Source organism: Limanda limanda, chromosome 21 (assembly GCF_963576545.1).
Source record: "Limanda limanda chromosome 21, fLimLim1.1, whole genome shotgun sequence".
In the NCBI taxonomy this organism is placed as follows: domain Eukaryota; kingdom Metazoa; phylum Chordata; class Actinopteri; order Pleuronectiformes; family Pleuronectidae; genus Limanda; species Limanda limanda.
This window is the reverse complement of record NC_083656.1, coordinates 17,576,894-17,648,982: the sequence shown is the minus strand read 5'-3', so window position 1 is coordinate 17,648,982 and position 72,089 is coordinate 17,576,894. Positions and strand designations below refer to the sequence as shown.

The window sequence follows — 72,089 nt, the reverse complement described above, 5'->3', positions numbered from 1 at the left end:
TTATTTGAGAAAGACAACAATATTTTTGTTTTTTACATATGCACTATGAATAAAGGTTGAATGTATAATGTGAAACTCTCAGAAACTAACATATTGATTTTGTTTCTTGCTGAAATCTGGCAATATTTCTTGAAAGAATTTCCTTTGAGCTCAAAGATGAGTACTCAGCTAGTCATACAGCTACATTTTAAAGAAACCCATATCAACAATTTGATGTACTGTACTAAAAAGAAATATATATAGTATCTCATAATCAGGGTCAACCCTAGGCTTAATGATAATGTCTATACACCCATTCTGCATGTACATATGTAGAATATTTAGGTGAGGTACAACATTTGGGGGCTGGAAGTCTTCTAGTTTCTGCTTCCTCCTGACCAATCACGTTTGTGCGTGGGGAAAGAGAGTAAAAGAGGTGGAACACATTGACCAAAATGCAACGGTTGTCTGATTTTGTATTTATCTGCATTCATATGCAGCTAGGTTTTAATAAAGATAAGCCCATATAAGACATTTTTAAGATTAAGAAGAATGATCTCTTAGGTCTGGAAATATTCCCATTTGTCTTAATTCTCCCATGAAATATCTTTAAGTTATCGTGTGCACTACGTTTTTGTCACCTACTACAAGCAGATCATGTCAGGGATGGAGCAGGATGTGGGTTCCTCTCCCTGGAGGATCCAGATAATCAGGCTAAGAGCCCCACTGCTCTCCAGATAAGTTTGGAGGACGGACGTCCCTGCGGAATGACAATGAGGCAGCAACAGAGAGCCACAGCTGGACGTGACAGAGTGAGATGAATGAGGCCAGAGAAGGGGAGATCAAACTCATTCAGCACACCTGCTCACACCTGTTCACCGTTTCACTGATCCTCCTCCAGGAGCGGAGCGCACAAAGAGAGAGAGAGTCAGGACAAGCAGCGCACGTGATGGTGCGGAGGTAACATGCGGAGGTGTAGTAAGACATGTAGTCAGAGTGCATCCATATCAGGGATATTTATGATTAAAGCAACTGACATAAAGGTCTTTGCGCTTAATCTTGCTAATGATCCAAAGCAATATTTTATAAAACTGGTCTAAAATAAAAAAAAACTGTGTCAATCCTGCCTGATTTATCTGCAATGAAGATTTTACAGTTAGTGGTTTTTTCATTAAATTGCATGTCACCTATTTCAGAGGACTGAGAAGTAAGTCATCAACCATCAACAATCTGCAGACCCATGTTCACAAGTTCTCAAAATAAAAGCTCTGCAACTCAGCTCCACAGAAAGCTTTAAAATTACAGAGCCAATTTTGTGCTTTTACTTTGAAGACTAGTTTAGGATTACTTTTATAGTTTTATTCAGGACATACAGTAGAAGAAGACTGTTGAACCTGTCTTGTGTCCGTATCGCACCAAACCTGGCACTGCAGTTCCCTTGGTCATAACCAATAATCATGTGAAGTTGATAAGAAGCTTCAACATACAGACGGACAGAAGGACAGACAGACGTTTGTCGAATTAGAAGGTATATATTCCTTCAACAAAGGATTCTCTTGCTTATTAATTTTTAATCATGTTTATCATTAGCTTGGTAGGTGGCGCGATTTTAGGGGTGACCCCCCTAAAATCAAATCATGTTTAATTCAATCAGCCAACTTATGTTTGAACAGCATTGACAGGCTTCTTAAACCTGACCTCATCATCCCTGCAAGGAAACGCTTACCTCAGCACAGTGGGGAGCATGAGTGACGACTATAGACTTCCTACTGAGGGAACCCCAGGGCCGACAGGTGGATTCAGAGGTGGAGGTGGGATTTTTCAAATGCTGTTTAAACAAGTGACAACATAGCTTTTGCAATTGTCATGCAGCATAATGTTGGTCGGGGCAGACAGGAGTGTAGGAGTCTCACTTGGAACTAGCTTGACACCTCCCCCTTAATTTATGATGTCCCTTGCATGCCCAGTTTTCACAAGATAACTAATAAAAATCAATATCATCTTTCATAGCATATATAGGAGAGGCGGTGGACTAGTGGCAGAAAACTTGGACTACTGGCAGAGAAGGGGTCGCTGGTTCGACTCCACGGTTCGTCTCCTCGGAGTTTCGGCGGAAACTTGCCTGGATGGTGTAACGAACCTGGACCTGTCCAAAGTTCAAAAAGACTCTTCTCCCTACCCTGTCTAGTGCCCCTGAGCAAGGCACCTTACTCCCCCATCATCTGCTCCCCGGGCGCCGTACCTGGCAGCCCACTGCTCTGCTCTGCAGTGTGTCCTGCACCAGATGGGTGAAATGCAGAGGACTAATTTCCCCAATGCATCAGTGTGTCTTTGCATGTTTGTGCATGTGTGTGGGATTAATAAAAGTGTATCTTCTTCTTCTATAATTTGTTTCTTTCCTACCCCTTCAATCATCTTCGGTCCCCTCTGTTCAGACTTGAAAATGACTTTGTGGACTTTTTGGAACTTTGTTTAGATCTGTTTTTGGATTTACATTTCAGTTGTTAGGCCTTTTGAACTACTCATATTGTGTGTGTGTCTTTGCTTGCTGTATTGCTTGTTTTCAGTCTCTGTGCTCCCCAGTCGTCTTTGACAGTTCTTCAGTTTGGTCCCTGTTGTTTCCTCTTGCTTGTTCCTGACTTTTGGAGTCTGACAGGGAAGTTTGGATTCTTGTGTTCTCTTCTTACCTACCTGCCAAACAGGTCCTAGGTCCAAATGTTGAAGAGAGAGATGGATGACATAACAACTCCCCAAAAGTGAAGCCAAATCCTCTTGATTGCTCCCTGGAGGCTGATTGCAGATCTCTCACAAGCGGATCTTCTAGGTTTTTAACAGGTTGAATTTTATTTTGATTATGTGCATTAAATAACAGCAAAATACATTGAAATGTACTTTCCTTTAAAACCAACATGCCCATGGTTGCTCAGGCGCACATGAGTTTGTCCTTTAAACAACATGACAGTAGGATGTAAAAATGATCTAAAACTTTGCACCAGTTGTAACTCTTACTTGTTTGAATAAATGCTGCTGTTTTTCTGGTGAGGACACTGTGGCCATCTTGTTTGTCTGCCCCCGTCTCCTCCTTTCCCCAAAAGCCGTTTTCTTTATTGTTCTCTGTCTGGCATTGGGTGGGATTGATTGAATTGACTGTGGCTGGAACGTAACAGCCTATGTGAAGGGAACTAATACAAAGAGGCGAGTGGCTCTAGACGATCTGGGAACTTGACCTACTTCCAGCTCACATAAATAATTGTTCCCTGTTTTTCAGCTTGTGCGGTTGATCAAAAATAAAACAGCAGTAATGAAAGGATGTGCGCATCAGTAATACATCTACACCCAAGAGAAAAAAAGGATATTGACACCAATGCTGAAAAACAGCACGTGTAACAAATGTGCATGTACAATATAAAGGGGAATCAATTCTTCTGTTTGACAGGGCAAGCGGGAAATGTAGAGAGAGATTTTCCCATGACAACTTTGCCTCCCGTCTCATAGCTTTTAATCTTTGAACTTTCCCTCACTCCTTTGCTGCTTCTCTCCATCCAGAAGCCCATTCTCTATTCTGATTAATTTCACCAGTATCAGCCAGCAGTTAAAACCGCATGTCTAATTAAGGCATTGTGGCCGTGGAATCTTCTTTTCAGTAATTGCCCCACTGCTCCGGAGCTTTAAGTAGTGTATCTAGGTCAGAGCAGCGGTTAACCCTGGGGTACAGTGCGTTGTATGGTTACAGGGCGTATGCGCGCCTTTCTGATCATGCTGTGATTCCCGAGATCTATACGCCTCTCTATCTCCGCTTCTCCACACCACGGTCGATCGGAGCGTGCTCTAATCTGCCCTGGTGTTATTAAATAGCATACATAGCAATCTGCGCTGTGCGACTGTGTAAAATAAAACGTGTGGATCCTTTCACTCCTGGGACGTGCTACAGGTTCCTATTAATATGTTCTTAGTATCAATTTAAGAGCTGTAATGAGTTGTATGATATGTACAGTATCTAAGCCATAAAAAATGTATTCATCCAGGATTACACTATTTCATACAGGTCTTTTCCAGCGCCCACATGGGAAGAGGAGCCTGACTCAGCTCAGTCAGATGGGGGTAATTCAGCGTAGCCTCGAATGAAGGACCAGCCAGGATAACTAATACAGCCTACCAAGCCTTTTCTGTGGCCATAATACCCCCTGCTGCTTGCCATACATAGCAAAATGTGATTGAGTGCCATCGCCACAGCACCAGACGAGCTGCTGCCCGCCTCGTGCTGTACGTGTCCGTCACGACCAGTTTTGGGTGATCGTGTTTGAGAGCAGAGCGGCGGAGGCTGATTCTGTGTGAAATGGGATTCTGGTGAATCATCCCTGTTTGCCTCTGCTTAGCTTTTCACATCCACCATGGGAGACATTTCAATGAAAATGTGTTGCACTCACAATGCAGCAATAAGTCAGTTGTGAAAATATTTCTAGAAACATCGATTAATCCCCCCTGTCATGGCTGATGTGCAAATCCTATCCGATGCTGAGCTTTTTATTTTTCATACGTAATAATTAGGAGACAACAAGTACTTCATCGGATTTAAGTATTAATGTTGCTGCTTCCACCTTTTAGTTGTTTAATTTACATAAACTACATACAGTAGTTTGAAGTTTTGTAGTTTTTTGCAGCGACCCGGTTCAGACCTGGTATTGACATCCGCCCAGAGTGATCTGATCACAAGTGGTCAGCTCTACATAAAGGTCTGAACGCATTCAAATCCCTCCTGAATGTGTCTTGACATCCAATCACTCAAACCACATTCTGGGATGGTATGAGATGAACATTTGTTGTAGTTTAAATAAATGTGTATGCTTCTCAGTGTCCACACATTGATTTGTGTGTAGCCACTGCCACAATATCAACACTGACCACATGATCCATCCTAGCATTATTTGCACAGTTTTTCCTTTGAGGGTCAATTTAGAGTCTCCAATCAACCTATCCCCAATCTCCATGTGTTTGCACAATGGAAGTAAGCTGGAAAAAACCCATGAAACTTCCACACAGAAATATCCTTATATTGGAAAATTCACTCACTCCCTCCTGAATCTGCTCGCTCTCTTTATCTCTCGCTATCTCTCTCTCCCTCATCCAGACACACAAACATTGTCATCTCACATGTTGGTAAACTCAACCTAGGTAAAACACATTTTTATAGAGAGAGAAGTGAGACCCTATGAGGAGACGCATTTTGGACACATATTCAGGCGTGAACACACAAACTTATCTCTGTCCACTTGTGATCAGATGTCTCAGGATGGTTGTTTGGTCTGAACAGGGCCACTCAGAGCATCCTGGAGCAGCCTCCACACACTGGATGTGGTATTTATTAGCCATTAGTTTTTCCATAAACGAAATCCATCCATTATCTAGATTAAGATACATTTATTTGTCCCAAACACATGCACAGACATGCACAAGCACACTCATGCAAGGAGGGAAATTTAACCTCTGCTTTTAACCCATCTGGTGCAGGACACACAGAGCAGTGAGCAGCCATGTACGGCGCCCGGGGAGCAGATGTTGGGGGAGTAAGGTGCCTTGCTCAGGGGCACTAGACAGGGTAGGGAGAATCCTCTTGGATTTTTGGACAGGTCAATCCAGGTTCGTCTTTTTGTTGTTTCTCCGTGGAGTCGAACCAGAGATGAACCAGAGACCTTTTCTGCCCATAGTCCAAGTTTCTGCCACTAGTCCACCGCCTCCTGGTCATCCTTTTGAGGGTCGCTGGGAAGCTGGAGCAAATGAACTGAAATCGATTCCTTTTTCTTTTTCTCTTTGCCACTTGGGCCCGCTGTGTTGACGTAGTCCAAGACTCTACATGTATAGAAATCCAAAGCTTAACAGGTCTGTGTTCCTGGTTTCCAGTGGTAGGCTACAATTGGACAATGGCTGTCTGGGTGAAGGCTTTAGGGAAAGGTCAGTTCCCATTTTAATACATCACAAAGCTGCGGTCTCGGTTTGCGGAAGTAAACGACTCAGGGATTGACATGAGACCTTTATCCTCAGCAGGGATCAGCATGCCCACTGTGTCCGAACAACATTCTTGTCACTGCACGGTCACTGAGCTTTCACCCCGTTGTCTACACAGCCTGATTGCTTTCTTACTGTTGTCTAGACCAGATGATCTTGACTCGTTTATCCCTCGCGAGGCTGATGGAAAACCTGGTCCTGTTGGGTTCCATAAATCTTTAATTTCTCATTGAATTGATTTTTTTCTGTTCATTTTGCAAAACTGATATTTACCTTCTCAGTTGTAGTCGGGAGGATTGCAGTGTGGTTATCATTATCGTTTTATGTACCATTGTCTTTTTAATGCAAATATATATTCTGTAGTTTAGTTTTCTTACTGTACAATATGTTTAGGAAGTAAAACACTGCAGGGGAAATCATTCCTCATCGCCAGGACAGCTGTTGTTGTTAGCTGATTCCTCAAGAAGCAAAGATTGTTGATCAAGTTTAAAGCATGATTCCGATTTGGTCCTTAATGTTTCCGATTCATATTGATTCCAATTGATAATTATGACATTATACTGACAATGTTAATTACCTGAAATACAGTGATCACTAACAGTTAGTAAAACTGATCAAATTTCTCAACAAAACCAAACAAAAGTTAGATAAACTTAGCTATGCAGATCATTTGTTCTGTACTGGCATGCAGTGTTAGCTTAAAGAGCCCATTCATGCACTCACAGTTTTACAGTGCCAAGTTAGCAAGCCCAGAATGGTAAATAGTAAATGCTAGTATTAGCTATTCAGATGCAGCATAAGGTTTTTCTGAGGCCAGTTTATTAAAAACTGTATTTAAAGGACGATTTTCATGAACATATCAGTACAGAAGTCAACTCACCCACTGACCATAAAGAAAAGTCTGCAAATATCCAATTACATTTTGAATAAACATTTGATTCACTCCTTATTCATTTTCTGCATGTTATGACAAATTGTTTAAGTGGTTTAACAGATACCCACATGGGCTTTCAAATTAATCTCTAACTGTATTTCTATAGAAGTGTACATTTCATTGAGTTTATCATTATTGTTAATTTAGTTCGGGAAGTGCTGTGGCAGTGATTGGGATAGATGAGTAGCAGCAGGTTCTATTGAAATGAATAATTTGGATTAGCACATTTAACAAATAAATATAAGTGTGAGATCGACTCATGCTGCCGTTGAAACCACATATAAAAATGCTTGTTATTACTGTGAAGGAATAACATGCAGCTTGTTTAATTATTTGCCAATAAGTATGTATTTATAACGATTTATATAGAGCCAATGTTTTTTTAAAGCTTTAGCAGCCTTACACTGCTTGTACAGAATGTGAATTTGGAAAAATGAAGTACAATTCTAGCACGGCCCAGAGTCAGATCTTGAGTGGTTTAGATAATAAGAACGTTGCCTGTTTGTTTTTCATGATTTTTTAAATTTGGGACTTTTGGAGTGATTTCTTTTGTTACCTTTGTCTGTCTGTTGTATGTGGGACTTTTTATTTAATGGGCTTTGGATATTTGCATTTTAATGATATCCTTTTTACTTTGAAGCTTCTAAAAAAATCTATTAAAAAAAAACATGACAAAGCCTAACACAAAGTGAGAGATGTATCAATGTTTGACGTTTTATATGAAAGAAAAATTGTGACAGAGAAGGGAGCAGAAGTGACAATAGAGGGACTGCCAATAATAACGCCAATATGGTTTTCTGATGGAGCAAATAGTATCCTATCCTCGATTCCACCATTACAATCCACTTCACACTTGGCATTTGTATTGTAAAGGGAATTTGAATTCGGTACAATTTGGACATGCAATACTTACTATGTAAATAAAATTTGAATAAACAGGCAAACTGCGCCATGCAGTCAGTGGGGGGTGCGTCAGTGTGCATTCAGTCTGTGGACCGAGTTGAACATGTCTTCTTCTCTGTTCTCCCGCGAGCCAAAACTGAAGTCTGTGCTGACTGCTCAACAAACCTCTGGAATAGATTGTGCTGCGAGTCCAGCGCCAGGTCTTTTAGATTTAACTATACGTTTAAAGTCAAACATTGAAAACGTAGCACAATGTAATGCAATTATACTTTTCACATTATCAAACATGGTTGTTTAGAATATACATTTACTTGAATTTACTTTATTATAACTCACCACCAGTTTTGCAAACATACAAATATTTCTTATTTGTAGCCCTCTCCATCAATATTTAGTGTTAACATCTCAGCTCTGACCTGTTGAAGGGTGAGATGAGTTTGGCATCACATTCCCTTGACCTGCAGCATCAATCATCGTGTGACTGACACAGTCCACACACATGTTCAAATCCGACGGGGGAAGTTATCCATCAGTGACCTTTGACTTATCACATAACAGCTGTCAATCACAGCTGCGCGTCCCGGACTGACACACAGACCCTTAATCCCACTCACTGCTTTTCTGTTTTCACTGAAATGCTCTTTATCAGGAGCCCGTCCTGCCAGGATAGATCCCAGGCCATTTCTGCAACTGACACATTGCCTGATATGCAGCGGTTCTTCATTAACCCAGGAGATCTCAGACCTGATAGTAACTTTCAGCCTCTCTGACAGATGAGACACAAAGCCAGGGCCGGACACAGCGGCAGCCTAGTTACCGAGTGTCAGAATAAAGATCGACTGATGTGGGTTTTTGAGGTCAGATAAGACTTCTCACATTTCATCATTTTCAGGCCCTCAGCTGAGAAGTCTTCCGAGTTGCCTCTGGCATATTTTATTCTTGTTAGCACTGAAAATTGCTTCACAAACCAGATGGATCTACCTGATGATCGCATTGTGAGAAACATTTCACTCCCCATTATCAACTCCCTAAATTCATCACAACATACACCTAGTCTATTACTGCATAGTCGTGCATAGCTTAGAAGAAGAAAGAAGGTTTTGTGCAAGTGAAAAATATTTTTTTTGAGTTTTAGACGTAGGGTAAGCAATACACTGTTTGACTTATTTGGCTAATATCCCCACTCGCTAAGCTTTCTGTGTGTGAGGTCACATCCGGATCCGGACCAAGATGGACGCTTGAGACATTTCTCCGCTCCAGGCTACAAACAAATTAATAACTTTTTCCTTTTAAACTTAGCACCGTCGGTCGAATTGTACCCCAGCGATGCCCAAACCCAAACCGCAACGCCATAAAGATTTTGCTATTTTTTCACCGTCGGGCGCTGCCGCTAAGAAGAGAACCACTCGACAAACGGCCCAGTGTATCCCGAGCGAGGCCAGCCAAGGTGAGGCCAACGTTCCAGAGCTAACGCTAACGGATCAAGCTACCATGGAGCAGATCTTAGCCGAAATAAAGTCTGTGGCCTCTCGGGTGAACCACATGGATGAATCAGTCAGCGCTCGCCTGGACACCATTGACAGTGCACTGAACGAAATTAAAGTATCTGTCACTTCAGTGGAGAGCTCCTTGTCGGCTCTGTCTAACCGAGTGACGGACCTGGAGAAGCGCATGGAGGAGGTCGAGGAGAGGGTCTCTGCCACGGAGGACAGCCACAGTGTCCAGGACACCGGCACCACCGCCATAGAAAAAACAGTGAAGCAGCTGCTGCTGAAAATTGACGACCTAGAAAACCGTGGCCGTCGCAAAAATCTTAAAATGATCAACCTTCCAGAAAAGACGGAGGGCAACATCCCGCTTGCGGACTTTCTCCAGGTAACTTTACCGACCTTAATCGGCCTGCCTGCTGATTACCCCCCGCTGGAGATTGAACGCGCACATCGGGCCCCGGCTCCCGCTCCGGCCCCGGGTAAGCCCCCGAGAAGCGTCCTGGTCCGCTTTCTGCGAGACTCCCAAAGAGAGGCTGTGCTCAGAGCAGCGCTAAAGAAACGCGACATCCACCATGGCGGCTCCCTGCTGCGGTTCTACCCCGATCTGTCAGCGGAGGTCCTGCGAAGGCGGCGAGAGTTTGACACCATCGGGAAAGCGCTGGCTCTTCATAACAAATACCGTGGATTTGCCTACCCAGCCCGCCTCCGGTGTCTCCACGAAGGGCAAATTCGCCTTTTCGACACCCCTGAGTCTGCAGCTGCATTCCTGGATACCCTTAAATGAGGTAATTTCTTCTGCATCTCAGTTGTTACCAGTTACAATGGAAAAGAACAGACTTTACATGCACACGGAGCCCCCGCTGAACATTGTGTATTTTTCTGTGACCACCACATGAACTTTGTGAGAATAGTTTAATATCAACGGAGCTGATTGATCGACTCGTAGTTTTTTCCCTTGGGAATAAGGTGTTTTTATTTTACTCTCATTTTGTATTATACTTAGAGTGATTTCATACTCTACTGCAGTGCTTTTTTCCCCTTTTTTTTTCTCTTTTTGCTACAAATACAGCACTTGCACTTTTAATTTAGTTTTGTTAATTCATATATCTTTATCGTATCAGCTCTGTGTGTAGTCTGTATTCAAAGAACACTTTGCACTAATGTTGTGGTCCAGGCAAAACTTGGAAACCCATTACTCGGGGGTTCCTCATAGTGCTGTATATTATTCAGCCTGGGGTGTGGATAATGTTTTTGGTGTCCTAGTTGTTACTGTGATCTACCTGCTAAACTAGGATTTAGACTAGGCTTAGTATGCCCAGTGACTTAATTTGGGGTAGTTTATTCCTGTCGTTCGGGATAGGGATAGGGGAGGGTAAGCGCTGCTGTTTATATTTTTCTTGTTTCATTTTCCTTTTGTTGGATGATTGGAGTCTAGGTTTATTTTCTCATACAACTGCCTGCATTTTGACTCATTCCCCCGCACTCAGCACCTGCTATTTAATCACTTTCCGGCTTTGCGGCTCTCATGTCTAGTTCACTTAAACTTATAACTTGGAATGTCCAGGGACTGGGCCATGTAATTAAAAGGAAGAAGATTTTAACATATTTGAAAAAACAAAAATGTGATATAGCATCACTTCAGGAAACCAGGCTATCTGATACAGAACATTTGAAACTTAAGAGGGACTGGGTAGGCAAAGTTTACTTTTCCTCCCATTCACAGAATAAAAAAGGTACAGCCATTCTTATAAATAAGAACCTTCCCTTCATCTTGGAACATGAAGAAAAGGACTCAGAGGGGAGATTTATTTTGATTAAGGGTTCGATTCTTGGACAACATATAACTATTCTCAATATTTATGCACCAAATATTGATTCACCCCAGTTTATGTCGCAAATGATTTTGATGTTTAACCATCACTGCAAGGGCTTGGGCTTCCTAGCCGGCGATTTGAATTGTATAATGAACATCTCTCTGGATAAATCCTCTCCTGCAAACAAGTCTAACCCGAGAGCATCTGCTGTCCTTAAAAACGTATGCACAGATACCGGATTGATAGATATATGGCGACATTTAAATCCTAAAAGGAGAGACTACACGTTTTATTCAAATCCCCATAACTCGTATTCTAGACTAGACTATTTTTTTATTCCCAAAGACTTTTTACACTCTGTCCAGACTTGCTGTATAGATTCTATTGTCTTATCAGACCACGCTCCGGTACATCTATGCATTAACCCATTATTTAACATTCCTAGAACTCCCAGTTGGAGATTCAATTCGTCATTTTTAAATAGTGACTCTTTTTGCGTTTTTGTCCGGAACAACTTATCACAATTCTGGCTCGACAATAAAAGCTCTCCAGTGTCCTCTGCCACGATTTGGGATGCAGCTAAAGCCACTTTACGTGGTTACCTTATATCCTACAGCTCTCATCAGAAAAAGGTTTTAGAGGAAAACAGAAAGAATCTTGAAAAAGAATTGACTAGGCTGGAGCAGATACATAAACAGTCACCTACTCTAGCAAACTTAAAGGCGCTAGTCGCTGTTAAGACTGCACTTAACTTGGATCATACTCGCCATGTTCAGAAACTGTTACTTTACACTAAACAGAAATATTATGAATTTGGCAATAAGTCCAGTCGCCTGCTTGCCCACCAAATGAAAAATCAAAATAATGATCGCTCAATTAATATGATAAGAACACAGAATGGGGATGTCACACATGATCCAACGATTGTCAATAGTACTTTCCGGGATTTTTATAAATCCCTGTATAGTACAGATAAGGCTGACGAGGCTGACATTGCTTCATATTTGAACAATGTCCCTTTACCTACTATTGCGGAGGAGGATCGCTACAGCCTAGACGCTGCATTCACTCCAGAGGAGGTCTGGGCTGCAATTCAGTCTATGCCAAATGGGAAGTGTCCAGGCCCCGACGGGTTTCCACTGGAATTTTTTAAGAAATTCTGGCCAGAGATCCGCACAATTTTTATGCCTGCCGTTAATGGTATCTTGAGAGATGGCATGCCCCCCTCCTGGAGATACGCTTCCATTAGTTTACTTCTAAAAAAAGATAAAAACCCTTTAGATTGTTCATCATTTAGGCCTATTAGTCTCCTCAATGTGGACTACAAAATTATGGCAAAGGTACTGGCTCGGAGATTGGAAAACATCCTTCCGAAAATAATAAACCCAGATCAAGCGGGGTTTGTAAAATCAAGATATGGCACAGACAATGTACGTCGCGTTCTTAATATTGTTCAATATCTTAACGCACACAAAAATCCAGCACTTATAGTCTCCCTTGATGCCGAAAAGGCTTTCGACCGGGTTGAATGGTCTTTTCTGTTTCCGGTGTTAGCAAAATTCGGCCTGGGCTCTAATTTCATTAACATGATTAAAACCTTCTTTACAGACCCAATAACCACAGTTAATACAAATGGTTTGATGTCTGATGGCTTCCCGGTGCGCAGGGGTTGCAGACAGGGGTGCCCCCTGTCACCTTTACTGTTTATACTGTTTATTGAACCTCTGGCCGAGGCCATCAGAACTAACCCTGATATATTTGGGATTGGGGTGGGTGAGGAAAACCACATTATTTCCTTATTTGCAGATGATGTCCTTTTATATATTTATAAACCTGAGAAATCAATTCCGGCAGTTTTGAAATCTATAGCCACATTCAGTGCCCTGTCGGGTTATAAGATCAACCTGGGGAAGTCGGTTGTTACACCCTTTGATATCCCCCAGGATATGTCTATACAATCTCCTTTCCAAGTGTCCAGGAGGGGTTTTAAATATTTAGGTATCTTTGTCACCCCTGATTTAAATAATCTGTTTGAAACTAATTACTCATCTCTAATTCAAAGGGTTAAGAACGATCTGACAAAATGGGCCTCGATACCAACTTCTTTCCTCGGGAGAATCAACACTATAAAAATGAATATTCTTCCTCGATTGAACTATTTATTTCAAAATCTCCCGTGCTATCTGACCTCTGCATTTTTTAAGTCTCTGAATTCTCATGTATCTCGCTATATCTGGAACAATAAACATCCAAGAGTTAAGTTCTCTACTCTTACTAAGCCAAAGGATCTCGGAGGCTTGTCATTGCCTTCTCTACAACTATACTATTGGTCAGCACAACTTAAAATGATGTCAGAGTGGTTTTTGAATAGGAAAGATTCCTTATGGTTGGGTCTTGAATCTCAATCTTGTTATCCCAGAAAACTTACTTCCCTTCCATTCATCAATAATATAGATCATTTAAATCATCTCAAGAATAACATAATTGTTTATAACACACTACTAGTCTGGCGAGACGTGAGGAAATACCAGAATATCCCTCCTGTCCTCTCTCTCCGATCTCCCCTGGCTCTGAATCCAGATTTACCAGCACAGATTAGGAGTATTGGTCTGATGGAGTGGGCATCTAAGGGCCTATCTAACTTTATGGACCTGTTAAACCATTTGAGCAAATCAGGGCTGATTTTAATATTCCTCACAAAGACTTTTATAAGTATCTCCAAATTCGTCACTTCATAGGGTCCCTTCTGAGGACAGGCAAGATTCGCATGGGACTGTCAGAGTTGGAAAACACAATAATTCTGGCTAAGTCTCCCAAAAAACTGATATCAAAGATTTATGTTTCACTTTTTTATTTTGAATCTTCAGGTTATGACTCTTTGAAGCCGGTATGGGAGCGCGACCTGGAGGTGACGTTTAACCCTATAGACTGGGACAAGATCTGTAGTGGGGTTTTCCCCAAATGTACCTCAATCTCCATACATGAACAGAACTTTAAATTTTTTTTTAGAACCTATTACACACCTGTTCGCCTCCAGAGAATGTTCCCTGACACCTCTAACCTTTGTTATAAATGTATAGTACATAAAGGTACATTTATTCACTTGTTTTGGTCATGCGACCTTATACAGACTTTCTGGAAGGGGGTACACTCTGTAATTCAGGAGGTCACGGGTAAAATATTCTTGCTGACTTCCTCTTTCTGTCTCCTCAGTCATACCCCAGACAATCTCTTTGATGCGGACACTAATTCTTTGTTGATAATTCTTTTATTTTTGGCTAAAAAATGTATTTTGCTGAGGTGGTCAACCCCTCAGGTCCCTACAGTCGACATGTGGATATCGCAGATTTCTGCTCTTTTCCCCATTGAGAAGTTGACCCACGACCTCAATCACAAATCAGTCAGGTTTTGGAAGATCTGGGAACCGGTGCATTCATTCTTACAAAAGCCATAACTCATATTCTTTTTCTGGAAGGGGAGGACTAACTGCTCTTTTATTTTATTTGTTTCATTCTTTTTATTTTATATACGCTATTCCCTTGTCTATCTCCTGTCATCCTGCTGATTGTGTATGTATGTATGTTTGTGTATACACGGATGTATGTGTGTATGTATGTATGTATGTGTGTATATATATATATATATATATATATATATATATATATATATATATATATATATATATATATATATATATATGTATGTATGGGTATGTGTATGTGTGTATACAAATATATGTATATATGTGTGTAAGGATATATACTGCAGTGCTCATTGTTAGTTTGGGGTGAGATTTTTGTTGTTGTTCTGTTTGTTTTGTTGTCTGTTCTGTTTTTCTAATGTTTGTTCTATAAAATGGTTAAAAACCAATAAAAAGAATATTAAAAAAAAAAAAGCTTTCTGTGTGTGCACTGAAAATAAAATCGGTCTTAAATACACAGCCCTGGCTCTGTATTTCTGGGTCGAAAGAAAACACCAGAGCACTGTTCCAGCCAATCAGCAACAAGAGTATGCATGCAAAACATCAGTGAGCTGCTTAAATAAGCACTTGTAGAAAGAAGCCATCAGCTCCTATTGGATCATTTGAATTTGTCAAGTTAAATTAATAAAAAATCAGATGCACTATTAACTGATAATATGGTGTATTCTATACTAAGAGTGACGAGCTGAGTGATGTGATACCTGGAGTGAAAGAATATAGAGAGAATATATTGAGGCTATATGTTTCATGACATGGTGTCTATGAAATTTTAAGGATTAAAAATCTTGTAGCAACATCAACCCAGTCATTAATAGCCGGATAGATATAATTGGCTTAGCCTACTTGGATTAGAGCCGAATGATCACTGGCTGGAAACCAAAGCAGTAGTCAGTGGACCTCATGTCAAATGCAGCAGGCTTTTCCCTACTTGGCTCCAGAGGTTCTGGCTGCAGCCTCAGTTGTTTCAGGGTCTGAAGCCTGCCAGCATGCTCTCTCTTCAGCACTGCAGATTTCTTGTTAAATTGGTCGGTGGCAGTATACGAGGCTGACAAATCTATTATCTATTTATTACCTAACCTGGCTCAGGGTTCAGAACAATAACAAGAAGAAGTGTGGCATTGGGGATGACACAAAACCTCCAGAAACGTCTGCTTGCTTTCCAGCACTCCATATGTTTAGGTCATTACACCCGCCCGTATAAAATGCCTATCGAGGACATGAGGTCCCTTATGAAGAGTATATATAAAACTAAGTTGAGAGTTTAGCAGATGCGTTTGACCACCGTGGGTTCGACAACAAACTGGCAAATACTGGAGAGGAAGACCAGGCTTTTTTCTGGTAGAGCACTCTGAGTTTATGAGCCTGGAGATGAGTGAGTAGTTTGGTGAAAAGGTAGAAACTAGGTCAGCTGCACCCAGCCTGAGACACATTCAACCAGACATGGGAAACAAACTGGAGACAAACACTCAATAGGGAAGAGGAAAACAACAACACAGAAAAGAAAAGCGAAGTCCATAATATGCAAAACCTAATAATACTGTCTCATTCATCAGTCGGGTCCCTCCACTTAGCTCAACTACCTGCCAGCTATTATATCTTGGCTGTAGGAACATTGGGTACGTTAAAAAAGTCCATTTTGCTTAGGAACTGTTCTAACTGAGTGAAATGACCCTGAAGTATTTCTGCAGTTGCAATAATAAGAGCTGTTCCAATTCTCTAAATGAACCAGAATTCTCTAAATGATAAGGAAAGGAACATCAATGCTTAGTCTCCTGTAGCATAGGAAACATCAGACCATCCTTAATGAAATGAAAGGAGAAAATGCAGCCCCACAATTCTTTGCAGCAGCAACATTTAAAGCGACACAACCTCGTAGTTGTACCTCGGCACACCGGGTTCAAAATCTCATCATCCAAACTAAACACAAATTTAAAGTCATTTTAATCCCCCAATTGTGGAGTGCACACAAAATTGATTTTCTTTGATTTTCTCGACTTATATTCCTCACATTATCCTATTATTTCAACATTTCAGCGCTGTTTGTTTCATTTTCATATAAATCAGTTGTGTTCTTTCTTCACTCAGTGATGATTATGATTTGAAGATGTTTCCTCTTGATTCTAAATGTCAGCGCACAACCTACAGCACAGAGTACCGTACATTTTGTGCATACCTTCTTTGATAAATAAAGTTGTATGTGCAGTCGTAATACCTCTGCACCATGGTCCTACTTTCCCTTTACTAATTACAGTTTCTCCTTCACATCATTCCATGACCTTGTGACGTATTCCATCAGGGTTAGGAAATTAGGTATGAGATTATTTGACTTCCCTAATGCACCCACTGTTTTATGCCAGTCAGAAACAATCTTTCACATCATCAAAATTCACGTCACATTTCTCTTGAGCCCGAGTTAAAATTGCTCACCCTTCATGCATGCGCACATGCTTTCTCCTGATTGCACCACATTCTGTCCTCTGAGGCAAATCACTGCCATCTTTGTGACGGCTCAAGAGGAGCTCAGTTGCGCAGGAGATGCCCATCACAATTTAAAAAGGCGTCTTCTTTTGTCAAAGCCGTCTGCTGCTGTCTTCCCTCATCTTTCCCAGCATTGTCGAGATCTATCACTTCATCACTCAGGTGTCTCCCTCAGTCCTCATCACTTTCCTGATGACGTCCAGACGACCGACCAGTTCTTCTATACAACTTTATTTACACAGCCATGTCTTGTTTTCTCGGCCCAGACAAATAATTTCCTCTAACTCCAACTTACAATATCAGACATTCCAATCAGTTCACTCCTCCACTGTCCTCTGCAACACAAGGCACCATAGTAATTCAGGATGACTTACCACCCAGCGTATTATCTGTCCCCAGAGCCGCGTGCAGCCACTTCATTTATTTCCAGGTGAGACACGTTTCCTCAGTGTCCTTGTTTGACAACATGCAGACCGTCTACAGAAGTCTGGGGGTAATTAGAGAGGGAGACGGAGACACCTTCAGACACGCAAGTGAGCAGGAGAGTCATCGAGCATTAGTCTGGAGGTGGAAAGAGACATTAGACGACAAAAGCTACATTTGAAGAGAGTGTGTTAATGACTTTAGCTTCTCTTCACTGGCTTCCTTTGAATTTTAAAATAGATTTAAAGAGTTTCCTGTTAGCGAAGGCCCTGCTCACCATTCCACAGCCCCAGAGGTTGTTTCTATTAGGGCTCTGATTGTTTGGAACAATCTCCCAAAGAAGATCCGTCTGGCAGCTGCGTATGCTCTTTTAAATCTCTCTTAAAGACACATTTTCATAGCTGTGCGTTATAGCTCTAATCCTACCATCTCTTTTAAATATTTTAGAATGTTTTACATAATCTTGTTTATCTTTGCTTATCATGCTTTGTAACAGTTTCCAATTGTTTACCTCCCAATTTCCCTTTTTTAACTTGTAAAGCACCTTGTAACTGTGTTTTGAAAGGTGCAATATAAATAAATTGCATTTATATTTGCAGTATCGTTAAGTGTACGTCTGTTGGATGTAATATCATTTGAAAAACATGTGAAAGAAATCTTTGTGAAGCATCCATGTGTTTTATGCTCTGATATTCTCTCATTTAAAGGGTAACTACTCCATGAAATCCTCCCTATCTCTCAGCACATTCTAGAAATGCACCAGAGGAGCCGTCGGAGGTAACCAGGCGTGAGAAAAGGCTCCTTGCAGACTCTCAGTTTCTCTGCTGAGTCTGGTTGAGCTATGACAGTTGCTAGAAGCACATTCATGGTCCGTTGAGAGTCACTGTTGTTAGTGTTGTGGAGCTGGGCTAGCAGCTCTGCTACGAGAAGCTTACACACACCAGAGTGAATGTCTGTGCGTCAGAGCTGTAGCCCTGCTGGCTGCTTATCACAGTTACTGTTGGTAAGCCCTAAATATCTGGTTCAGTTCTGATTGTAGGTCAGTTGTGGACGGCCCATGTGTTGTGTTTACTGCCACGGCACAGAGATAAATTGTGTTTATTAACACCATGTGCCAACAAGACTCACAAAGTATAGTAAAATCCAATATTAAGGGTCCAGTGTGTAAGATTGAGACTTAATTGAAATCGAAAAATAATCTCATACCAATTAAATGCTGTGCATTTTATTAACCAGTAGATGTCACAAATAGACAGCATTTAGCTGTCATACACATATTCCTGAAATGTGCTTAAACCTTTAAATTGCCAACACAAACAAACGTATCTGGGAAGTAAAACTTTAGCCAACATAGCTGACTTGGTAACTGACACTCAGTGAGACAAAATCCCCATCTGCAAGTAAGCTTTAAAAATAAAGTTATGTTATTTAATATCTTAACATTAGGTTTCTTAAGTTTCTCTGCAGTGCACTCTATGAGTTTTCTCAGGATTGTTGTCATCAATGAAAAATAGAAAGACGTTTTGGCAGCTTTTGTTTTTCATCAATAATATCCCATGCTGATTGCATTTTGTTGCACTTAGACTTTGGCCATGTCTACACCAGAGTAGATATTTTTTGAATGGATATTTTCTACTCTGTTTTAAGACTACAAGAGCTCGAACAAGAATGCCGGGCCAGTAGATGGCGATAACTCTACATCAACAATCTGTCAAATACCAGAGAAGAACACTGTTGTCCAAGGAATATTGGGAAAGAAAGACGCCTGTTAATGTCAGTATTGTGGTGCAGTGATGCTAAATGTTAGCCTGACGTTGTCATACTCATGATTCTAGTCAGAATATGAGTCTGAGACCGCTCCATTGGGCTGTGATTATGGGGCGTGTTACAACCGCACCAGGATGCCTCTTCGCTCAATTGTATAGACCTACAATCAATCAGAGCAACATAGTATGTCCCTTATGAATCCCGTAGGAAGGACGGCAAAAACATATTTTCGATCTACAAATGCCTTGATCGCGTTTCTCTGTTCCTCTTTCAAAATTAATGCGCTGTCGATGTCTCCTAAAACAGACTCAATGGCAGCATCTACACATCTCAGCTCTCCAGCGGCAGGCATGTTTGTGGAAAACAAAGTCAACCCAAGGGCTCTTTGATGACGTAGTTGATTACGTAACTGTTGATCATCTGTCCATCATCGTATAAAGCCCGCCCTGACAATTTGATTGGTCCGAACAGCTTCTGTTCGGAGATAATTTCTCGCCAACGGAGCGACTCCAGACCGAACTTCCCGACCAAAAAATGTTGTGGGCGGGGCTAGGTTCGTCTGGCACCAAGGCTAGCTAAATGTAGCTGCTAAATTGTAACTTGACCCATAGCAGAACTAAGTTACCATAGAGAAACTGGAGTGTTTGTAGAGAATGCTCATAACACAAAGCAACAGCGGGCATGCACAAAGTTAACTGTGACACCATCGTTTGCCCAAACACTCTGTTATTTTTGAAAATCTGCACTTTGGAAGTTAATAAAGTAAAGACACAAAGGAAAAAGTTTGTTTTGTTTTTTTGTGGAGTAAAAAGGTCATTGACAAAGATACTTCTTCATATTCTCGTGTTGGGGAAATGAACACTTCTTGCAACATGAAATAATATCATCTTGAATCAATTCTGATACATTTAACTGATAAACATAAACACTAAGCCTGGGGGTGCAATGTACTAGCAGCAGTTACTTGTGAAATGGGATGCATATAAACAAAGCTCACAAATTGCTTTTGTGTAACAGGCCCCACATGACCAGTAAGTCGCTTGTCCAAATGTCCAGGTTCAGGAGTTCTCTGATGCCAACCCAATTTACTGGAGGTGGAGAGGATTTCAGTCACATTTACGATAAATGATCCTTCCGGAAACTATGCCCTTGTTACTTCTAATCCACAAATTTCACATTGGAAACACTTTCTACCAAAGTATAAGTCACAGAAATGAAGACAGCTCACCGTGCGGTCTGTGGATATGAAAATCCACTCAGCTCTTTTTTATTGGTGGCAACAGAAATTGCAGAAATGAGTACATCAAAACTTTGGCTGATAAAACCAAAACTGCATGAACAGAATCCACAAGAAAACTTTTATTTAGGTTAACGGACCAGGAGCTCACATCACTCAGGTTTATGAGTCTGACTCATAATGTTTGACTGATATAGAGGAAGTGACACATTCTCACCTTCGACGTGAACAGGATCCCATCTCCTGAATTCTTATAACTCACATCATTTAGGATGTGTTTTTACTTTAAAAGTGTGTTGCTGGTTTCAAACCTGCCCGTTTAGAATGGGCTTTTTTTCTTGGTTTGTGTTAACGCTCCAGGGCTCCTTCCTTAATATTCCTTGTCGTTAGTGAGCCAGGAGTAGGACAGTATATTCTATATATCAACAGTATATGGTAGAACTTTATACAATACACTGTCACTTTTTAATTGTTTGCGTGCTGGATGTTGTGTTCAGGGGTTTTTACAGTCTATGGTGCAGAGTTAGTTTTACGGTCATCCTGCCCGGTTTATCTGCAATGAAGATTTTATAGTCAATGTTAGCTTTAATTACTCTTCTCGTAATTTACTCAACTAGTGTTATGTTTTCATAAATTGCATATAGGTTATTTCGGAGGTCTGTGAAGCAAGCCACACAACCTTAAGACCCAAGTTCACAACCTTCCAAAATAACAGCTCTGTAATGCAGCTCAATGAAAAGCAATACAGCGACCAAATTAGTGGTGTGCTTTTACCTTTGGCATTAAATCTTATGAATAATGTTGACATGACAGAGATCGGCACTAACGACATCTGTAAATATCTGTCTCAGTCCGTGGTTGCTGTAATTTATCCGAGGATGTAGAAGAAGACATGCTAAATGCGCATTGAGGACACACATAACTATCGTGGCAATATTACAATCCCGAGATACATTTCTCTAACAGTATCGTCCCACTTTAATGCTCAGAGCATGGTACAGGAAAAGATTGGTTTATAATATGCACCCCGATGGGAAGCTGTTCTTTCTCTTTATACCTTTGGCTCATTCCTCCCCCTCTGGTTTTTAAGGCAATTGTCAGGATCTTCTGAAGAAATCAAGGTTGGCAACAATGCCTTGGTTTAGGCAATCAGGCCAAGATTCATTCAGTCAACACAGTGTACAGGATTCAGCATGATCAAACGTATTGGAAATGAACATGATTACATTGTGTATGATCAAAGGTAGCAAATCCCTCACACACTACTTACACACATAAGTGTGAAATATGCATAAAAGATGTTTGTGTAATTAATAAGTAGATTCTGTCTGTAATGACCAAAAATGATGTGGGTTTAAATTAAATGCTTTTCAACATTTTAGGGCAGTTCAGCTTCCAAACTGTGCTCGTGTTAAAGTCCTTGGTGGCACAGTAAAACACAGCAACAGCTGATGACACTGCATAACCACTTTATTGAGAGTAAACACAGTGAAACGACCACCTCGAAAGCATCTATGTTGATGTGCTGCCATAGGAGCTGGAGTATTAAAGTGCGAGCTCCTTAAACTTAAGGGTCTCTGTGACATCATGTGCTGACAGCTGTTGTTTCTTTTTTTTTACTTCTGGAAGCACGGTGATCCGGTTATTCTCACAGCAATAAGGTTCAGATCCCGGTTCCCTCAGGGTCTTCCTGTGTGGATTTGCATGTCCTTATCGTGTATGTGTGGGTTTTCTCTGGGTACTTACCCCTTCAGTCCAAAGACATGCCTCAAAAAAGGCCCTCAAAGTGTTGACTGCCACACATCTGCTGCCATAGAGACGCTGATATGTCTGTCAAATAAACAGGTAACACTTAAACATCAAAACAGTGTGGAGCATCTTCCTGTTAACTCAAGCAGAACACTGATGACCTTTGTGGGGAAGGTAGAACTAAAATATCAGCTCTCTGTAGACACACTGGAAACTGTACAGACAGCCCTCGGCTTATCTCTGCCAAACAATGAACTGAAGGCCAGATTGGCATGAACTTTTCTCTTCACATTCACCTTCCCCCAAGGAGGAAACCTTTTGATCTTGACCCTGTGACCTTTCCCGGTGACATTTACTTTTATTACCATCATTTCAGTTCAAGATGAGCTTGTTTTGTTCCAAAAATTATTGAAGAAACAATATTTTATACATTGTTTATAAATAACCTCCATGAATCGAGACAGATATTCATCAGCCCTGCTCTAATGTCCTTTGGGGTTGATTGAATCTCACTGAATTTCCATCTAAACAATAATGGAGGAAAGTGTTTTGCTATCGGACCATAAATGCCACCATTTGCAATTCCAATTGAGCTAAAGCATTCATTATTTTAATTAACTTCAAACTCCCAACAGGGGAAATGCAGCAGGCTTCGTAGGAATGAATTAGCTGAGCACCAACCAGCAGTAAGATTGATACATGGGTCACTGTTACTTGGTCATACATCTCAGGCCCGTGCCAGGGTCTAAGTGAACCATGGCTAAAAGCATATTGAACCTCTATAGCTGTCATATTGATTAATATCTCATGTGTTCCATGGAGGTGGCTAAATGGTGTGTGTGGGGTATGGACTATATAAAAGGATCATGTTATCCATACAGGGAATGTACTATGGAGTACTTTAAAAATAACGTTTTTATCTCAGTTGATGTTGCTTTCCACGCTCAGACCTACAAATTATTCTTTCTCAATTTGAGTTAACTTTTACAATAAAACAGCCCGTAATGGATGAAATGGGATTGCACACCCATATAGCAAAAATACCAATTGGCTCACTTACCATTAATGTGGAGTTAAACCATTAGGGTTGGCATTTTACTGAATCTGAATGCAGTGTCAAAGCAAATGCAATGAAATAAAATGTAATGAGGTTTCTCTTCAAGCATTTGCATGCGACTACATGTATAATAACCAAAATTAAGTGACTCCATTTAGAGTTTCAAGTTTTAGTTGCAGCCCAATTAACATCCAAATGTCCATGTCTAGTGCTTGTGATAGTTTTTTTTTTGTTTTGTGAAGCACTTTGTGACTCTGTCCTGTGAAAGGTGCAAATTAAATAAACTTGAATTACTTACTTACAAAATGTTGATCAGTTATATCTGACAAATTCTAATAATGGGTGCCTATATCAAAACTACTCTCTGCACACTCTGAGCAGTGAACCCTGTCAAACACATTGTACTCAGCACCACACAACACACAGAGAGTTAGTAGCTTGCTGCTAAGCTGTTAATGAGCCTGATAAATGACTTCCCTTAGGAGCTGGTTGAGGCCAAAACAGAGCCAAAAGAGAGAGAATATTGAATTGACAGTTGTACCCCGTCTCTCTCTTCCTTCATTTCTTGTCATCTCTCTAAAGTCATCTCTCAATAGGGAGGATTCATTGACTCTTGCTGCTGGTTTCGTTGTATAGTAAAAAAAGACAGCCCCACTTACAGACAATGCCTAAAACTAAGAAGACTTCATTTGCCACATTTCTAGACTATATTACCAAGTTGAAACCAGATCCAAAATGAAAGCAACATTCAGGACCAACCCCGTGCAAGCAGAGTTCTGTTTTTTTGTGCAAGATGCGTCCATCTCAAACAGTGCAACAGTCACTGCCCACATCCATCCATGTTTTCTTTACTCTGGCATATATGTTAAGCAGTATCACCATAGGAGCGCAGAGTCAAAGGTTTCTGACAACAAAAACATGAGGAAAACAAGAGGGAAAAGCCGCCGCGTCGTAAAACTGGGAGTCTGTTCTTGAAAAGTTCTCCCTGTCGTGGAATTTCTTCCTTATGTGCTATGGCTGTGAGCTTGAGCTTATAGATTAACTGCCCCCCACAATCTGTGGTACTCCGTTTCATCCCTATCTGTAAGCTTCCTGACTACTTGCACAAATTAAATGAATATGGACAGAAAGCTCAGTTTCTGTATAAACCGAGAGCCTTTTGGAGTTTTCCTTACTTGTAAAGCATAGAGATAAGATACAGCATGTCCAAACCTATTAATTTTACAGTATTCTGGTGTGATGTCCGTTGTCTATATAATTCTTTCACGTGACGCCCCCGGTTATGTCAGAGCTGTACCACTCTTCCAGTCAATATATTTTACATTGTCTGACATTTAACTTTATTACCTCAACTGTCATGTTCATTAGGCAGCCAACCAGGTGCTCTGTCCTTTCACTAAACCCATCTGCTGAGGCCTTGGATCATCATTTGCATCCTGTCCTTATCCGCCCCTGTTGTAACCTCACCCTCGGCTGAGATCTCCAGCTGTACAGTATATCGCTGCTGCATACAACAGAGTCTCAGAGGTATAATCCCTGTCTGTTCCATCTGGCTTTGGCCACACCACCTTGCAACAGCCAGGCTTTGATTTCTCCTCCAAGTCCTATAACTGTCCTTGCTTTCCTGTTACCCTCCTATCTGCTGCGTAATTGGCGAGTGCACCCCAGCACCTGAGACTCCCTTTAACCTCCAAAAAAACAAAAAAAGCTGAGTGGAAGGAGGGGGATGAGATTCTTTCTTCACAAAATCAGCTTGTTGAATACTGGGCCACTGATCCACATGGCACATATGCAATACATTACCGATTCTTTATAAAATATGTATTAAATTATTGCAAACAGACCCATTTTCCTAGTTGTGTATGGTCTTATGATGGACATATAGTTTTGGTAAATAATGTGATGAAATCTGTTTTCCAACTGTCTTGGATCTTTCAGGGCCAATGCTTACAAAGAATCAATCTGCTGCCTCTCTACATCATGACATTTCTATATAATTTAGGTTATCCCTCTAATAAAAGAAGTGTCTTAGCCGTGTGCTAGCCCCGCCTCCCAATAATGCATTTTAAAGGAATTTTTTTTTGAATTTCCAGGAAGAGACACCTCTGCCAAAACCTATAACTGAAATTATACTTTAAATGTCAGTGCTGAGCTGCATCAGGGGGAAAATTACATTTTGAAAATTGCCAGATACTGCATTTTTCAACATTTTAGCAGTTTTCATGGATCTTGATGAGAATCAAGGCACATTTAGGGGACTGATGTATATGAGGGTGAGATTGTGTGCAGCTTCGTTTGAATTTAAGGGGACTGGATGATTTACTGAGTGCTATTCTAGTTAGTTAATGATACTCTTTGGACGTGGAAGTAAAGCTTATTTGCAGTAGGTATTAGGTTTGTTAGCTGAGCATGTTAATGATTGAAGCTTGCATTGGAGAAGGTAATTCCAGAATATATCTGTTACTGCATCCCCCCATATAATCTCATTCAATATACACAGAAATCCACAACTCTACAGGGCTGATGACCCTGGTTACTGTTATAAAGCTATGATTGGAAAGTCACTGCTAAGGGGAGGGGTCTCTTGTGTTTCTTCGTTCCCTATCATTAATGTATATATGGAAATGGTGAGTGCACGCTAGTTTGCCTCAAGGGAACAGTTATAGTCAAGATCTCTAAAGCCAATATCTCATCAAATAGGTGCCGATTTTTTCAGCCCTCTCTGCAGTCCCCTGACAGCCTGCAGCAGCAGTGAATACAGCATGTTTAGGGTTGATTAATGATATGTGTTGAGCCGATGCTCTAAAAGCCTGAGCTGGAGCAAAAGGAGTAATGACGCTCCCACAAACTGGCTCAGAGGAAGACAGCGAAGAGCGTCTCCATTAGCCGGGGAGGTAACGAGTCAGTGATGCACTCTGGACATTATTGTCAGCCGTAAATCACATTTAAAGGAGAATGAGTTTCTACCTGAGCAGGGATTAGTTTATTACGCAGAGAAGCTCTGACATTCAGCAATGACAGGGCGAGAGACTGACACTTGGCCAGGGATGCACACAAACCCCGTTTCAACCCGCGTTGATATTTATGGAGCATTGACACGCAGTCACACACACACAAACACACACACACACACATTGACATAGATCACCTTTGAGGACTTGACATAGACTTACATTAATTTCCTAGATACTAAATCCCACATACACGTGTTCCTTTTACGCTTGATGGTGGGCGTGCCTGACACTTGGTGATGGTGCAACTGTCTTAATCGCAACAGCCAATCACAACTCGTAATGTTAGCTGTTTGTGTAATGCTAAAGGAAGTAAAGGAAAACAAACACCAGGCTCACCAGCTGCCTCTGCCTCCTCTCTCCAGGCTCATCCTGACGTTTGATGTCAGACGGGACCTGTATTTGCCTTTTTTACTCAATTTGATTGGGCACCTGCGCTTGGGTCTGCATTGGAGTGCGATTTATTTGGATGGTGCCTCGGTTAGCACTAGAAATGTGAGCTTTTTCTCGACTGATATTACACGCAGCCCAAGTAAATTGAACCACAATGAACAATGCATGCTGTCACCCTTCGTCACTGAACCCCAAATATTTCCCCTAGTGGAAAGCTGTCCCCAATTGATTGGTTTTCAGTCTTAAATGTGTCCCCAAAGGTAGCCTAATACAGAAACACACACACACACACACCATTCCCAAACGAGCCTCCAGTGGACATTTATTCTCTCGCCTTCAATACAAGCTTCCATTTCACCGAATGAGATGCATTAGAGCTGTGAGTCATTAAAGATGCTCATAATCAGGCACAATGAACAGACATCATCAGTGGTGGGAAACATGGAGGAAAAGAGATAACTAGGGTCTGAAGTGAAGCCAATGGGCCGCGGCAGTGGTCAAACAGTGTGTTCCATGGCAGAAGGATGAAGTTGGGCTAGACATGATGAGCAGTGTCCTCTTCAAGTTAAACAGTGGAGACAGAGTCCTCTGTGTGCGTCTGTGTGATTGTGGGTATGAAGTTAGCAGTTTGTCCACAAACCAGATAATTGGGTGAAAAGTGGGAAACAGAAAGCCAAATATCAAATGGCCTCTGGAGTCTCGACCATTCTTCACTAGTCTGAGATGCTCTAGCAGCAGAGAGAAAGGCATCATCACATGCCTGTTTATGTGTTTAGTGGCATTTAATGCAATATTTTCATAAAATACACTCAAACCAGTGCTTCACCTATAAACTTACACACCAAACTATATATCAGTCTGATGTTGAGGAATTTTACCAGAGGAGACTATGATTAGCATTTACTGCTACGTTTAGCAGGTCCACCAGTGTCATCTCTCGTTTCGGAATAGCAAGAGTCAACTAAAGAGTTACGAAACGTAGTTACCCGACCTAACTAGTATGTGATGTACTGATAAAAGCATTTCTGCAACCGTCCAATGGTCACTGAGCTAATTTTTATGTACAAACACCTTACTTCTGGATGTATTACCACAAATCTTGTTGGAAGGATGTTGTGTTGTGGGTCAGGGAAGAACCCGTTCATTTTGGTGCTGTCCTGGATCAAGGGGCTGATCTGGGAATTGTTGCTGATTTCTCAAAGAATAATTCATGGTTAATAAAGTCAGGCATGTTTAGGGCACTGATACTTACCAGTACAATAAGTTGCAGATCCAAATAAGCTCCCACAAACTGGCTCAGAGGAAGACAGCGAAGAGCGTCTCCATTAGCCGGGGAGGTAACGAGTCAGTGATGCACTCTGGACATTATTGTCAGCCGTAAATCACATTTAAAGGAGAATGAGTTTCTACCTGAGCAGGGATTAGTTTATTACGCAGAGAAGCTCTGACATTCAGCAATGACAGGGCGAGAGACTGACACTTGGCCAGGGATGCACACAAACCCCGTTTCAACCCGCGTTGATATTTATGGAGCATTGACACGCAGTCACACACACACAAACACACACACACACACATTGACATAGATCACCTTTGAGGACTTGACATAGACTTACATTAATTTCCTAGATACTAAATCCCACATACACGTGTTCCTTTTACGCTTGATGGTGGGCGTGCCTGACACTTGGTGATGGTGCAACTGTCTTAATCGCAACAGCCAATCACAACTCGTAATGTTAGCTGTTTGTGTAATGCTAAAGGAAGTAAAGGAAAACAAACACCAGGCTCACCAGCTGCCTCTGCCTCCTCTCTCCAGGCTCATCCTGACGTTTGATGTCAGACGGGACCTGTATTTGCCTTTTTTACTCAATTTGATTGGGCACCTGCGCTTGGGTCTGCATTGGAGTGCGATTTATTTGGATGGTGCCTCGGTTAGCACTAGAAATGTGAGCTTTTTCTCGACTGATATTACACGCAGCCCAAGTAAATTGAACCACAATGAACAATGCATGCTGTCACCCTTCGTCACTGAACCCCAAATATTTCCCCTAGTGGAAAGCTGTCCCCAATTGATTGGTTTTCAGTCTTAAATGTGTCCCCAAAGGTAGCCTAATACAGAAACACACACACACACACACCATTCCCAAACGAGCCTCCAGTGGACATTTATTCTCTCGCCTTCAATACAAGCTTCCATTTCACCGAATGAGATGCATTAGAGCTGTGAGTCATTAAAGATGCTCATAATCAGGCACAATGAACAGACATCATCAGTGGTGGGAAACATGGAGGAAAAGAGATAACTAGGGTCTGAAGTGAAGCCAATGGGCCGCGGCAGTGGTCAAACAGTGTGTTCCATGGCAGAAGGATGAAGTTGGGCTAGACATGATGAGCAGTGTCCTCTTCAAGTTAAACAGTGGAGACAGAGTCCTCTGTGTGCGTCTGTGTGATTGTGGGTATGAAGTTAGCAGTTTGTCCACAAACCAGATAATTGGGTGAAAAGTGGGAAACAGAAAGCCAAATATCAAATGGCCTCTGGAGTCTCGACCATTCTTCACTAGTCTGAGATGCTCTAGCAGCAGAGAGAAAGGCATCATCACATGCCTGTTTATGTGTTTAGTGGCATTTAATGCAATATTTTCATAAAATACACTCAAACCAGTGCTTCACCTATAAACTTACACACCAAACTATATATCAGTCTGATGTTGAGGAATTTTACCAGAGGAGACTATGATTAGCATTTACTGCTACGTTTAGCAGGTCCACCAGTGTCATCTCTCGTTTCGGAATAGCAAGAGTCAACTAAAGAGTTACGAAACGTAGTTACCCGACCTAACTAGTATGTGATGTACTGATAAAAGCATTTCTGCAACCGTCCAATGGTCACTGAGCTAATTTTTATGTACAAACACCTTACTTCTGGATGTATTACCACAAATCTTGTTGGAAGGATGTTGTGTTGTGGGTCAGGGAAGAACCCGTTCATTTTGGTGCTGTCCTGGATCAAGGGGCTGATCTGGGAATTGTTGCTGATTTCTCAAAGAATAATTCATGGTTAATAAAGTCAGGCATGTTTAGGGCACTGATACTTACCAGTACAATAAGTTGCAGATCCAAATAAGAATTTTGATTTAGTTAATTTAAATGTGTTTTCATAAGGGGAGGGGGTTTTCTATGCACTGTACTGTATGCACTCTACTCAGTGCAGTTCCAGTTGTACTTGCACTTGATGAGTGGTCACTCAATTGAGCTCAGTTTATGATAGATACAGATTAAAAAATTTGAAAGACGATGATGGACATTGAATGATCGTGTTTTTCTGAGCAAATATTTGGTCCCAAAATTGGTCAGACATGTCATGCAAAGGAACCCTAGAGAACTGGCAACCCAACGGGACATATGCGTTCACAACAGCAACAAATTGTCTGCAGGATTCAGGCGAGGCCTAGATATCTACTGTCTACACTAGAAGCCGCAAAATACTGGCTGTTGCCAATATATCATCAGATAGCCGACAGGGCTCCGAGATTGCAGCTGCAATAAGCAACATCTGCGATTGTGCAGCTTTAATATAAACTATATGAAGGATCTGCCATTCTTTCAAACTGTATATATGATGAGTGTGTGTGTGTTTGTGTGTGTTCTTCAGGTCTGTGCATTCCACCTTTCCGTGACGATAGAGTGCTTATGTAAATGAATGCACAGAGTGAGAGGGATGAGTTGTCTATCGAGCATCTGTCACAGTCTGTGTGTTAGTTACAGCTCAGACTCATTCACCACAGACATGAATCAACAGAGATAGAGGAGGGAACGGCAGAGCGGAATGAGAAAAGAAGATGAAGAGAGGAAACAAGGGAGGAAAGGAAGTGACTTACCTGCACTGACCTTAAGATTTCTCCACCGCACTCTGAGATTCATATTTCACTGACTGCAAGGCCTGCCAGGCACTTTTAATCAAACAGAAGCAACACAACAGTCTTCTTTCTATTCATATTGGACATTTTTTTAGCGAATGACATCTCCAGCATGCAGATGAGAGAGTGATGAACGTAAAATCCAGTCAGCTAAATTAACTTAAGGTATTTTAGGGCCACATAAACTGTTCATCTTCATTCAGACGAGCCTGTTAGGTAATTCAAGAAAAATGTGTCCGGAATACTGTGGAATATAGAGTTATAATATCAGAGCTACACTGTAATACAAGTGCTTTGTAAGACTTTAGTTCATCATCAATTAAAAACTGATGAACGCCATTAATCCCCTTTATTCTTTGATTCTTCTATATCAACAAGAGGGAACAAACTGCAGGTTTGAGAGGAAAGGTTGCTGGTTTAAATCCCAGGGCAGCTTTAGAACGGGTTGAGAAAGTAGCATATATAAAAATGGCCGAAGTGACTGCTCCCCAAAGGTGAAGCCAAAGTGTTTGAGGCTACATCCATACAACAACGTTTTCATTTGATAGGATTTTCAAAATAAAACGATCTCTGTCCCCACAAGCACTTTGTGACGATCACTGTTGTGTTCTGGTTTCTGTCATTTTCCACGGTTCTTGTCACACTAATGTTTGTTCAAGTGTCCGTTTGTCCTGTAAGTTTGGTTTTATTTAGTTATTTGATGCTATATAAACTGGGTGAAACGTCATGATTGAGTCTTGTGATTGGTCGAGTGATTGTATCAGTGGGACCTCGATTCTGCCTCATTCCCTGATCTCTACCGCGCAGACTCCACATGACGTCTTTGGCATCCTTCATATCCAGGACACTTTGGCTTAATTTCTAGAAAGCAAAAGTAATGATTTATCAATTCCATCAATTAATTTGTCAGCTGTAATAAATTCTGAAGGGCTCTAAAGTAAAGTGGTAGAAAAATAAATCACAATTTTGAACTCAAGCCAAAACAAACACCAAGTATATTAATTAATTAAGTCAATACCAAGGCTTCAAATGCTACTGTACTGACTTAATAACGACTTCAGCACACGGTGGCAGCGTTCTTTTTTTATTTATTTTTTTATTTAGAATAGGGAGAATATTTCCTCTTCTTTTTTTTTGGAATATGTTATTTTTCGTTGGCAGCGTTCTTATCCGGAATATTTTAGCTTCAGTGGAGATGCAGTGTCAATCTTTATATACAGTCTGTGGGTAAAATGGATAAAATCTATATATCTTGTATTTATGAACATATCCAGGCTGCAGCAGTTTATTTTCATGGTGTGCTAACTTACAGCAGGTGTCATCTGTCCAAGCCTGTAGTTACTTAGCCAATGCACCACAGACTGATATTCTCATGCTAGTTCCCAGCTTAACACGTTGAGCAGTAACACCTGAATGCACCATCAAACAACCGACCTGTGATTTATGGAACATGCGATAGAGCGTGAGTCCTACCAAGGATACTCTGCATGTGCTGCAGGCAGGACACAAGCATTTCTCCTTCGGGAGGACCTTTTTAAAATTAAACTAAACTTGCCAACCTGTTTTTGGACTTCAGAGGATCCTGACACTGAATTTAGACACAGTGCATGACCGTGCTGTGCAGCTCCAGGTGTAAATGTGCTTTTGGGAAATAGCACAATGCTTTGCCAACCTTCTATTGATGAATAAATATGTAAATGCACAGAAATAAACCACATATAAAAGTTACGACTTTCACACTGCCCATCGCTGGGTTTGACCTGACTCCCCATCACTGTGACACTCTATCACCTGAACAGACTATGCAAACTAACCCTGATGAGACGACGACATGCCTCCAACATTTATCTCTCTGCCTCGACCGCTCGTCCTTGCATATTCATAAACACAGGTGGCACATGAGACACCTAATATTGTTTATCAAGGACGCCGCAAGGTCACCCCCATGTGGCCGGGATCTAATGCGCTGCTCGTCGCCTGAGTTTTCTCTTCATTGACTTTGGGGCAGAAGAGGAGTTGAGCGGTATGCTGGCCTTCGATGAGATTCCAGTCCTCCTCCCCCCCTCCTCCTCTCTTCCTCCTCCTACAGTGGCACCATAGATCAAGCTGAAGGTGACAGAGAGCCTCGGATCAGGAGGACGCACGATCTAACAGTGTGTGTCACATCTATCCACTGTGGACACTGCAACCTAATATCGATTATCTGTGGGTTCTGTAGGAGTGACATGCTCAAGCACACACACACACACGCGCACACACACACACACACACACACACACACATATCCCTGATATCAATTATGACGATTACAGTTCGATGAATGTGAAGGGGGCTGAAATTGAACTACCATATTGTTCGCTTCTGGGGTTACAGCAGCATGAAACTGCTGCGCTGGTGTGTGTGTGTGTGTGTGTGTGTGCATGTGAGTGTGCGCGTGTAATAGGGTGGTGTAGGTCAAAAGAAGGGGGAAGGCAAGGAGGAAAGAATGATGACTTTTCATCTCATGGGACAAGCGTTTGCAATTCCACAGCCTCCTTCGAACACACAAAGACACACACGTCACTCCATCACACACATACACAACCACACATACACACCCAGAGTCATATTCATATCTACAGCTGTTATTTAGAGGAAATTACTGATCACAATATGCTAAACATTGTCAGACACACTCATATAAGCAGAATATTGGCATTACGATAACACCAGCCAGACAGATATATTTTCACACGTCCAGCAGGACCCAACACAACCATCACAGATTCCTTTGTGTCTCTCACAGGTTTAACGCTGTCCTGTCCAGTCTGACCCGACGCAGGCAGTCATTTCCCCGGTGAGCATTATCTGTGTGTTTTGTGGAGCGATAAACGTTTGCTGTGACCAGTTATTTGTTTTTTCATGGGATGATCTTGTGTAGAGGTCCCAAATGTGGTGACCCAAAAAATAAATTGTGTATTTATGAAGGAATTTTTATGATTAAAACAAAAATTGGACTGCTCTACTGTTTGGGTTTGGGGGGGAATTGCTTTTTAAATTGAAAATGTTTGAAAAGGCACAACATAAAGTATATGCTATCTAATTATTAATATAAGATGTAGTTCTTTGTAACTTCTCCAGGTTCCCGACATCTGTGACACGTTGGACTCCCAGTGGAGATTCATTCAAACTGGCTGCGTCTTATCTAGGACGGCTTTTATTGTATGATTCACAGCAGAAAGGATGGGATAAGACATTGAAATGTTAGAACACAAGGGACCAAAGATGTTCAAGAGATAAAAAAACAGTACTGTTTGAATGAAAAAAACATTTTTAGGAAATGTGTGCAGTATTTGTTCAAAATAAATCCAAAATTCTAGCATATAGTATAAATTAAAATACGTAGAGCGTTTACATAAATATTTTTTTCATTTGATTTTAAATATATATAATATATATATATTTAGAATGGAAATGAAAAACATACATTTAGGAAATCAACTGTGATTTACGCAAACACAGACAATGTTTATTTGCCCACCAGAAGTAATAAATGACAATGAAATTACCAGCAAATACAAAACGAAAACACCCACCACAATGATATGAATGAAATCACATTATCACATATTGCAATTATGCCAACAGTAACCAATAAAGATTGCACTTATAAAACATGTAATCTTTTAAAAGAACAAATTACAAATATGTCTTCTATTGAGAACCTGTGTGATTTTCAATACTCAGTTGACAAATTCAAATTTCTGATATATTTCACGGATTTACTCAGACTACAACAGAAAGCATTCAATCTTAATCTACCTCCAAATCCATACATCTCAAAAACACTGGTCACTTTTCAGTAACATCCTGCCTTCTTTCACACTGTGTCTAATTTGCATCTATCTCTCTAACTTAAATTGTTTGTTCTTTGTCTGTTTATTTATGTCTCGCATTGGGAATATTGTTATTTTGGGTAATGAATCACACTTGTGAGCTTCTTTCATTCCTTTACTTTTACATTAATGTTTTTCTATGCAAATTCGGATATGTGTTTTTCCTGTAAAAAATAATGCTGATTTTAAGGCACCAGAGATGATAGCTTTGTTATATTTGAATTATTTGAGGACATAAATAAATTCAATGAATAATGTTGTTTTCATGAGTCTACGATCACCCAGATGTAAGAAGTGCTGTGGTTTCATTACATTATAGAATGAGGCCTTTATATTTACATTGGGAGCAGATCCTCCTCACAACACCATGTTTCTACAGTGGCCCAGAAAGGACAAACCAAACACTGACTCTAGAGATACACCATTGGGTTTTTATAATACCCTAAGGCCACAGTAAGTTCTCCAACGCACGTGGAATGGGATGTTAGGGCTGTTCAGTTTCAACATGCAACTACACCACTAGATGATGATGATGATGATGATGATGATGATGATGATGATGATGATGATGATGATGATGATGATGATGATGATGATGATGATGTTGATGATGATGATGATGATGATGCCTCTGTGCTAGCAAAGGCCAGATTAGTTGTCTGTCCGTCCATGACCTCACAAAGCACACATTTGGCACAAACACTCACTTTAATTGGAATTTTATCTTGGTAGCCAAATGATTAAGGTTAAGGTCAAGGTGGCCTCACAAAGTATGTTTATGTTTTTCTTGACCATTATATCTGAAGATCTGCTGGATGTAATGTCTTCAATGTACTCAGGTTTTTTGTTCAGTGTTAACAAGCAAATATAGCACAGTAGCACAATAAGGGGTTTTGTCGATGGCAATTTTGCAAAAGAGTTCTTACAAATATATAATATACGATGAATAGTAGATATAATGTCACACAGCATTTATACAATGTCAGAACAGATGTCAGGGACAATGTGGCATTTTACCCAAGGACACTTTAGAATGCAGAGACTGTAAGACTGTAGGTTTACAACGGAGAGAGGCTCTATAAAGAAAGGACTGGTTTACGTTATGGGATATGCCGTAGGCTCTGGTGATAGAGTTTATTATACTGTGACCATATTATACTGATTCCTGCAACTTTAAGGACGTGCAAAAGTAAATTAAAGGAATGGTCCTTTAAGGGTTGGATACTTTTAAATAGCCACTTTTTCATTAGGCATAATTATGAATGGTGGGATGCCACCTGTTTTCAGCACAAACTGTTTTTCAAAATAAAAGCCATTAAACAACCCCGAAAAGATCAGCATCGTTTTGCATCGTTTTTTTTTTTTTTTTCTTAAGCAAGAATTATCCTGAAATGAAGACAACTACACGAGAAATTACCCACAGACAACAGTTCGTTCTATGGAGAGAGAAATGCCATCGAGGATCCATGCGCGCAGGACCGCAGCTCATCCCCCGTGTGTGTCCATGTGTGTGTGTGAGTGTGTGTGCGGGGGGGGGTGTATCAGGTGGGTATGGAGGGCAGCCTACAAAACGAGAGAGTGAGCAGCACTGGAGGAGCAGATGTGAGAGGACTGGGCAGCTGAAGGGGCCAGTACGCGCCGCGATAATTAGCCGCGAATGCATTAACGGGAATAACCGGATCATGAGGATTTGAGAAGGACTCGTCGCCACAACCGTACAAAACGAGGGGATTAAGTCAGGAGTCCTCACTCGCCCCGGGGCCGGTCGCCGTCATGGGGATAGACCGGCGGCGGAGAGCATCTATGGCTCTCACCTTGAACTTCCTCGCCTTGTTCCTGGCCGTGTCCGCGCTCACCACCAGCTACTGGTGCGAGGGCACGCGTAAAGTGGTGAAGCCGTTCTGCACCGGCCCGGTCACCACCAAGCAGTCGTTCTGCATCAGGTTCAACAGCTCCAACGTCAACGACACGCGGCTGGTTCAGTACATCTGGGAGACCGGGGAGGACAAGTACGTGATGAGGAAGTTTCACACCGGCATCTGGTTCTCCTGCGAGCAGAACATCAACATGACCAGTAAGTTTCCACGGGGAGAGGCTCCGGGATCCTGCCCGGTGCCGGGACCGGAGCGCGCCAGAGCGCACGGTGCGCACGGTGCGCCACGGAGCCAGGTCCATCCATGACCCGTGATAGAAGGCAGCGCCTCTCCCTCTGCTTGTATTTCCTCAAAACATCTCTAATCCATCTTTAACATAGTCATGCACTTTGAGACTAATCCTAGAAATTAATTTGAAAGTTACACTTATTGGATCAGAGAAACCCTAATCTTAAATCTTAACACCAAATCCTATAATACATTGAAAATATACGGGACTGGTGATTTAGAGGATTTTTGATCCAGGAATTTCATTATCCAGGATGATCCTTTATATGTTTTTGATGTGCAAAGTGACGTATTAAAATCGTTTGTTTCAAAGATAAAGATCAACATTAACTTTTATTTTCAGTATTTTAAACAGTATTTTTCAGTACAAGGTATAAATTCCCGCACATTAAGAAACAAACGGTTAAAACATAGGGAAGTGCATCAATAATAATGGTAATAATAAAGGTTGAGGTGAATCATCTATCCTTCAGTAGTATCATAGAAAAGAAGAAAATATTCACATCTGGAGAGCTGAAATCAGATAGTTTTGCATTGCTTTTGCTTAAAATGTTCTCAAACTAACCGGATTACTTATAATTGCCAATTAACTCTCTGTCAAGCTCGTGGATTTAATCATTTGAATGGAAAACTGGAAGGGAAAGCGAGATTAAAGGTAATATTTCATCCTCTAATCCACAGATTTTACTATGGTGTGTGAAAGCTGCCCATCTGATTTATTAGCCACTTCCAGATAAACCAGATGAGACCTGCATGCTTCTCTAACTGTGGCTCCTGCAGTATGTCTGTCTCCTGAGCCCCATATACCAGCGTTTGTCTTGTTGACAGTTTAAGAGTATTTGGCCCATTTGAATATGCTGGTGGTGGAAGTATAGTGGCAGTGTTGGTTATTGCAAGTGTTCTTAACAGAGGAAGGAAAACCCTACGCAGATTGGATCAAATGGTGATTTTTTTTTTATTCCTCAGTTTGATCTCTGAAAGTGAAATATACGTAGACCTGTGAAATCTGTAGTACAATCGGGATAAATGCTGGTCTCAGAAGAAGTCCTTGTCTCACTTATCTGCATGTTGCAGCTGAGTGAATTTCTACTTCCTGAAGTGTCAGTAAAATGTCCAATGTCCATTCTCTTACAGGTGAAAACTGCAGAAGTTTCCTTAATGTTGCACCTTCAAATGAAAGAGGTAAGCATAAATGTGAAAAACACTGTAGCATTTACACATTTACCTACTAATTCCACAAACGTCTGTCTGTCTGTCTGTGGAACACATATCTCGTGAGCCATTCAATTTATTGGTTTCACTTGGCATATGTATTGTAAGTGGCCCGAGAAAGTGCAGTGACCAGTTTGGTGCGAAAAAAAAGACCACAACGTTAATTTTGTTGCTGTAATGTTTTAGATGGAGTTAAGTTACAGAGCTTTTATTTTGAAAAGTTGTGAACGTGGAAGATTGTGCCCTTTGCTTATTGAGTCCATAGCTTAATAGACATAATGTAATGTATGAAAAAATAACACCAAAGAATTAAATCCTGCAAACATATATAACAAACAAGTGAACAATAATAAAAGCAGAGTCAGTTTCAGTTTTATAAAGAAAACCTGATATATGAAATCCTTACTGCAGATAAACCAGGTAGGATGAACGCCAGGTTTTCAAACGTCACTCTGCACCATAGACTGTTTATAAAAAAGCTCTGCACACAATGTCCATCACACAAACAATAAAATAACTGTTTGAGGAGGACTCAGTAATGACAAGGAATAATTCTGAAGTGGCTCCAGTGCATCAACACAGGAAAAGAGAACAGGCAGGTTTAGAATGGGGATGGCAGCAGTGTTTGTAATGCAGCCTAAAAAGCACCAGTAAATAATCCAGCTGGGTTTATTTTTACTTGTGCTTCTCCGATGACGCTGAGAAGTTACTCATAGACAGAAAAACAACCCTTCTCTCAGGTTGGCCATTTTGGGGCCCTCAATCTCTGGCTCCTTTTGTTATGAAGGCTATTTTGTGATCGCTCTAACTAAGCTGCTTAGCGCTGCAGTGACAAGTGGACATTTTGCAAAAAGGGTTTAAGACCCTTTGTCGCTGTGATGAAACGCTGGCCAACACTCTCCGCCAATAGGTTTTCCTTCATCTGTCAAACAGCTGTCAGAACAATATGCAAAAGCTGAAATATTGGTATACTCCTTCAATCTTTAAGCCTACACTGGATTTAAAGCCATATTAGTCGACTTTGTGCAATGAGAATATGTCCATCATGCTGGAGGCAGTCAATAACATAGCATCCCTTGCTCAAACAAAAAGATCTTCCTCTCTCTACATCAACTGTAAAAAGGTCAAAAGGCGAAGGCTAAATCATCTCCATGACAGTATTTTTGGCGTGGAGAGGCACAACAGAGCGGTGGATGAACTGATCACTCAAACCGTTAGGTAATAAGTTAAGTGGTGTCTCACCAAATCAATCAACTCTAGTGCCACCTAATTAGTTCCTCCAGCCGTCAGTGCACACTCACTGTTGAGTATTTGGTTTTCACACCATGAGTCTTAGCTACAGTGCATTGCTATAAGAGAGCCTGTGACCCAAGCATTTCATTGCAAGCGACTGCTTAATGTAATCGTTGTGCATATGACAATTAACTCTTGAATCTTGAATCTACTGTTTGTTTGGGAACGGTGGATAATTTGGAAAGACCTATTGGAAATGTGCAGGTTTGCTTGATTTGCCTAGACTTACATTATAGAAGAACAATAACACACTCGCATGTGTTATTTGATCCAGAGTCACAAGTTCACACCTCAGGAGACTTATCTGTGAAATCTGTATCCATTATGTGGATAAGTTAAAATGCTATGTTAAAGTGCCCGGCGCTGTTTAACGAATTTGCTCATTTTGTTTTTGAAAAAAGGGAAACCTATAGATTTATGAGGCACTTTGAAATCGATCGGGCTTGGAGCTGAGAATTACAGACGGCCAGGGCAGGGAAGTCTGAGAGTATCAAGAGAAAATCTAGAAAAATACCACCTTTAATATTTAATTCCACCAACAAACGTCTGATTGGTCAACGAAATATGGTGCAAAACACCAGATCTGCTTGAACTGCTGAAATGTGGTCAGCGATTTAGAGGTTTGGAAAAAGAAAAACTCCAAATGTACCTTCACTATACACACTGACCTCGAGTTAAGAAACATCCTCAAACACTGACATCACAGCTTAGATGCCAGTGCTTCTGATAGCATTGTATTATTGTATTTAGTGTCCTCATCTACATGCTCCTCTACCACATACTGACATAATATGATTAAAAAAACGCTAAGCTTTAATAAAAATGCATTGCAGCCATTTTTAAATAACATTTTGTCCACTCCCCTCAACTCCCTCTCTCTAGATTTAATGGAACTCATCTTAAACTGAAGTGCGGAATTCAATTTAGAGGCAAAAACTGAGGGAAATAACTATTAATAACAATAATCGAGGAATATTTAAGATAATAGGCATTTTACTCTAGTCAATTTTGTAATTAATTATCCATAAAATGCCTGTGGTGATATGAGCAATTACACCATGGCTGGTTTATAAATCCGATGATGTGCTCTCCCTTCACACTGCCGTGAGCTCAGGCTGTTGCACGTCTCTAGGTAGATCATATATCCTTTCTCTGACTGTGAAGGTTAATGATATGGGTGATGGGTCATTGGTCCACATTTCCGGACTCATTCTCCTCCCCAACCACCTGCTTTTCCAATCCCTGTCCCCTCGCCCTTGCTTACCTACATTTTATTTTCTAAATCCCCCACCCCCCCTTCTCTGTCACTTCCTATCTCTACACCCCTCTATCATTCACTCCACCATGCTCGACCCCCACTACATGAATATGTGGTTTTCTTGTTTTTTTTTCTTGTTGTTCTTCCTCTTTGCTTTTCATTTACCGTAATCAATTCTCTCTACAGGAGTGCTATGGCTGTGCATTGTTGCTGAGTGCCTGTACATCCTCCTACTGGCCACCGGAGGCATCCTCATGTCTCTTGAGGTGTGTCATTTCGGCAATGTCATCGATGGCCTCAAGCTCAACGCCTTTGCTGCCATATTCACTGTGCTCTCAGGTTGGTAGCATCAAATGGTGTATAGTTAAATTAAGATAATTTGAATGTGATTTTATGGTTACACGGAGCAATATCTGCATATTATACATTTGTAAATTTTGTTGTTTTTTAACTTTTTCAAACTTTTTTTTTCATCTTGTGCCTTTTTTGGGCAGTGACATAGGTGGATATTTACTGTAGTCATAATAAACTGGTCAATAATAATAATAATTGTTCTAACTGGAGGATGTGAAATCTGTATAACCTACAAATATTAAGACAGTTTTTTTCATCTTTTCAATAAGCCCACAGGCGAGTGGTTTAAGTTTAAACTTGAGACTCTGAATTGTCTGTAGGTGTGAGCGTGAATGGTTGTGTCTCCGTATGTGGGCCATGTAATATGCTGGCAATCTGTCCAGGATGTACCCCGCCTCTTACCCAATGTCAAATGGGATTGCTCTAGCCACTCTGTGACCCTCAAAGGATAAGTGGTATAGATGATGGATGGATGGATGGATGGAAGTGAAAGCTACATTTAAACAAGATTACTAAAATTGGGGCTACAGGTGTAGCTGTTTCTGACAATTTCAGTCAGAAGGTTTCTTACAATTTCAGTCAGAGAGAATGAGTATTTAAAAGAAGTGAGTATTTATAACTGATGGTCATACAGTTGGAGTTGGCTTAAATTATTTGGTTCTTTGAAAGCTGTTAGGTGGAGGAATTTTTGGCAGTGCAGGCCGAGCATCGTAATGATTGGAAGGTGAAGATGCTCACTTTTGTCAAACTGCATGAATATAACAGGGAACTGTATTCTGCTGTCATCGTTAAATTATTTTTTATTTTTTTAAATATGGGCTACAGTGCAGTGGGCCTCACCTCAATGACAGGACTCAGCATGTTACAGAACAGCGTCTGGACAACTGCCAGAGAGATGTAGTTCATCGAAGATCATTCAAATGTGTCCTATATTACATCTACATTATGACCGCTGGGAGTCCTGCCTTTGGCACACTTCAGGTGTTGTGCCTGCATTGTAAAGTCCTTCCTCAGGCTGACAAGCAGCACATGGCAGATGCCTTTGCTGCCTCAGTGGATGTGTACCCAGTCCCTGACAGTCAAATGAAGAGCCTTCTTGAATCATTGAGAAGGCAGCAGCCTGCAAGTGCATTTATTCCACCATCGCATTATCCTCTGCAGATGACATGATATGCAGCTTCACCTTGACCCAGGCAGCCCAACGCAACCCTGTCTGACCTCACTACCTGGTCATCATATTATATTATTTGGGTCTCCACTTTTGGTGTTATCACCAAAGTTAAAGGTTTCTTGGAGCAGGGCTTCCAAACCCTCCTCCCCCTGGATCAGGACCAATCTGCCATATCCCTTGTCGAGGACAATGTTCTTGATGCAGCACTCTGCCATTGTCAGACACTCAGAGGTTTTCCAACATGTTATTTCTAAAGAAATGTGCGATGATGAGCCCACAAGTGCTGTCATTACGCCTCATATGGACAGTGGCATATACCTTTGTCTGTGTAAAGCATTTCTTCTCCTCATTGTTTGATGTGGCCCACATGAGTAACCATGGAAGACACTATGACACAGGCAACGGTAAAAGGGCTTGGGTTAGTTTGTTTCCATGACTGCAAGCAAGAAGTAAATACATAGCTACTTTCAGAGCATTACTCAATGGACAAATAGATCAACAGCCTGATGGTATTGCAGACTACAGTTTCACCTCGATCTCAAGAAGACAGGTTCACGCCCTTAGCTCGAAACACATATTTCTATGTCTCTATTGTCCCAAAACATTTGACATCATCCCTGCTCTGGAGTATTCAGTTCCAATACAACCACCTGTCATTCGACTATTCCCTGGCTCTGTGGACAATTTACAACTGTAAAGAGTAGCGGACATCATGTTAAGTGGCGGGACCTCGACAGTGGGACTGAAGTGCTACTTGGCCTGTCAAGACCGGGAAGGTGACCAACTGCTTATTCACAGTTTGATAAATTGTGTCCTTGAAGGCGTAGTGGAATTATTACGTCAGTACCAGCCTCTGTCTGTTGCACCCAGCTGCTCCACCTCTCGCCTGAGTAACGCAGAGGACGTGATGCTGTTGTGAGCGCATCTGTGCAGAAAACTGCATTTTGCATGTATGAAAGGCAAATTCTGGGTAAACTCATTAGCCAATTCTCCGGATTTTACCCGGAGGTCATGTCTGAAAAAACTGCTTTAGTGACTTACAGTATCTGCCCACTCCAGCCTCTTTAATGCCTCAGGATTCAAAGGGATGGCGGCTTGACTAATTCATGCCCTAACCCAGCGTTCATGGGTAGAGGCGTCCGTAGCTCCTTCTGATCACTCTTGGTAACTTTGGGTTGATTCCTGACTCCTTCTCACAACTGTAAAGAGGAGGCCACATCACATCTCTCTACCCAGGTCGAGCACTGTCCTGCTATGTCGTATTCACAGCTGACTTTTCATGTTCCTTGAGCCTGTTTGTGCACTTAAGAGAGCAATCTCAAAGGCTATTGCTGTCTGCACAGTGCCCGTCACACTAGCTGTGTGTAGCTATTTCACAGGCAAAGCTGTCCTCAGGCAAGACTCCCCCTTATCAGGACGTACTGCACAGGGGGAATTTTATCCTCCATGGCTTTGCACGGGGGGATGACAATAAGTGAAAGACATTTGCGCTGCCGTTTCTTGGTCTTCCCCATGCTTTTTCATCTGTTTTTATCTGCATGATGTCTCCATTTTCTCTATGACTCACTCTGTACTGGGTATTTTGTCGCAGTGATTAATATTAGATTTTTTTTATGTGCGCTCTCTCTCCTGCCTCATGGCATGTGAACACACACTTGTCTTCGTCCCCTGCTCCTCGCTTTCCTATGACACTGTCCAACCTTCTTCTCCCCTTTCTTGCAATTGCAAGATTTATTTCTTCTTTTACATTCTGGCATATATAGGGCCACATATGGGGCCAACCCAGAGTGTAATTAGATATGGCGTAATGGGTGGATATGATAATGGCTAGTAAAGGACAGAAACAGTGAGACATAAATAACTTCCCGCTTTTATCCTTTAATTAACCTTAATCCACGACCGATAGCTAGGAAGAAGCAAAGATGAAATAGAATTACAATCGTAGAAAAAATAAGAATATAGGGGGGGTCCTTTGAGCTGTCGGCCTCAGTGACTCCTAAAGTGTCTTAAAATAGGAGGTTGTGTGAAAGAACCAAGGTGAAACCCACCAAGCAGTTGGGTACAATCTTTTTCAGTGCTGCGCAGTTGCACAAGGAATCTACCTACTAGCTATATCCTTAAAGGGTTGTGGCTCTACTCCAAATTATTGAATTACAAATACTGCTTCAGAGTTGGGTTAATTTGTGAACCTTCTGAGAAGCGGTTTGCTTCTCCACTAGCTAGAGAGCAACCATAGAGCCACGTCTTATGTCACTATACGTTTCTGCTTTCCTAGCAGCCTTTGTGCCGAAACCACCAACAGCAATGGTGGACTTCTGTGTCGCTTCTAGCTTTGTGAGCATCCAACCATTGTATTATCAACATTGAGCTTTTCCAAATCACAAAGTTTGAATTGGTCTTGTTGGTCATGATAATTCCACCCCCAGCCCCTGACGTAAGCAGTTCATCGATTTTGGCCCGTAAAAGTGTCGGTGCCTCTCTCGAACCATTTTTCTGGCCAAAAACCAGATTTGAAATTCAGCAATGGGACCAAACCAGCCTTTAAACGACAGAGGTCAAATGACCTGAACCAAGATTATCAAACTGTACAAAAAGTTCCAGCACCTTGGAGAGCACTAATGTAGGCGGTGCTGTTATTGCTGGTAATATATCAATTTGATTTCTCTTACTTCGGTCTCGTAAATACAGGAAAAAACAATATATGAGGATTCAGACTCAACAGATTCCTCTGAGTCCTTAGTTCTGCTTCTAGTTGCTGGCTCTCGGTCCCTGAGCTAGTTTCCTGCCTCTCTCAGCGAAGGAATTAATAGTGACCCTCTCTCTAATCCACACTGTGAATGATCTTGACCAACTCTCTGGGCAGTGAATCAGCTGCAAAAGACACTCTGCTCAACTTGCCACTTACTTGGCAGGTTATGGAATGTCTCAATGAACTGTAGGCTGAAGAATTGTACCCCCAGTATATCCCAGCTCCAAACATTGACATATTTGTTTATGATTAAAGTTTGTTGCATATTCATTGCGTCCATTTAATTAGAAACACCGAGTTAGTACCAGTAGGCTGCAATTTGACTCGAAAACACCTTTAAAAAGTCATGTTAGTCTTGCAACTTATAATCATATGGAGCCCATCTCATTCTGTCAGGTGTAACAATAATGGTTTGAATAGTCACACTGTTTTCTTAAAATGAAAACACCCTTCAAGATTAAATGTTAACATTAAAGTTCTGTTGTTTGGAAAACGTTACTAAATAGTTATTTTCCTGAGAGTTAGATGAAGATATTGATGCCACTCTAGTGTCTGTACAGTCAGTATAGCTGGATCCCAGAGGCAATACAAGTTTAGCATGAAGACCAGAAGCTGGAGAAAACAGCTATCCTGGCTATTCCCATTGATCAAAAAGATCTATAATTGAATAGCTAATACCATGTACCTCATTTGTCAAATCTATTCACAAATATAACATTTAGTAGTACAGGAGTTGCCAGATATTGTTGGTTCTGATATTGGTTTCTGTACAGGGAGGATTATATTAAACTTCAACCTCACCAAGATCTTCATGCGTTGGTAACTGTATTATTGAACTTGATTAATCCACTGGTTACACTAGTTAAACTAAGCTAGCCATTAGCTGAGCTTAACTCACAGACAGGAAAGTGATAAGACGCACCAAAGCTAAATCCAAAGCCACAGACGCGCACTTATTATAACTGCCAATACCTGGCTACTTGACAAAGAAGTTGATCTACAATAGAGAGGTACAGGTGTACTTCGTTTTTTTAAAGCTATAAGAGGCGTGTTTTCCTTGCCCTGCCCCCATAAGGGCGAAGCATATATGTATGGACAAGGCCAAGGTTGACACCCAACAAAGTTCTCCTTTGTGTGTCTATTGGCTTTTGATAGACTCTAGTCACTGTCGTATTCCGGGAGCTATCTTTTGATCAGAAAATATCATTAGTGGGTTTCCTTACTATGCCTAGAAAGTAAAGCCCCTGATCAGCGAAAAAAGTGTTTAGACTATCATGCGCACTACACTTCCTACTCCACTGACAAAGGTCTGGACAAGCTCTTTCAGAAACATGGCATTTTTAGCCTTAGGCTTCATATTGATCGGTAAGGTGTCAAAGACTTTTCGGCTTTGACAAATGCTTTGATTTTTAGACGAATTACAGAGTCAGCTAAGTGCTCTTTGATCTTGTTGGCATGTGAAGCAATGAACAGGCTGTGCCCTTCCTGGTTTTGTCTTATTTGTTTGGCATCTCTTTAGGGTCACGTGACATTTATCTGCCCCTGTTTCACATTAAACTTGTAGATGTATATTTTTCCACATCTTTAATATCAGGAAATTCAATGATATCAAACTACAATACATCAACAATTAAGGATCATAGGGAAGACAGCCCTGTAAATAATATCTAATTCCCCTTCACTACACATGCACTTAAAGTGTATTCATCTGCACATAAAATTAGTACTAAACTTTGTTTGAAAATTAAAGGTTCAGTGTGAAGAATTTAGTGACATCTAGTAATGAAGTTGTGCTGTGGTAGCCTTCAGATGTCATAAAAACTCAAAATGTGTTCAGTTTGTCCAGTCTGGGCTACTGTAAAAAACATGGAGGCCTCTGTAGAGAGGACCCACTCCTGATGCACATATACAGTGTTTAATAAAAGGATCCATTGTAGGGTAAAGAAAACAATGATTCATATAGTCCTCGTGATTACCCAACACATCACTAGTTTACATAACTATTTTAATCATGATATCTACATATGCAGTACATTCGTATTTACATCTGTATATCTCATTATTAACCCCAAACCCTTACTGGCCCACTCTGTGTATCCCACCTTATTATTAAACAGTAATATAATTGTAATGCTTATCGTCTGTTTTATGATAAGTTCAAAAGTTTAAATGAATAATACCATGTTTACTTGTTGACCGATGGAACTTATCATTACCCAAGAACAGATGATCAGGTTAATGTCTTACCTACCATCACTCTCTCTACAGTCAAATGCTCTACTGTGTTCACCATTAGTAGTTAGATGCCTCCTCTTTTTGCAGGCCAGGAGCTTTATATTTCGATTTATCTGAGCTTTCATGCTGAAATTAACCATCTGAAGATGATGTTAGTGAGCAATAACAGTAAAGTTGTCGGCCATATCTAAAAACCAGGAGCTGAAAGATAAGAAAATGGTCCATATATTTCAAACTAATTTCAAATTCGGGAAGATAATTCTCTTTTAACAAATGATCCTTTTGACATTACACTTTATCCTTAATAAATGCTCATTAAATGAAATTAGTGTCTCTTGCAACTTTAATTCAAATGTTTTCCAGAAAGATCAGGATCGGGTTTACTGAAGCCCAAACATTTTTGGGAGAATTAACGTGTCAAGGAATTTGTGTCTTATTCTGATACCTTTAATAGAGTCTTTAAACTTCTCATAATAACATAAGAGATCTCTTAGTTGGTCTGTGCTGCATTATTTGCCGCAAGCATTCTCGTGCTACCACCAGCTACTGTGTGCTCACTTCTGCTGTCATGCTACCTCAAGCTTCCCCATTATCCTGCTGTGGTCCATAAGGTTTTCACCTGCAGATAGTGAGACCTCATAGTTTCAGCTACAGTTGTGGCATCAGTGCAGTTTATTCTGTTTCTTTCTCTTTCTCGCCGAATCTGTTACCTGATACGACCATAGATTAAATGAACTCTGTGGGAAGCGCTGAAACATCAGATCCAGGTCGTCATCCCCACATGATAGCACATGACAAACTACCACAAAGCATTTTGATTTTTGTGCATTTGACATCTGTCAGCGTCACTCCTCAGGTTCACAGAGTTGACACAGTTTTCAGCGTCCCTGTATTCCGACAGGAATTTGTCAGAGCACTCTCCACTCATTCACTTGTTGTGTCCACGTCTTCTCATTTCTTCACTGACAGGAGTTGAACCCAGCTTGCTCTCCTGCTACTGAAGCTTCTCAAATTCAGGCTTCAGTGAGCTGTGTTTTCGTGGCCTTGCCCTGGAATTTTGCCCGTTCTAACTTTCGGTTGAACGGCAATTGAACCTTTCAGCTCTGTCTGCGTATCTGATGTTTAATTAATACATGAATCTCTGTCTCCTGAAGTCAGGCGTTTTTGCATAAATTGGAAATTGAACTCTGTTAGGTTCATACTGAGGGCAAGTATCCTCGCAAAAAAACTTGAATCCTCTCATTTTTTGCTGCTTTTTAAGAACCTCTCAGGCTTATCTCAGAGGGAGAGTGTAAAATGTATGAATGAAGGGAGACATTAAGGAGTTGTTAGTGTTTTAAATGGGGAAGATTGAGGGTGTTTATGTGTCCATGGGGACAGTATAAGTGACTAGATTAACCCTTATTACAGCTGTCAGTCATCTGGGGTATGATGAGGAAGACAGTGAATGAAAAGAGTTTGGAGGAAAGTGCATGTTTTTGCTGTTAGTGTTAAGGATGATCCGGGTGATACATTTCACACTTTCTGTAAAAACAGCACACCCTTCAGTTTTTTTATCAGAGGATTGTGCTGCAAGTGCACAAAATCCCTAAGAGCGGTTATTACACTGAACCAAACCTTCTGTGGAATTGATGATTTGTGTGCACTAGTGATGATGGCTTCCGACTTTCTGTGCTGTATTTGCTTGTTTGCACTTCGGTAATAACACAAATGATTTTCTTCTTCCTGCCAAATGGAGATGTAGTAGAGCAGTGGTTCCCAATTTGTTTTGGCTCATTTTCCACTTAGGCCCCTACACTGCATGTGGTGCAATTTTGGGCCAGATGAAAGTTAATGGTTTTGAAACTATCATGATTCTAGCCTTGTGAACTTTTGAAAGAATGTGTTGGAGCTTTTTTCTATTGTGTGGCCTTTTTATGTCATTGATGTGTCCCTGGTGTTTGGATTTGTGTTCTGTTACCCACTCATACATTAACCCCATCTCACTATAAAGGGGTGTCTATGTAAAGGACTATATATGAGCTCATCAGCAAAAGAAACACAGAGTACACTACTCTGCACTGGTAATTAAGTCATTGTCGCAAATTTGTCATAAAAAAGATCAAACTACGCCATTGGGAATATTACGGCCGTACGCTAAAACAGACTAAAATCAGCCTGTGAAAATAGATTTAATAGAAATATGTCTGAGTTTATCTTCAGGACAATAATATTAAGATATTTTTAATAAAAGAATACTAAGGAGAAGAATTGCCAAGAGTGAAGGCTGAGACTTGCTGCCCTGTCTCCTTTTGGCTTTTTTTCTTACTGTTAAATCCGCAAGCACAATGCATGACAGTACATATGCTCAGGTCGTGACAAACGGTTGTACACAACTTTTGTCAACATACTGTGGGATACAATGAGTCCACTAAGGTATACAAGATTTGCCCAAACCTTTAGACAGCACTATAAAATAAAACATTTACTTATGGTGATTATTGAATGACTTCAGACACAGCCAGCATTGTTCGTTTCATTTTTATTTTGGAACTCTATTCCTTGTGTGTCTTTTGCTTTACTTCCTGTCTTTGTCCTGTTTCCTTCCACTGTGAGCGTATGCACCTGTTCCTAATGTGTTTCACCTGTGTCACTCATCACTCATTATTTCCTAATTCACTATATGATGAATTCTACATAGAGGATTATATAGTTTCGGACACTACTCTGAGCATTTTTTCTTCAGTAACAACAACAATGTCGACCTGTGGAAAATCCCACAGTAAATGATAACCATTTATTTTTGCACTTAGTATTAATACTTTAAGGTTAAAAGCATATTAAATGATCATCTTGAAATGTAGTGTAAGTAAACTTGTTTCCCACACTTTGTGCTGTGATATCCTGCTCTGCTAACTAAACTAAACTAAACATTCGGAGACCACTACAAAATGGCGAACTCACTGTGGAGTGATTTTCGCTTTGTCTTTGTCAGGTTGTTAGTTTATCTTTCCTGTTTTGTGCTTCCAGGGTTTGAGTTTCACTCACCATCGTTAGTCTTCTTTGTTATTTTAAATTGTGGATTTTCCATTTTTTTCTAAGTCTATCATCTGCATTTGGGTCCTAGAAACATTTAATCCTGACAGGAGGGAACCTTGTCAGATCTCTGGTGCAACCGCAGTGCAATATTTCAGTTTTTCTTTTCAATCAATTTGCAAGAACTTCTCAAATTCAGGTTTTACCATCTCACAATGAAAGTACATTGCCATGAGAACAAATTTAATTGTGTCATTTCCACCAGGAATGTAATCCTGTTCATTTGTAGGATTATGTAAAAACGAATGAACAGATTACCATGACACTTACTCACACGTATTAAAATGTATTGCGGATCTGGGATTCTTTTTATCACTTTAACATTGTGAGATATGGCAGTCTTTTGTCATTTTCACATTTTTCCCAGAGAATAATTCATCTATTTTAAACAGGCACATTTAGGGAACTATGAGTCTGGTGCCATATAATATATAAAAATAGGAAGAGGTCTGAGCACTTTCCAGGTGTATGACATGTTGCTCCTTATATTAATAATGTTTTTACCACAAAGCCCACAGGGGGATTGACATAACTGAGATCAATATTTAATGTTCAATTTTCTATTTATTTATTGCTTTGGTTTTCGATTAAAGAAACCACACCAACATGTTGCAAAGGTTTTTGGGTGTTTAACTCTGAAACAAGGGTGTTCTTTTCCAAACTTACTTTTAGAGAAACTCTTGTGATTTGGGCTTTAACAGATCCCATGGCTGTGGCTAACCTATTTTTTTTTATTTTGCTGCAATTTAAAAGTGGAACAGAGACAGATGATGCAAACTGCAGACTTGTTTCAACTCGAATTTATGTTTTTGTTTATACAGTTGCACAGTAATAATATGTAACAGGCTGATGTGTTTTTTGCGTCTTGGAAATTTTTTTTTTGGAAACAAATGGAAAACCGGATAATCTGCATCTTCTTTTAATTTTTGATGAAATGAAAACAATCCTAAAAATCAATATAATGATATATTACATGTGTATGCTATGTATTCATAATTTTTTTCTCCATCCCTGGTTAACCTTACTGCCCTCCAGTGATCATGTAGTGGATGATAATGTAGACAAACGGCATCAGACCACGTTCATCTCTGTAACACACCTGAGCTGTGTAAGGAGCGTCTGTGATGCTCACTTCATGTCCTTGTTAAGTGCTTTAGCACTAAAAATAAACAACCTGGACTGACATTCATTGCCTTCACAATGAAATAAACTGACCTTGTGCGAGCGGAACAGGAATAATTTAGACATGACACAATGTGCCAAGACTCCGATATCTGATTTGTTTCACTCATTCCGACACAAAGCCGCCTCTCATCTGCATCACGTTATGATAATATTGCACTGGGATATCTTCAGGAATAAACATGAGCATTAATAGTGATGAGATAGGGAATTTAGGTGTTTGGTGCTAAATCTGTTGGGCTCTTGTTCAGTCCAGGGATTTGGGAGGCTTATGTGGTAATCGGATTGGAGGGATACACATGCTAGTTTTTATTCCCGTTCTATTTTGTGGGTGATGAGAGGTCCAGTGTGACGGGTGCCAGCAGAGCCTGGGCTTTAGCTGACAAGAATCTGGCACATAAGTGGAAAAAAAACACACGGACAAAGAAAATAATAAAAAAAAGAAAACACGACAAGGAGCCATCGGAGAGAAAAAGAGAGGAAGATGTGTATTTGAGAAAAGGACCATGAGTATTGTGGACACAGAACTACTGGTAGCTCTATTCAATTTGCTTGTCTGTGCAATTGTCTCCATTGGGGATGGATGATATGACCAAAAACTATATCAAGATAAAAATTCACATCAATTGATATCGATAATTATCAAGATAAATTAGTGTATTTAAATGTTGGCCTTTCATTGGTATCTGTGTTATGCATTTATACTGAAATGTATATTTTACAGAATAAACAATGCAGAAAAGATGATCAAATTTTACATTAAAAAAATATTTTTTCTTTATACAAGTTCTATATTTGGTTGTTATTTTCAATGTCTTTCTTTTTTTATGTTTAAACTGTAAAATGTCAAGCCTCAATAACATATCTTGTCAAAGGTTTGATGACAACGTCTTAAGAATTATAATCAAATATTTACAAAATACATTTATTTTATTAGCTGATGTCTTGGTATCTGAAAGTTTTAACTCCTTAATATCCATTTCTGAATCTGCCCTAAAAAAAAAAAAAAAATCCATTTTGGTTGTTCTTTAATAGTAAACAGCCAGATAAGGGTTATGTTAAAGCCAATTTAGAGCTAACTAGGCTACACCATCTCCTCTCTAAGGTGAAACGTTCTCCTGTTATGATGCTCGTTCAGGATTGTTGATCATGGTTTGGATTCTTGCCTCCAGCAGCTTTAGCTTCAGCCTCCTAACATTATGAAGACATTGTGTACAAGCAGAAAAAGTTGGCAACAGTTGACATTAGCCACTGCTTGTGTGCACCTATGTCTGACCCTCTGTTTAAAAACGTACTTAGAGCGCTGTGTTATAAATCTGCCCCTGTTCTAACCGCAAACTGCCTGAGCTCTGTGAGAATGGAAAGCTTGGCATGAGAAGCAGCAGCGGCAGCCAAGAGAAACAGGACTTGGCAAACAGTCATTTGTCTCTTTTTCCTCTTTGACTCTTTTTATCTCACAGACAAAAACACATAGATGGGATGACTGTATTTATCTCTTGCTATCCTACATTGCATCGCTGAATCCTGTAACTCTGAGGCAGAGGCCCATGATTCTTGCACTTTCAAAAATAATTCATCAATTCAAGCAGTATCCTTATTATTTAGTAAATCCAGGTTTTTATATGATATGATTTATATGATTTATATGAATTTTAAAAACGAATTAATTTCTCAAGTCTTAGCTCCAATCTGGTAGCCTGGTTTTCTGTAATATGGAAGTGTTATCATGGTCAGGTGATGTAATGATATCCAAACCGAAAACAAACAACCAAAACAATACCTGTGACGCACTACTTTTAAGTATTGGATCATTTACCTGTGGGACTGAAACTTTTGAAAACCTTTTATTTTAAAACCATGTTTCAAAGGGAAATGTCTCCTATGAGGAATAATAATAACAATGCTATAAATAATAAATGTAACACATTATTATGTATTTATATAATCCAAACAAAGTGCTTTGCAAATAAAAAACACACAAGTGAAAATACATAAAAAATAACGAAACAAATAAAAATGGTTTTAAATAAAAGCTACTGACTCAACTTGAAAGAGGCTGCTTATGTGTCAGGGGTCACAAAGGTTACAAACTGGTGAGAAACTACTGATGTACTCAACAATATTTTCGTTTTTTATGCAACTATAACAATGAAAAAACATGGTTGAGTCATTGTACCACTGAAATGTATCGAGGTGAGAGCATTAAGAAGTAACTACAAAAATGTACACAAATCTGAAAGTTAACTTTCCTCTTATGTTTGACCACCGATGTTTCAGTGAGCTGAAATGTGACGTTTTTGATTTTAATGGAGAGAAAAGGTTTCACAAAGGAATGTCATATATAAGAGGATATGTGGTGTATGCTTAATTGATGTTTAAATATTTGCTTGGTAGAATATGTTGGTAAAGTGTACATGTCAGTCACAGAGAGTAGGTTCCCCAACGTTTTGTAACACTGCTACCAAGTGGTGACTGCATGGAAGTGCAGTGATTGGTATGAAATCGTCGTAATACTTCTTCTTCCCCCGTGTGGCAGGTCTGTTGGGGATGGTGGCCCACATGATGTTCACCACTGCTTTCCAGCTGACTGTCAGTCTGGGCCCAGAGGACTGGAAACCTCAGACGTGGGATTACAGCTGGTCGTACATGTGAGTTTACAAACAGTTCTTAGATTCATAAAGAAACCAGTGGTAAGAGGAGGGGAAAGTTTGTTTTGTGCTTGCTTTGCATCAATCACCTTAAGTTATTTAATTCATCTTTGCAGGGATTTTTAGCAATCATTTTTTTCAGCTGCTATCTGGATGATTCTTTCGTATCTGCAAGGCCTGAAATGTACAGCAGCATTTTGGCTGTTTACATTATCCATAAATCTGTCACTGAACTGCCACTACCACTTTTTTATGCCCTGGTAACAACTTGCAGATGCTGATATGTACCTCGTCTTCACTATAGGAAGCAGTGTTGAAACAGGAAGTGGTCAATGCGAGCTGTTGCCAAACGTTACATTTTGAAATGTAACTAGGTGGAAAAAAAGCCTTAGAACCAAGTAAAAGGTTTAGTCTGAAAAGCCATCAAAACAGACATAATTTCTTTACTTATCTTGTTAATTATGACAAAACTGGTCTGGACAGTTTGGGGTAATAGTAATGTCAAGTTTATGAAATAATGTTGATCTTAAGTCAGATTATTTATTAGTAAATTTCAGGAAGATCATGAAATAAGTTTTCATGATCTATTTTCAGCCTATTTGGGAGAGGTTCAGGACATCTTTAGCAATATTGGCTGTAGTGTTTTAATCATGGGTTATTTGTTGTGTTTTATGTATAATGCATAGGAATTATAGATATTTGTAGTTAAATAAGATAGGTCATACTATTTCATCCCACGTTGCCTTGTAAAAACTGACTTTGGACACCAGATACAAATTTCCTTATGCATCTTACTCCTGCTCATTTACATTTATTTGTCATTTGAATAATGACCACTTCCCCTATCAAATAAAAAAACGAATGAAAATATGCATAATATACAAATTCGAGTATCGCTTGAAACTATTTGTCTCTTTCCTTTAGTCTGGCATGGAGTTCCTTCACAGCCTGCATGGCGTCCTCGGTCACCACCATCAACCGCTACACTAAAACCATCCTGGAGTTCAAGCACAAGCGCAGAAACATCGAGAAGAACCTGAAGATCAAGCAGAAGCTGTTGGAGCTGGACTCTCCGGAGCAAGTGTGGGACATGTATATCAGCTCTGTGCCGAGCACTGCCGAGGAGCTGCTGGACCTGTCGTCCAACGGCCGCAAACTCTCCGACACCTCCATCTTCCTGGACCTCAACAACCTGCCCAACCAACAGGGAGAGGAGTACTGCTAGAGGAGCAAGTCGTAGCAATGTCAAGAAACTGTGTGTCATTGTCATGTTCAATCTGATACAGAGATAATTACTGTAAACAGAGTGAGACCACAGGTCGAAGTTGAGTTTTTTTGGCCATTTGGTGACAATAATCTACAACAAGTGGAATATATAATACACACACTTGATATAGGATGATCTCATGAATTGAATAGGCTCTAGATAACTTGCTAGATCCTAGCTATTCAAAACAGAATCAATTTCAAACATTTGAACTGTTGAGTCAATCTTTACAACCTCTATGTTGTTTTAAAATATAGTTTTAAAACTTCAATAAACAGATTTAGGTCATTGGATTACACATTACAGGTTCAGTGTGTAGAATTTATCTATCTATTAAAAATTGTTGATTAAAAAATGTAAACATTCAGCAGACATACAGCGACACCAGCATTCATTTGGAGTCATGTTTTTGGCAACCTGGCAAATGTAAGTCCAGTATCTAAACTCAGTTTTGTCCACACTTACTTGTGAGCTAGTTGCTCGGTTTGTCCAGCTGCCGTTCAGCGCTGGGCAGGTAGTGTACAGTGGCTTTATTGAGAATTATTTCATGTAAGCAGCTTCCTGCTCGAAACAAGAGGATAGATAAGCAGGGTTAGTCTGGACCAAATCAACAAAGTTGTCGTCCACAAAACCTAAATAATAAGCTGAAAGACACTTAAAAGCTTTGCAGAGTTAAGAGAAGTCTCTCTGGGTTCATCATTACCGTCTACCACCTCTGACATTAGACATTGTCATTTGGTATGAAATAATTATTAGTGCATTTTGGCTTTATTGTCTATCCCTAGCGCCATGTAACTTCTTTGATCAGTCCGGGCTGTGGCTACACTGGATTTGGGGGAAGAAGACATTTGTGCCACCTGCTACATAATGTGCAGTTAAATTAGTAGTTGTTGAAATAGTCTGAACATTACAATAGAAAAAATGTTCTAGGTTTAGAGTTGAAAAATTGTTCATAATGAGTATACGATAAATAATATACTGTAAGTATAGTCAGTCACTATAATCAGTATAGTTTTAAGGCTGTGGCTCCAAATCCTGATATTGACAACGCTGCCGTGGACTAGCTTATACTGGTGCTGTATCATTACAGAAGTAAAGGTTAGACTTTAAGTAGGCTCACTATTTGACTATTCTAGCACAAACACTCTAGAAACCAAACTTTTTGGTTTTTTAATCACATGACCTACAGTAGCTATTTTACAACAGCTATTAGCTAACTGGCTCCTTGCTAGCACACAGATGCTAAAATATATAACCTGCCACAGATCAAAGTCAGTGTCCTGTTGTGATATTGTGATTACCTCAAAGATGTTTTGGCCAAATCATGCTTTTTTCTAGTGTATACTCTCTATACCCTGCCAGAGGGTTGGCTACTAGCAAACTTTCTTTCCGAGCATTAACTGTTTTCCAGGAGCCTTAAACTTGCTCCATCATTTGCAGTTACAGTTAACTCCTCCGTGAACTCCATCCCCGCTGCTACAAAGCAGAAAAGCAAATTTCTCACCAAATTCCCTCGTTTGGTGCAAGCTCCGAATGTGATTGTTAACAGTAATCTCTGTGATGGTCTCAGTTGTTTACTGTGACAATAATGTCTCAGAATTGATGTAGTGACGATGTATTGATGCTAAAATGCAACATGTAGCACCTTTGAGAACTAGTGTTGAAGGGTTCCCACTTAGCCGAACCACGTTATATGAGCCCTCCTGTTGTGTTAACTTACAATATACCTCTATACAAGTGATACTGCTGTGAAGGGTCACTGCTTAAACCCTGTGAGTTAAAAGGAGAACGAAGCTTAGGATTGGACCCGCTACTAACAGAGTATGAAGATGAAGCTCTGTGGAGAGGAAATGGCCTGATCCACTATAGCACACTCTGGCTCTCAAGCCTCTTGGTTCACTGCCTGTTGGATTGTGTCCATTAAGGAAAAATTTATAAATTTGTCAAAGCTGTGTGTAACTTGCTGTAAACACATTGATAGACAGCCCAATGATGAGGAGCTCATACTGATTCTAATGGTACTCATACTTTATATCGAATTGATGACGTGCTGCCTCCGACATGTGAACCGAATAGAATACGATCACACCTTCTTAGATTTTGTGTCCGGATCTGTGACAGAATTTAATGCTTTTTGGTTTTTCTTGTCTCGCTATGGATGAAGTGTTTCACAGAAGGGGGACCTGAGGAATGCCATTCCATCCACAGAGAAGTAAAAGATGTTGTCAGAGTGTAAAGGATGATGGTCGTGTGGGTAGAAGATGCCTATCGGCCATGCTGAGTGCCTTTACTTCCAGCAGCATGCCTCTGATCAGACAGCATGCTCTGCTCACGACGTTTTAACCAAGACAATGCTGTTTCTCCAGCTAATAACTGCTTTAGTGGGAACATGTAGATGTCTGTGCAAACTGCCAAAACCTGTCAGTGAGAGGAGCCTGCCTCTTTTGAATCTTGCAGTGTTAATATTTACTTAACAGTGGGTACTTTCTTATATATTCACAGCACTGTATTGACTGAGAGACTGAGAATAAGATTGTAGTTAAATACAATTTACTTTTAAGTGCATTTGAAAATGTGACTTATGTTTGTGTGTTTTATTTATTTGGTCATTTAACAATGAAATGTATCGTAGACACCTTTCAGATGAGCTCTGATTCATTGTAAACTCAGTCTCATTACCCTGTGTGGTAGTGAACACTGAAGCATGGATTGTTGTCTTTCTGTGTGTGTCCGACTTCTTTCCAGTGGCACTTTTTGTGTAGTGTTCTTTAGTTACATTTTGTGGATAATTATTTGCAACCTAATATATTGATATTGACAACTTTATATGAGAATATTTGATTTAAAGTTGAATAAGAAGATACTATCATAATAAACCAACATGTTTTTACTATGTTTTCTGCTTAACATTCTCCCAAATGTTCCATTCTTTGACCACAAGAGGGCCCTGTTTTCTTACTGTTCCTGGCACTGGCTGTGGTGTCTTATCTCTCTCTGCTACGCTCACACAGGACTGGAAATATCACACTGGTCTGTCACAGAATTTTTCAAAATTACCCATAAACCCTTAAAGTATAGCCAATCTCAGTAATGTAATTAAGCTAATGTTATTGTTCACATTATTGGACCCCAGGACTGTTTGCACCTTATTTACAAGGCATTTTAGAGCCTCTCCATTAATGATTTGAATTTGCTTGCAAAGCAATTGATATACTGAGCTACCACTCCAGAGATTGAAACTTATTAATATTATTAAGGTTGAATAAGACCATACAAAACACAGCATGTTGTAGTAAACATTGAGGGAAAGCAACTGTGACAAAGAAAGGTCTATGCTTAAAAATACTTTTATTTTTGAATACTTTCAAACTAGTGCAAATACATGCAAACTGAAAACAGACAACCCTGTAAACTGGCCCTCACAGTAACACACTACAGCGTCACATATCACATCCAGAGAAATGGCCACTGACAGGTCGTCCCTGTCCCACTGATTTGACCTGCTCTTGTTTTGGTTGTCCTCCAGTGGTCCCTTTACCGCACACGAGGTACGGTGGGGCGGTTTTGCAGTCAGAATCCTAACCTGAGCCTCGGCACACGAATGTGCCACTCGGCAAGGAGGCAAGTCATCCACACCATTTCCCCTACATCCATTTATCCACATTCATTATTCAGGAATACAAAACCACTCAGTCAAATCTGAGCTCATATAAAGATTCTCTCGCTCACCCCTCTGCTGCTCACCACATAAAAGATTCATTCCCGCTTTTTCGGGAACAACGCTTGGAGGACGATACTCAATATGTATGCATTGATTGCTCTTAAATTCTTAACCAGTGAGACTGAAGAACAAACATGTAGAAAAAGAAAAGTTATGGGGATTCAGGAATGTGGAACGAAGCATTGTCTGCTCTGGGTTTGTTGTGCCACTACAGCCTACCAACTACAGGATTAAACTGCAGACCAGAGACGCTAAAAGCTACACTGTATATTTCACCAACCAACTTTATAATCTGTTACCCATAGCAACCACAACGTCCTGACCAACTTGCACATAGATGCTTTTTCTGACCATCTGGGGTGGAAGGATGAGAGAGGAGATGCCTGTTACGTACCACAAACTCTTAGTGTAATCACGTCTTTTACTGAACATCTATGATATTTAAAATGACGCTAAAACACCTGCACAAAACAATTGCTTGGTAGAGGTGAAGTGCATTGACACCGGGTTTTTCTCATCATCACAGATGCAGCTATGCTGGTCAGAGGCGGTAACCTTTCTGTGTTTTCTGGATCTTTTGTTCTCTGAGTCTTTGCCTCTTTGTCAGTCAGATGGAAGATTCACACTTCTACACAAAACAGTGCAAAAGCCACTGGTGCCACACAATCAAATGGTCACTGCCATCCAAAGTCTTGTCCCGCCATCTGATAGAAGCGCTGGTTATGTTGCTTGTAGAAATCCCTCAGTCTCTGCAGCACCTCCGGGTCGATGGAGGCGTGCGTCCTCCCTTTCGTCTTCCCCAGGCAGTGAGGTTTGCTGCTGCCCTCCGGCTTCTTCAGGCAAGGGAAGCCTTTTGTTTTGTTGAAGTAGAAGTGCTTGTCCGTGACGATCCTCTGGAGGCCCAGAAAGTCCTGCACTTTGCCTACTTCTCCGGCGGGGTCGGAGATAAGCCTCTCCCCGCTGACCAGATGGATCTGGGTCCTGGGGAACCATGCCAGCCAACGCTCCAGGTGCTGGGCGTACAGGCCGATCCACAGCGGGCTCCACAGAGAGTCGATCTGACCTGGAGACAAAAAAAGACATATGTCAAGGCCTTTTATTAAAAACCATCATTGTCTCAGATCCCATCTAACTTTAACATTGGAGCTAATAGTCTTTTGCCATTGGCAAATAGTGCAGCATTAAAAAGATGATATAGAAGTTTTTATGGTTTCAATTTTTGTAAATTTCTTTTGCTCTTTTTTTTCCAACCTTTTAATTGGCTTTTAGTTTAAACCCCAACTTTAACCCGAAGCTGTTTTTATTTTTTACTTTGAGTATCATGTTAGAGTTTGAGTGTTAGAGTTCCTGCAATTTAGGTTCTGTAAACAAGTATCTGTGGCCTGCAACTTGAGGGAGAAACCCATGAAACACAGAGAACATGCAAACTCCACAAAGAAAAAAGCTGTTAATAAGATCCATTTGAATAATTGTATAACTATATTTTCCTCTTACATGTCAAATAGAAATCTGCTTGATAAATGTTTCTTATTGATAGGAAATACAATGCTTCTACCAGACGCTTGTTAGTAATGATTATTTGTTTCATAGTGCTAGCTTATTTTTTCAAATTTACACCTGCTTCCCTTGTGATGGGTTATTCTGTATTTGCCTTTATTTCTTTGTGCTCAGTGAAGACAAAATATTGACAGTGCTATGTAGAAAAGCTCCAGGATCGAGCCGATGTAATGTACGAGGACCCAGGATGCAGTTTTGTCTATTTTTACCTGTTTTATCGTTGAATAGATCAGAAACCTTGAGCTAATCGTCAGAGTCATGCTGTACCTGTGCTGCGGTTCTTGAAGGCCAGGCTCTCAAATGAAGGGATGTCGGGCGTCTTGGAGATGATCTGGGTGTAGTCAGATATGGCTCGGGTCACGGGGTCACGGACAACCACTATCAGCTTCACATCCTGCGACATAGAGTGGACTCGCTCTGGCGTTTCCACGGTAACGAAGTAGCGAGGCGTCTTCTCCATGACAATCTGGCCTTCCAGGGCTTTGGGCATCATACTTCTGGAAGTGTAGGAAAAAATATGCTCACTTCCATGTACAGTAACAATTATTATTTCTTTATTGGTAAAATACCAATTGACAAATACAGACAAATATTTAAGCTTTAGCAGGGTTACTGTATGAACCTGACATGATACACAGCATTCCATTTATAATGATGTAAGGCAGATTATGAGACACTAAAGAAAAGAAAATGTCTACATGGCTGAAATCTGTCTCACAGATGATTTACGAGTAAACCTCTTCAGCTCTACAAGCCTAGTTGGTTTAGTCCGTACGATTGGGTCCAGACTTTCTCCCATTCTTCACACAAGAACAACGCAGCAGGAGATTCTCCACTCAGACGCATTTACAACAACTCAGAAATCTCCAGAGTGTTCAGGTGAGGGATGGTGCAGCAGACAGGAGGCTGGACGTAATGTATGAATTCAGCCTGCGTCTTCTACGTGTGTGGCACCGCTTTTCCAACCGGAGCTATTTGGACTATTTTGGAATCTTTTCGGTTTTGCGTCATCGACACACTCAGGATCTCCCACTGTGTTGTCACATTGATTCATTCTGACAATACTCCGGGGCTGACTAGAGAAACTTTGGTGCAAATCCGAAGCTTCTGACATTTGCGTTCTTGTATACAGTCCATCCAGAGATTGTCAGGAGACTATCTGGAGTTCAGTTCACAGCTATAGATGGTACAGTATATACAAAGACAATAGTGGAGTGATCTGTTAGTTTATTCCTGCCTCCAGTCTTTGTGATGATGTAAGCTAACTGTGTCATGGCCTTTGTCCATATTTACACTAATAGACAGATGTGAGTGGTATAAATCTTCTCATCAAACTCGTGACAAGAAAACAAATAATAATTTTCCAGAATATTGAGATTTAAGCTTGGCTTTAACACTGGCTTTTAAAGTTGATTACAGAATAATTTAGAGGGAGATGAATTTACTTAGTTACATGATATACACAAGTAATTTGCCTGCTTCAGTGTGTATAATGATCAGAAACACACACTCTCACTCACACAAGCCCTATGAGTCACCCTGGCACACGTCACACAGGCTGATCAGTGAGTGTTGATACAGTGGCTCTCCAGTGATCCAGACAAACAGGCAGTTGACAGCCGTGCTACACAAACACAGGAGTCTTCCCTCAAATGTGTCTCTTCACCTCTACCTCCACAGCAGAAGCCCAGCAGATGGGACTCATTTAAAGATAAATGAGTCCGGTGGCCCCGCAGGACCAGCTGGGGATTCTGGGACATCTGCCGACACACCTGCCACACACCTGACTGACAGACTGAACACACACAACCTCAGCAGCCTCATACACAGCGTCCCCGCATGTCTGAATGGGGCCTGAAGGCTTTTACTCATGTTTACAAATTTGACCACAAATTATTCACTTTGTATTTTAATGTTTGAATTTAATCTATTCTGTGATGGATTTCATGAGTTTCTGGAGTTTCCCAGTAGAAAATCAATGGTTATCTGAACTAACTGGAAGAATACACCGATATGTGTCAGACACATCAGCATGGTTTGTAGAATTGCTACTGTGAAATTAGTTAGTAAATGTAAGTAACTTGTAGTAAAAACAACTGATGTTGTCCTTCAGGGTTTCAACTGATTTACATACATCAGTTTAATTTCCAAAAACCTCTGGACCTCAACATTGTTTCGAGAATTTAAAGAAATTCTGTTGATAAAATGATCTTATAATTTACTAATTAAAACTATATAAAGTATTGTATAGCAACAACCGCATTACTTTAGGTAATAGTCCTTTTCTAATTGTTGCTGTGGGTTTTGATTGTGTTTGTTTGACAAACTGTAAACACATAAATGACATATTAGTGTTCCTGTCATGAGCAAACTGATGCTTATGTTTACATTAGACATGAAGAAACATTAGCGTTGATTAAGATGTTTGTATGTTCAACATTACCGTCTCTTTTAGCTCTGGTTTGTTCTCAACCCCTAAAAATATATATTGTCTCTTCTGTTGGTAATCACCAGCCAGTCAATAATTTCGACTTTCTGTCGTTTGTTGCTGTGCAGGTCTTGAGGTGTTGATGAGAGCCCTGAGACTGAACCATAATAGTAAAACTGTGGGCTATAAAACCATAACAATGAGCTAAAATACCCTAAAACGCTTCACAGATATAAAGCGGGTTACGTATGGAGAAGAGTTGTCTATGGGTTTCGTCACTAAACTCCTGAGTGACAACTGAAGTAGTTTTTATTTGGTCTAAAATTATTGCAATGTATTCGATTACAGGGTCATTAAAAAGTGTTAAAAAGTGTTCCAATGCAGTTACACATGAGATGTTAATAAAAGAGGGACAAACCGAGAGGACACAGAACTGATACAGTGAGGACAGGATGCTCTGACTGTCCTCTGATATCACGTTTCAGACGTGCCTGCAGCACAACCTCCTGTCAATACACCCCCCAACACACACACACACACACACACACACACACACACACATACACACACACACACATAGATTTCATTTGATCTGATCGGCATGAGGCAGCGCTCACCACCACTTAGCCCGAAGACTTCCCTTTTAACTCCAATACCCTGAGCATGAGGAGCCGTGCAGTCTGCTACACACACACACAGGCAAGGAGGCACGTGTGCACATTGATCACACTGCAAAACAAAAACATACACTCATTATTTACTCATTAGGCGAGCAATTGCTATCATGCTTCTGGTCTCCTGGGCCACCTTGAACACACACACACACACACACACACACACACACACACACACACACACACACACATGTGTAAAAGGACAAAAGAAGCTAATTGCTCACACACACACATATGCACACACACACAATAACGGATGGGTGTGGTGGATTGTTACCAGACTCTCTAAAGATGGTGGATGTGTGTGTGTGTGTGTGTGTGTGTGTGTGTGTGTGTGTGTGTGTGTGTGTGTGTGTGTGTGTGTGTGTGTGTGTGTGTGTGTGTGTGTGTGTGTGTGTGTGTGTGTGTGTGTGTGTGTGTGTGTGTGTGTGTGTGTGTGTTTGTGTGCATTTGCTAGAGTGTTTTAAATGAAAGGGGTGGGTGACTGATGAAGGAATGATCGGAGTGGATACAAACGTGCCTCCATTAGCAATCTGTCTGTGAATAGCCCCAGAGCCAAGAGCCCCATGCCATTACCTACGCACAAAGAGCTAATTACGGCCCCTAAGAGCACCATCAAAAGAAAAGGTCTTCCATAAATATGCTTCAGCTATGAGCTATGCACAGATGCACTAATCGACGGACAAAATCGCTGTTAGTTTTTCTAATAAATAAATATGCTCTCATCCTACTTCTGGGATAGAAAAAGTCTAAATTGTGATCCTGGGTTTGGCCGGAGTCAGAAATAATTATAATTGGTTGAGTTGAACCTCTGAGGGCAGAGTCAAAATATGTACTATAAATTAATATTATAGTTAATACTATTTTTAGTACAAATAGCATATGATAATAATAGGGTTAGATTATTGTTTCGATTGTCGACTTCGCTTGGGCTTCAGTTGAATCACATACACTCTCAAAGTTGTATGAGGCAGCTAAATATAGAATTTCAATTTTTAAAGTAATCTCTATCTTATCAAGGATTTTCAATCAGCGTAACATATGGATATACTTTTGTTTTGAAAAACATGTAAAAAAGTAATAATAACCAATGGTATTGTGTGTAGGTTGAGTATAGTCTGCGCATGATTCCCAAGGGGATGATGGAATTAATTATTTGTATCTGTTTTGTATCCCTAACTGTCAATATATGGATAAATAGAGTCAAATGGAATGAATGACCAATGAAGTTTTCATTTCTGCCCAAACTGTGGATTTGCACAGTATGGGAAACTTAGTCCTCACCCAAAGACTCACCTGGAATCTGATAGGCAAATGCTGCATCTTGACTTTCTGTTATCAGGGAGTACCTAATAATTTTTCTGCCCATTTTGTCTTGACTGTGACACTGTACACTGCACTGTGCTGACTGTACACCTTTAGTGACTGTACACTGGATGGTTCTCATTTACAAACTCAGGTTTTACTTCTTCTCTCCCTTTGGCGCATTTGTTTTGGGGTCCCATACTGAATGTAAACAAGATTATCCTGCCTGTTGTTAATTAGAAATTCTCATAAATGGTCCTGTCTATATAACTATATTCCATAAATAAGTCCTAAATAACTTCCTCTATGGTTAGGGTTAGATCAAGTTAAGGCAACTGAAACTACTAAGGACAGGAGACGATTGTAGTCATGGATAAAGGGAAAATCCTAATAGCATGGTAAAAAAATGAAAGTGTGGCAGAGTAAAAAAATATAAAGTCCACCAATGGTGCAAGAGCAGTGTTGTTTTTCCGAAGGGAAGTCGCAGAAGTGGTAAAGTTCTTGTCGTCTCTACCAGTCGAGGGTTGTTTCCCATAGCAAATAGGGTATTTGGCCATGTCTATGGCTGGGAAGCCAGTGAGGGATTTTCTCCTCGTTACTACACAAGATATTTTCCTTGGCCTGTATAGTCGGCGAGTGAAAAAAAAAAGATAGCCGAATAAATTGGCAGTTTAAAAACCCCTGTTTTAGCAACATCCTTTCCCTGCTCATTTACTTTTGAGAGTGAGATCAAACATTCAGGATGATGAACACAGGGATTATCCTGCAGCTTACAATAAGCTTCTGTTTGCCTTTGAGGACCTCTCTTTTGTCGTTCATTTCCCAATATTTCAGCAGGCCTCCCTGGTGAATTAGTGCCGGCCAGTCAAGGCCACAGGCTATTGATCCTGCGGGGGGGGGGCTTAGGCCAACGACACAAAGGCAGGTGTGGATGGTGTACAAGCGGGAATAGTAGGGATTGTGTATATTGAGATGGGTGAGGTATGATGGGATGTATGAAGCAAGGTGTTTGTATAACTGTCAGAGGACAGACTGAAAATGGTAATGCAGCGCTGGGCCTCAGCTGGGACCAAGAGTGGCAGGTGGAGACTGGAGGAGCTAGCACCCTCTGGAGCCCCATCAGTGTGTGTGTGTGTGTGTGTGTGTGTGTGTGTGTGTGTGTGTGTGTGTGTGTGTGTGTGTGTTGTTGAGAAATGTGAAGCAATTGAAATGTTCATCAAATATGCAGCAAAGGAGTGGGGGATTTGAGGGTGTGTTGGATCAAAGACGGAAAATCTGGTCTGTTTGTCTTAGATGTTTGATCAAAGTAGGAAACAGCAGCCAATCAAAGAGCACAGTATTAGGCGTGTTCATTATACACACCTCACTGTTTATTTATGAGTCAAAAATATAGGATTTGAGTGTGTATTTGTATCCGCATGCATGCTTGAGTGTGTTATTGGGGGCCCGCTCATCCATTTGCTCTACATGGGGAGCATTAAGGAGTCAGTCCATTGTCACTATGCCCTGTCCACTTCCAGGAGACATCCATCATAGAGGGTCCCCAGAAACCCCCCACCTTTGCTTTCCAAGCCCCAGGGGAGGACCTTAATGAGGTCCAGATCGCCCCACCCGTCTGGGCCTTGTGGTGACACCCCCAGTACAGGACAGGACAGACCACACCTGCACCCCAGTTACACACAGCAAACCAAACCTAGCATGGCAGCCAGATCAAACCTATTCTTAAGGCTTCAATTACGTCACACTTTTGCACGATATTTAACTGTGCAAAAACATGCAAAAAATACTATACATATAAATATTTGATACTACTTACTTCCCCCACCCCCACCCCCCTCTGTAGATTAACCAATCTGATTCATCAGAAAATCCGACAATCGTGTTTTTTCCTATAACCCGCCCACCAAATCCTGCTGAACATCCAATGTTTTGGCAGCCATTCTTCTGTGATTTGCATGCCAATTATATTCCATTGTACAAACACAAAAACTGAAGTAGCACCATGTGCTGTGTCACGGCAGAACAAAGCCGCCGATGTATGGGTATGAATTTAAAAGCCTCCCTTAACGAGTTCAATATGAATTGCAAATGACTCTGTGCGACTGCAGGAGTCATTTCGTCCCTCCTATACTGTTGTTGTACATCCGGAGAGATGTCCCAAAATTCATTCAAACTGAGTGAGGGCCTCAGAGATAGAATAAACAGTAGTAAAGCTTTGATCCCTTTGATTATTATTTTGTCATAAAATGTATCTATAAATTATGGGCACATTTATTCTAATATTATTATGATAACATAATATCTTATATTTGTGTAGTTATTTCTTCAGAATAGACTTATGATAATGTGGTGCTGATGTGGCAAAAGATTAAGTGCTTTGTTATTAGTGAAAACTTTTACTAGATATAACTTTACAAGATGCTCCACATCTTCTCCACATACGCCACACTTACTTCTTATAAAAGTACAACTTTATGCTCAATATCTCTCATTTCTTTTTCCCTTTAAGTGGCATTAATACTTAGATTGTAATATGGAAACAATTCTCCCAGAGAAAAACTCTTCAGCCAACACACAGTTTTACCATTTAACCATTGGCCTAATCTTATAGTTCCCTACAGCTGATGTAAATGATAAATTGTATTGAGGGCTAGTTTAAATTTTCATCCTGACCCCCAGCATTAGAATTGTGTTCTATAACGTCTTTGAAAAATCTACCTTCCTGGAAATGATCACAAGCAGCAAATACTGACAACACAACCTGTCACATCAAAGCTGTGCTGGCAACTCCGAGTCAATAATACTGTATATGGATAAATCTCACTGTATCACAAGAACAAAATACAACCAGCCCAGCTGTCTGGAGCTCAGAGCAGTCTACAGGCTGTGTACATAAATGCTGACTTCTTCAGATTCTGTCAAATACACACACACATACACAGACACACACACACACAAGCCCAGCTCTGGTGACAATCCCCAGGGTTGAAGCAAAGGTCAGCGCAGATGTGTGAGGCTGCGGTAACACTGACTTCACCCTTTAACCTCTACCTCACCCGGGTCTTATCTCTTCCCCCCTCTGTTTTATCTCCCCCTTTATTTTTCACCATCCACCTGTCATCCCATCGTTCAGCAAGGAACCATCACGAGTGAGATGTGAGTTCCCAGCTGAGTCATTTTAATGGATTCCTTTAGAGCTACAGAGAGAGAGAGAGAGAGAGAGAGAGAGAGAGAGAGAGAGAGAGAGAGAGAGAGAGAGAGAGAGAGAGAGAGAGAGAGAGACAGGAAAAAAAAACTGTGTGCAACATGAACCCTATAAGCTTACGTGGGGGGGCGAATATGCCAATGTAGGATAAAGCTTCTCGGTAATTGTAACCGAAGCCGAGCTGACCAACACTAACCGCCCTAATGCTGGAGTCAACCCAAGGTCAGAGCGAGGAGATAGAGCTATCGATCCCAGACAACACAGTAAGGAGGAAACTTCCAGTCCATCTCGGGGCCCATCGCAGCGCTCTTCCAGATCCAATCTCCGCTCCCAACGCCATTAGTGCATCTTTGTCAGGGGCTCTGATCTCAATTGCCCCGGTGAAGCTAAATGTTATTTCACTCTCAGAGAGGCAAGGAGTGATCCTGAGGAAGATACATTATATCTCATTCTCTCTGATTGTCCGTGATAGGGTTTAAGAGAGCGAAGCAGTTATACAGAAATGGAACGTCGACTCCGAAAGCACCACAGCTGACCCTCCATTTGCTCAGTGATATGGAAGCACACTATAGGCTTTAAGAATGATTCCACTTTTTATTACAACCGAGGTCTCACTGTCTTGATTGTGTTCATATTTCATATCACACATTGTACATGCCAGGCCAGTTGATGAAATAAAGCAATGTCAACACTTGAAAAAAGAGGCACAAGGCTGTTTGTGGAAGAGACAACACAAGTGATGGTCTGTTGCCTTCAAATGAGGCCAAACTTAACCGTACTAATGAGAAGAGTGACTGCGGAACGTTCAGAGTTGTGAAATTGCTAATGTTTTCAGAAGTGCAATATTTGTTTGGTAGAAAGTACATGTATAGCAATTTTGTGATTAGTTGGAGATTAGTCAGCGTTTCGTAATATGTCTGGGGAAATATTGTCTTCCCCACAGCATCATGTTTTCCCTCTGTCATTATGCCTTTGAATTTCTTGCATTACCTTACATGTATACTGGCCTCCGTGGCCTCAAGACATAGATAGTAATGTAAGTAATGTAAGCGTCTATGTTGCTTCCCCCATAGAAACCGCAATCTCATTAGTTCTATTTGAAGGCTGCATCTTTTCACACCACTATAATATTCAAGTGATTGATAGGCTACTTTTTGTTAATGCTCACAGGGTAAAAACATTATGTGTATCAACATGTGTGTGTTGTTTCCCCTTTGTTTAGAAGCAGAGCCCCATGTTTAAATAAGGTGGACTGCAAAAATGCCCAAATGTCATGGCAACTAAGCAAAATTAACTAAATCTAGATCTGGCTCAAACTAAACATCAGTTTATACGGTTTCTGAATTTGTAGAGTGAAGTGCAAATTTCTTTAATTTTAAAGCACAATTAAAGATCCCTTTCCTTCTTTTACTTCTATTTTCAATTTTTGAATTAAAGAATTTTCTCTCATTTCAAACATTCTAACAGCTTGTATGTCAAGAGTCTCCGTTACAGTTTTAAAAAACAATATTGGTTTCAACTTTGACCTTTAACTGTCCAAGTGTAAGGACACAGTTTTTCTGTACAATGAGAGCTATTAATCACTATTTTGGGTTGGCAAGTTTCTTTTGTTTATTTTCCCTGCATATAAAGTGGTTTAATAAACTGGCTAAATGGACTGATTGATAATGTTGCTTTTGTACATTGTTGGAGCAATGTAACCGTGTTCCCAGATCTCAGCCATTACTTTGGTGAATGTATTCAGAACTGATCAAATTAATGATCAAAAAAAGAAAATCTAGGTTCGTCCATTAGTCCTCCGAGATACAAGAAAATACACTTACAATAGATAAAAAAAGGTTTATGCTTTTTTTGTTTTAAAGGCATTTTGCTTCTTTGGGGGTTTTGCTGTTGAGCAATCAGAACAAAGACACATTTGCTTTGTCAGTGTGTGTACTCTGGGTGTGCTCTGTTTGTTATGAAGTAGCGTGAACACATCATTAACTCCCAGTGTAAAGTGACCTGGAGTCAGAGGTCAATTGACAGAGCTGACAGCGATGTCAAGTGGCTCAACGTGCAGCGAGCCCCATCTGGCCCGGGGGGGGAGACGTGACAATCTGGTGTCACAGTCACATCACCTGGTGCCACACAGACTACAGACATGCTGCACATGCTGGCAGACAGCACGGGCTACACAGGCTTTTCCAGTACTTCCAGATCTACAAATAGTCTCTGGCTCTGTTTACATTCCACCGTTTTTATGTGATGCTGGGTTCTTCTTGTCTCTGTCTATGGACACATTAACATATTACAACATCAAGCAGAAATTCATCTTTTCACGTCTCCATCAAGGGTTTACTTGGTGCCAACATGCCTGCATGGTCCCCAGAGCTGAGCCAATATCACGATTGGAGTACAGTAATACTGTAAGATGGTTTACACACAACACATTCCAAATTAAAAAATGTATATCTAATCTGTCATATTTGAAATAATGTGTGTATCAATACGTGGATCCACTCACTGTATAAAAAAGCTGAATGAAGCCCATGAATCTGGAAACTTTTCCTTTATTTCCTAAAAGGATTCTCATTGTCTGTGTGTGTGTGTGTGTGTGTGTGTGTGTGTGTGTGTCTGTGTTTGCTCGAAAAGTGTGTGTGTGTGTGTGTGTGTGTGTGTGTGTCTGTGTGTGTGTGTGTGTGTGTGTGTGTGTGTGTGTGTGTGTGTGTGTGTGTGTCTGTGTGTGTGTCTGTGTGTGTGTGTGTTCTGAGTACTTCCAAGTTTTCATGGAACAAGCTGAGAACAGAGCCACATTACAACATTAACATCTGGCTCCAGCTCCAGAGATGATTACTCTGCTGCTCCGTGAGAACTCATCCTGCAACGGCCTCTCTCTCTCTATCTGTCTCCCATATTGTACACACACACATGCACACGCACACACACACACAACAAGCACTGCAGGCACACATGCACAGATTGGCATAGCCAGATGGCACACTCTCTTTGACTGTCACCTAAACCTCAGTGGAATTGCTGTGACTATGTTGGGGTATGCAAACAGCACAAAGAAATGCACTTCTCTTGGTGGAAGTTGGAGGCTCCTAATTGGGACTTGTATTGCAGATATGAATAAATCCTATATCACCATCACACAGAAACCTAGTCCATTATTTAAATGTTAAGGAGTGTCAATCACCTTTGTCAGAATGTAACTTATTTTCAAAATAAAAGTACAAAAACAAAACCTGCAAATTAGGTGAGCACATTTGGTTTGCTTCCATGAGACAAACCTCGGTAGGAACAAGGGAGGTTTTTCCTCTTAATTTAAGCTTAAAAGCTTATTTAAAACAGGCAGTTTCAGTAACTTTGCTGAGAGGGATTTTCTGCGTAAAGTGTGCGTACCTGTACCAGTCCAGTCCCCGTGCGTAATGCCGGTCGAAGAAGTGCGGCTCCGACCCCAGGGCTCGGATGTCCGGGTGGAGCCGCAGAAACTCCAGCAGAGCCCTGGTGCCTCCTTTTTTAACCCCTATGATCATCGCCTGGGGTAACCTCCGAGAGGATGTCCATTCTTTGCCCGAGCTGTTCGTCTCCAGCCCGGGGTGTCCACTGAACGCGCCTTCGCCAACAGCGGTGGCACCGTCGTGCGCAAAGCCGGTTCCGTTCCTCTCGTACGGCCATCCCGACCCGGACGCGACCAATTCCCGCGCAGGGGTCTGGATCTCGGAGTTCTCTGTCAGATCCGACTCGCAGCATCCGGTGAGCAGGTAGACCAGGGAGAAGCAGAGGATGCTCACAGACGAAGCGATGGTGAGGCGGTGGAAGAGCCGGCGCAGGTCCGCGCTCGGATGGTGGTGATGGTGGTGGTGAAAAGCTGCCATCCCTCAGAGACCCCTGGGAGATGAGGTGCCATTCTACCACAAGTTCAGCTCACATCCCGACATACTCCGACCACCGCCACGCACAAACTCTTGGAGAGCCTCGGTCAGTGCGCTCTGCTCCTCTCCTCCACCTTCATGCTGCGCGCTCAGAGCGCATTGCCCCCCCCCACCCCAAATCCAGCCAATCTGTCAGCCTCAATACAAATCAGTGGCACCAGT

At 40.8% G+C, this 72,089-nt stretch overlaps 2 protein-coding genes across 2 annotated transcripts; one reads left to right on the top strand and one right to left on the bottom strand.

Moving 5' to 3' along the window:
• Positions 1-36,247: 36,247 nt before the first annotated feature.
• gsg1l2b (gsg1-like 2b) lies at positions 36,248-55,078 on the top strand. Its single transcript, XM_061095306.1, has 5 exons — positions 36,248-36,588; positions 37,811-37,858; positions 40,626-40,778; positions 53,742-53,853; positions 54,778-55,078. Exons 1-5 carry the CDS (start codon positions 36,288-36,290, stop codon positions 55,076-55,078), a joined length of 915 nt encoding a protein of 304 aa, XP_060951289.1. The 5' UTR covers positions 36,248-36,287.
• Positions 55,079-59,515: 4,437 nt separating this feature from the next.
• Positions 59,516-71,870, bottom strand: hs3st3l (heparan sulfate (glucosamine) 3-O-sulfotransferase 3-like). The gene is made up of 3 exons (XM_061095158.1): positions 71,395-71,870; positions 60,666-60,895; positions 59,516-59,904 (listed from the first exon to the last, which is right to left on the bottom strand). Exons 1-3 carry the CDS (start codon positions 71,868-71,870, stop codon positions 59,516-59,518), a joined length of 1,095 nt encoding a protein of 364 aa, XP_060951141.1.
• Between the last annotated feature and the right edge of the window lie 219 nt (positions 71,871-72,089).

What these genes read in the sequence shown, in the direction of transcription:
- gsg1l2b (XM_061095306.1), top strand. Translation starts at nt 36,288, where the DNA reads ATGGGGATAGACCGGCGGCGGAGAGCATCTATGGCTCTCACCTTGAAC. An exon ending in CATATTCACTGTGCTCTCAG is followed by an intron (nt 40,779 to 53,741) that starts GTTGGTAGCATC and finishes CCCGTGTGGCAG; the next exon opens with GTCTGTTGGGGATGGTGGCC. An exon ending in GATTACAGCTGGTCGTACAT is followed by an intron (nt 53,854 to 54,777) that starts GTGAGTTTACAA and finishes TCTTTCCTTTAG; the next exon opens with TCTGGCATGGAGTTCCTTCA.
- hs3st3l (XM_061095158.1), bottom strand. Translation starts at nt 71,870, where the DNA reads ATGGCAGCTTTTCACCACCACCATCACCACCATCCGAGCGCGGACCTG. An exon ending in CGGGGACTGGACTGGTACAG is followed by an intron (nt 60,896 to 71,394) that starts GTACGCACACTT and finishes CTACACTTCCAG; the next exon opens with AAGTATGATGCCCAAAGCCC. An exon ending in CTTCAAGAACCGCAGCACAG is followed by an intron (nt 59,905 to 60,665) that starts GTACAGCATGAC and finishes TTTTGTCTCCAG; the next exon opens with GTCAGATCGACTCTCTGTGG.